Genomic DNA, 69,468 nt, shown 5'->3' on the forward strand with positions numbered 1-69,468 from the left:
GAGAGTGTTTGTGAGTGAGACAGTGTGTTTGGGAGTGTGTGTGTGAGTGAGACAGTGTGTTTGGGAGTATGTTTGGGAGTGAAACAGTGTGTTTGGGAGTCTGTGTGTGAGTGAGACAGTGTGTTTGGCAGTCTGTGTGTGAGTGAGACAGTGTGTTTGGGAGTGTGTGTGTGAGTGAGACAGTGTGTTTGGAAATGTGTTTGAGTGAGACAGTGTGTTTGGGAGAGTGTGTGTGAGTGAGACAGTGTGTTTGGGAGTGTATTTGAGAGTGCGACAGTGTGTTTGGGAGTGTGTTTGGGAGTGAGACAGTGTGTTTGTGAGTGTGTGTGAGTGAGACAGTGTGTTTGTGAGTGTGTGTGTGTGTGAGACAGTGTGTTTGGGAGTGAGTGTGTGAGTGAGACAGTGTGTTTGGGAGTGTGTGTGTTAGTGAGACAGTGTGTTTGGGAGCGTGTTTGTGAGTGAGACAGTGTGTTTGGGAGCGTGTGTGCGAGTGAGACAGTGTGTTTGGGAGTGTGTCAGTGAGACAGTATGTTTGGGAGTGTGTGTGTGAGTGAGACAGTGTGTTTGGGAGTGTGTTTGTTAGTGAGACAGTGTGATTGGGAGTGTGTGTGTGAGTGAGTCAGTTTGTTTGGGAGTGTGGTTGTGAGTGAGACAGTGTGGCTGGGAGTGTGTGTGTGAGTGAGAGTGTGTTTGGGATGGTGTTTGGGAGTGAGACAGTGTGTTTGGGAGTGTGTGTGTGAGTGAGACAGTGTGTTTGGCAGTGTGTGTGTGAGTGAGACAGTGTGTTTGTGAGTGAGACAGTGTGTTTGGGAGTGTGTGTGTGAGTGAGACAGTGTGTTTGGGAATGTGTTTGAGTGAGACAGTGTGTTTGGGAGAGTGTGTGTGAGTGAAACAGTGTGTTTGGGAGTGTGTTTGAGAGTGAGACAGTGTGTTTGGGAGTGTGTTTGGGAGTGAGACAGTGTGTTTGTGAGTGTGTGTGTGAGTGAGACAGCGTGTTTGGGAGTGAGTGTGTGAGTGAGACAGTGTGTTTGGGAGTGTGTGTGTTAGTGAGACAGTGTGTTTGGGAGTGTGTTTGTGAGTGAGACAGTGTGTTTGGGAGCGTGTGTGTGAGTGAGACGGTGTGTTTGGGAGTGTGTTTGTTAGTGAGACAGTGTGTTTGGGAGTGTGTGTGTGAGTGAGTCAGTTTGTTTGGGAGTGTGTTTGTGAGTGAGACAGTGCGTTTGGGAGTCTGTGTGTGAGTGAGACAGTGTGTTTGGGAGAGTGTGTGTGAGTGAGACAGTGTGTTTGGGAATGTGTGTGTGAGTGAGACAGTGTGTTTGGGAGTGTGTTTGGGAGTGAGACAGTGTGTTTGGGAGTGTGTGTGTGAGTGAGACAGTGTGTTTGGGAGTGTGTGTGTGAGTGAGACAGTGTGTTTGGGAGTGTGTGTGTGAGTGAGACAGTGTGTTTTGGAGTGTGTGAATGAGATAGTGTGTTTGAGAGTGTGTGTGTGAGTGAGACAGTGTGTTTGGGAGTGTGTGTGTGAGTGAGACAGTGTTTGGGAGTGAGACAGTGTGTTTGGGAGTGTGTTTGGGAGTGTGTGTAAGTGAGACAGTGTGTTTGGGAGTGTGTTTGGGAGTGTTTTTGTGAGTGAGACAGTGTGTTTGGGAGTGTGTGTGTTAGTGAGACAGTGTGTTTGGGAGTGTGTGTTTTAGTGAGACAGTGTGTTTGGAGTGTGTGTGTGAGTGAGACAGTGTGTTTGGGAGTGTGTTTGTTTGTGAGACAGTGTGTTTGGGAGTGTGTTTGTGAGTGAGACAGTGTGTTTGGGAGTGTATGTGTGAGTGAGACAGTGTCTTTGGGAGAGTGTGTGTGAGTGAGACAGTGTGTTTGGGAGTGTGTGTGTGAGTGAGACAGTGTGTTTGTGAGTGAGACAGTGTGTTTTGCAGTGTGTGTGTGAGTGAGACAGTGTGTTTGGGAGTTTGTGTGTGAGTGAGACAGTGTGTTTGGGAGTGTGTTTGTGAGTGAGACAGTGTGTTTGGGAATGTGTCTGTGAGTGAGACAGTGTGTTTGGGAGTGTGTGTGTGAGTGAGACAGTGTGTTTGGGAGCGTGTGTGTGAGTGAGACAGTGTGTTTGGGAGTGTGTGTGTGAGTGAGACAGTGTGTTTATGAGTGAGACAGTGTGTTTGGGAGTGTGTTTGTGAGTGAGACAGTGTTTGGGAGTGTGTGTGTGAGTGAGTCAGTGTGTTTGTGAGTGTGTTTGTGAGTGAGACAGTGTGTTTGGGAGTGTGTGTGTGAGTGAGACAGTGTTTGGGAGTGAGACAGTGTGTTTGGGAGTGGGTTTGGGAGTGAGAAAGTGTGTTTGGGAGTGTGTGTAAGTGAGACAGTGTGTTTGGGAGTGTGTGTGTGAGTGAGACAGAGTGTTTGGGATTGTGTGTGTGAGTGAGACAGTGTGTTTGGGATTGGGTGTGTGAGTGAGACAGTGTGTTTGGGAGTGTGTTTGGGAGTGAGACAGTGTGTTTGGGAGAGTGTGTGTGAGTAAGACAGTGTGTTTGGGAGTGTGTGTGTGAGTGAGACAGTGTGTTTGGGAGTGTGTTTGTGAGTGAGACAGTGTGTTTGGGAATGTGTGATTGAGTGAGACAGTGTGTTTGGGAGTGTGTGTGTGAGTGAGACAGTGTGTTTGGGAGTGTGTGTGTGAGTGAGACAGTATGTTTGGGAGTGTGTGTGAGTGAGACAGTGTGTTTGGGAGTGTGTGTGTGAGTGAGACAGTGTGTTTGGGAGTGTGTTTGGGAGTGAGACAGTGTGTTTGGGAGTGTGTCTGTGAGTGAGACAGTGTGTTTGGGAGCGTGTGTGTGAGTGATAAAGTGTGTTTGGGAGTGTGTGAGTGAGACAGTGTGTTTGGGAGTGTTTGTGTGAGTGAGACAGTGTGTTTGGGAGTGTGTGTGTGAGTGAGACAGTGTGTTTGGGAGTGTGTGTGTGAGTGAGACAGTGTGTTTGGGAGTGTGTGTGTGAGTGAGACAGTGTTTGGGTGTGAGACCGTGTGTTTGGGAGTGAGACAGTGTGTTTGGGAGTGTGTGTAAGTGAGACAGTATTTGGGAGTGAGACAGTGTGTTTGGGAGTGTGTTTGGGAGTGAGACAGTGTGTTTGGGAATGTGTGTGTGAGTGAGACAGTGTGTTTGGGAGTGTGTGTGTGAGTGAGACAGTGTGTTTGGGAGTGTGTGTGTGAGTGAGACAGTATGTTTGGGAGTGTGTGTGAGTGAGACAGTGTGTTTGGGAGTGTGTGTGTGAGTGAGACAGTGTGTTTGGGAGTGTGTTTGGGAGTGAGACAGTGTGTTTGGGAGTGTGTCTGTGAGTGAGACAGTGTGTTTGGGAGCGTGTGTGTGAGTGAGAAAGTGTGTTTGGGAGTGTGTGAGTGAGACAGTGTGTTTGGGAGTGTTTGTGTGAGTGAGACAGTGTGTTTGGGAGTGTGTGTGTGAGTGAGACAGTGTGTTTGGGAGTGTGTGTGTGAGTGAGACAGTGTGTTTGGGAGTGTGTGTGTGAGTGAGACAGTGTTTGGGTGTGAGACCGTGTGTTTGGGAGTGAGACAGTGTGTTTGGGAGTGTGTGTAAGTGAGACAGTATTTGGGAGTGAGACAGTGTGTTTGGGAGTGTGTTTGTGAGTGAGACAGTGTGTTTGGGAGTGTGTCTAAGTGAGACAGTGTGTTTGGGAGTGTGTTTGTGAGTGAGACAGTGTGTTTGGGAGTGTGTGTGTGAGTGAGACAGTGTGTTTGGGAGTGTGTTTGGGAGTGAAACAGTGTGTTTGGGAGTCTGTGTGTGAGTGAGACAGTGTGTTTGGCAGTCTGTGTGTGAGTGAGACAGTGTGTTTGTGAGTGAGACAGTGTGTTTGGGAGTGTGTGTGTGAGTGAGACAGTGTGTTTGGAAATGTGTTTGAGTGAGACAGTGTGTTTGGGATTGGGTGTGTGAGTGAGACAGTGTGTTTGGGAGTGTGTTTGGGAGTGAGACAGTGTGTTTGGGAGAGTGTGTGTGAGTAAGACAGTGTGTTTGGGAGTGTGTGTGTGAGTGAGACAGTGTGTTTGGGAGTGTGTTTGTGAGTGAGACAGTGTGTTTGGGAATGTGTGATTGAGTGAGACAGTGTGTTTGGGAGTGTGTGTGTGAGTGAGACAGTGTGTTTGGGAGTGTGTGTGTGAGTGAGACAGTATGTTTGGGAGTGTGTGTGAGTGAGACAGTGTGTTTGGGAGTGTGTGTGTGAGTGAGACAGTGTGTTTGGGAGTGTGTTTGGGAGTGAGACAGTGTGTTTGGGAGTGTGTCTGTGAGTGAGACAGTGTGTTTGGGAGCGTGTGTGTGAGTGATAAAGTGTGTTTGGGAGTGTGTGAGTGAGACAGTGTGTTTGGGAGTGTTTGTGTGAGTGAGACAGTGTGTTTGGGAGTGTGTGTGTGAGTGAGACAGTGTGTTTGGGAGTGTGTGTGTGAGTGAGACAGTGTGTTTGGGAGTGTGTGTGTGAGTGAGACAGTGTTTGGGTGTGAGACCGTGTGTTTGGGAGTGAGACAGTGTGTTTGGGAGTGTGTGTAAGTGAGACAGTATTTGGGAGTGAGACAGTGTGTTTGGGAGTGTGTTTGGGAGTGAGACAGTGTGTTTGGGAATGTGTGTGTGAGTGAGACAGTGTGTTTGGGAGTGTGTGTGAGTGAGACAGTGTGTTTGGGAGTGTGTGTGTGAGTGAGACAGTATGTTTGGGAGTGTGTGTGAGTGAGACAGTGTGTTTGGGAGTGTGTGTGTGAGTGAGACAGTGTGTTTGGGAGTGTGTTTGGGAGTGAGACAGTGTGTTTGGGAGTGTGTCTGTGAGTGAGACAGTGTGTTTGGGAGCGTGTGTGTGAGTGAGAAAGTGTGTTTGGGAGTGTGTGAGTGAGACAGTGTGTTTGGGAGTGTTTGTGTGAGTGAGACAGTGTGTTTGGGAGTGTGTGTGTGAGTGAGACAGTGTGTTTGGGAGTGTGTGTGTGAGTGAGACAGTGTGTTTGGGAGTGTGTGTGTGAGTGAGACAGTGTTTGGGTGTGAGACCGTGTGTTTGGGAGTGAGACAGTGTGTTTGGGAGTGTGTGTAAGTGAGACAGTATTTGGGAGTGAGACAGTGTGTTTGGGAGTGTGTTTGGGAGTGAGACAGTGTGTTTGGGAGTGTGTCTAAGTGAGACAGTGTGTTTGGGAGTGTGTTTGTGAGTGAGACAGTGTGTTTGGGAGTGTGTGTGTGAGTGAGACAGTGTGTTTGGGAGTGTGTTTGGGAGTGAAACAGTGTGTTTGGGAGTCTGTGTGTGAGTGAGACAGTGTGTTTGGCAGTCTGTGTGTGAGTGAGACAGTGTGTTTGTGAGTGAGACAGTGTGTTTGGGAGTGTGTGTGTGAGTGAGACAGTGTGTTTGGAAATGTGTTTGAGTGAGACAGTGTGTTTGGGAGAGTGTGTGTGAGTGAGACAGTGTGTTTGGGAGTGTATTTGAGAGTGCGACAGTGTGTTTGGGAGTGTGTTTGGGAGTGAGACAGTGTGTTTGTGAGTGTGTGTGAGTGAGACAGTGTGTTTGTGAGTGTGTGTGTGTGTGAGACAGTGTGTTTGGGAGTGAGTGTGTGAGTGAGACAGTGTGTTTGGGAGTGTGTGTGTTAGTGAGACAGTGTGTTTGGGAGCGTGTTTGTGAGTGAGACAGTGTGTTTGGGAGCGTGTGTGTGAGTGAGACAGTGTGTTTGGGAGTGTGTGTGTGAGTGAGACAGTGTTTGGGTGTGAGACCGTGTGTTTGGGAGTGAGACAGTGTGTTTGGGAGTGTGTGTAAGTGAGACAGTATTTGGGAGTGAGACAGTGTGTTTGGGAGTGTGTTTGGGAGTGAGACAGTGTGTTTGGGAGTGTGTCTAAGTGAGACAGTGTGTTTGGGAGTGTGTTTGTGAGTGAGACAGTGTGTTTGGGAGTCTGTGTGTGAGTGAGACAGTGTGTTTGGGAGTATGTTTGGGAGTGAAACAGTGTGTTTGGGAGTCTGTGTGTGAGTGAGACAGTGTGTTTGGCAGTCTGTGTGTGAGTGAGACAGTGTGTTTGTGAGTGAGACAGTGTGTTTGGGAGTGTGTGTGTGAGTGAGACAGTGTTTGGGTGTGAGACCGTGTGTTTGGGAGTGAGACAGTGTGTTTGGGAGTGTGTGTAAGTGAGACAGTATTTGGGAGTGAGACTGTGTGTTTGGGAGTGTGTTTGGGAGTGAGACAGTGTGTTTGGGAGTGTGTCTAAGTGAGACAGTGTGTTTGGGAGTGTGTTTGTGAGTGAGACAGTGTGTTTGGGAGTGTGTGTGTGAGTGAGACAGTGTGTTTGGGAGTATGTTTGGGAGTGAAACAGTGTGTTTGGGAGTCTGTGTGTGAGTGAGACAGTGTGTTTGGCAGTCTGTGTGTGAGTGAGACAGTGTGTTTGTGAGTGAGACAGTGTGTTTGGGAGTGTGTGTGTGAGTGAGACAGTGTGTTTGGAAATGTGTTTGAGTGAGACAGTGTGTTTGGGAGAGTGTGTGTGAGTGAGACAGTGTGTTTGGGAGTGTATTTGAGAGTGCGACAGTGTGTTTGGGAGTGTGTTTGGGAGTGAGACAGTGTGTTTGTGAGTGTGTGTGAGTGAGACAGTGTGTTTGTGAGTGTGTGTGTGTGTGAGACAGTGTGTTTGGGAGTGAGTGTGTGAGTGAGACAGTGTGTTTGGGAGTGTGTGTGTTAGTGAGACAGTGTGTTTGGGAGCGTGTTTGTGAGTGAGACAGTGTGTTTGGGAGCGTGTGTGCGAGTGAGACAGTGTGTTTGGGAGTGTGTCAGTGAGACAGTATGTTTGGGAGTGTGTGTGTGAGTGAGACAGTGTGTTTGGGAGTGTGTTTGTTAGTGAGACAGTGTGATTGGGAGTGTGTGTGTGAGTGAGTCAGTTTGTTTGGGAGTGTGTTTGTGAGTGAGACAGTGTGGCTGGGAGTGTGTGTGTGAGTGAGAGTGTGTTTGGGATGGTGTTTGGGAGTGAGACAGTGTGTTTGGGAGTGTGTGTGTGAGTGAGACAGTGTGTTTGGCAGTGTGTGTGTGAGTGAGACAGTGTGTTTGTGAGTGAGACAGTGTGTTTGGGAGTGTGTGTGTGAGTGAGACAGTGTGTTTGGGAATGTGTTTGAGTGAGACAGTGTGTTTGGGAGAGTGTGTGTGAGTGAGACAGTGTGTTTGGGAGTGTGTTTGAGAGTGAGACAGTGTGTTTGGGAGTGTGTTTGGGAGTGAGACAGTGTGTTTGTGAGTGTGTGTGTGAGTGAGACAGCGTGTTTGGGAGTGAGTGTGTGAGTGAGACAGTGTGTTTGGGAGTGTGTGTGTTAGTGAGACAGTGTGTTTGGGAGTGTGTTTGTGAGTGAGACAGTGTGTTTGGGAGCGTGTGTGTGAGTGAGACAGTGTGTTTGGGAGTGTGTGAGTGAGACAGTATGTTTGGGAGTGTGTGTGTGTGTGAGACAGTGTGTTTGGGAGTGTGTTTGTTAGTGAGACAGTGTGTTTGGGAGTGTGTGTGTGAGTGAGTCAGTTTGTTTGGGAGTGTGTTTGTGAGTGAGACATTGCGTTTGGGAGTCTGTGTGTGAGTGAGACAGTGTGTTTGGGAGAGTGTGTGTGAGTGAGACAGTGTGTTTGGGAATGTGTGTGTGAGTGAGACAGTGTGTTTGGGAGTGTGTTTGAGAGTGAGACAGTGTGTTTGGGAGTGTGTGTGTGAGTGAGACAGTGTGTTTGGGAGTGTGTGTAAGTGAGACAGTGTGTTTGGGAGTGTGTTTGGGAGTGTTTTTGTGAGTGAGACAGTGTGTTTGGGAGTGTGTGTGTTAGTGAGACAGTGTGTTTGGGAGTGTGTGTGTTAGTGAGACAGTGTGTTTGGAGTGTGTGTGTGAGTGAGACAGTGTGTTTGGGAGTGTGTTTGTTAGTGAGACAGTGTGTTTGGGAGTGTGTTTGTGAGTGAGACAGTGTGTTTGGGAGTGTATGTGTGAGTGAGACAGTGTCTTTGGGAGAGTGTGTGTGAGTGAGACAGTGTGTTTGGGAGTGTGTGTGTGAGTGAGACAGTGTGTTTGTGAGTGAGACAGTGTGTTTTGCAGTGTGTGTGTGAGTGAGACAGTGTGTTTGGGAGTTTGTGTGTGAGTGAGACAGTGTGTTTGGGAGTGTGTTTGTGAGTGAGACAGTGTGTTTGGGAATGTGTCTGTGAGTGAGACAGTGTGTTTGGGAGTGTGTGTGTGAGTGAGACAGTGTGTTTGGGAGCGTGTGTGTGAGTGAGACAGTGTGTTTGGGAGTGTGTGTGTGAGTGAGACAGTGTGTTTGTGAGTGAGACAGTGTGTTTGGGAGTGTGTTTGTGAGTGAGACAGTGTTTGGGAGTGTGTGTGTGAGTGAGTCAGTGTGTTTGTGAGTGTGTTTGTGAGTGAGACAGTGTGTTTGGGAGTGTGTGTGTGAGTGAGACAGTGTTTGGGAGTGAGACAGTGTGTTTGGGAGTGGGTTTGGGAGTGAGAAAGTGTGTTTGGGAGTGTGTGTGTGAGTGAGACAGATTGTTTGGGATTGTGTGTGTGTGAGACAGTGTGTTTGCGAGTGGGTGTGTGAGTGAGACAGTGTGTTTGGGAGTGTGTTTGGGAGTGAGACAGTGTGTTTGGGAGAGTGTGTGTGAGTAAGACAGTGTGTTTGGGAGTGTGTGTGTGAGTGAGACAGTGTGTTTGGGAGTGTGTTTGTGAGTGAGACAGTGTGTTTGGGAATGTGTGTGTGAGTGAGACAGTGTGTTTGGGAGTGTGTGTGTGAGTGAGACAGTGTGTTTGGGAGTGTGTGTGTGAGTGAGACAGTATGTTTGGGAGTGTGTGTGAGTGAGACAGTGTGTTTGGGAGTGTGTGTGTGAGTGAGACAGTGTGTTTGGGAGTGTGTTTGGGAGTGAGACAGTGTGTTTGGGAGTGTGTCTGTGAGTGAGACAGTGTGTTTGGGAGCGTGTGTGTGAGTGAGAAAGTGTGTTTGGGAGTGTGTGAGTGAGACAGTGTGTTTGGGAGTGTTTGTGTGAGTGAGACAGTGTGTTTGGGAGTGTGTGTGTGAGTGAGACAGTGTGTTTGGGAGTGTGTGTGTGAGTGAGACAGTGTGTTTGGGAGTGTGTGTGTGAGTGAGACAGTGTTTGGGTGTGAGACCGTGTGTTTGGGAGTGAGACAGTGTGTTTGGGAGTGTGTGTAAGTGAGACAGTATTTGGGAGTGAGACAGTGTGTTTGGGAGTGTGTTTGGGAGTGAGACAGTGTGTTTGGGAGTGTGTCTAAGTGAGACAGTGTGTTTGGGAGTGTGTTTGTGAGTGAGACAGTGTGTTTGGGAGTGTGTGTGTGAGTGAGACAGTGTGTTTGGGAGTGTGTTTGGGAGTGAGACAGTGTGTTTGGGAGTCTGTGTGTGAGTGAGACAGAGTGTTTGGCAGTGTGTGTGTGAGTGAGACAGTGTGTTTGTGAGTGAGACAGTGTGTTTGGGAGTGTGTGTGTGAGTGAGACAGTGTGTTTGGGAATGTGTTTGAGTGAGACAGTGTGTTTGGGAGAGTGTGTGTGAGTGAGACAGTGTGTTTGGGAGTGTATTTGAGAGTGAGACAGTGTGTTTGGGAGTGTGTTTGGGAGTGAGACAGTGTGTTTGTGAGTGTGTGTGAGTGAGACAGTGTGTTTGTGAGTGTGTGTGTGTGTGAGACAATGTGTTTGGGAGTGAGTGTGTGAGTGAGACAGTGTGTTTGGGAGTGTGTGTGTTAGTGAGACAGTGTGTTTGGGAGCGTGTTTGTGAGTGAGACAGTGTGTTTGGGAGCGTGTGTGTGAGTGAGACAGTGTGTTTGGGAGTGTGTGAGTGAGACAGTATGTTTGGGAGTGTGTGTGTGAGTGAGACAGTGTGTTTGGGAGTGTGTTTGTTAGTGAGAGAGTGTGATTGGGAGTGTGTGTGTGAGTGAGTCAGTTTGTTTGGGAGTGTGTTTGTGAGTGAGACAGTGTGGCTGGGGGTCTGTGTGTGAGTGAGACAGTGTGTTTGGGAGTGTGTGTGTGAGTGAGACAGTGTGTTTGGGAGTGTGTTTGTGAGTGAGACAGTGTGTTTGGGAGTGTGTGTGTGAGTGTGAGTGTGTTTGGGAGTGTGTTTGGGAGTGAGACAGTGTGTTTGGGAGTGTGTGTGTGAGTGAGACAGTGTGTTTGGCAGTGTGTGTGTGAGTGAGACAGTGTGTTTGTGAGTGAGACAGTGTGTTTGGGAGTGTGTGTGTGAGTGAGACAGTGTGTTTGGGAATGTGTTTGAGTGAGACAGTGTGTTTGGGAGAGTGTGTGTGAGTGAGACAGTGTGTTTGGGAGTGTGTTTGAGAGTGAGACAGTGTGTTTGGGAGTGTGTTTGGGAGTGAGACAGTGTGTTTGTGAGTGTGTGTGTGAGTGAGACAGCGTGTTTGGGAGTGAGTGTGTGAGTGAGACAGTGTGTTTGCGAGTGTGTGTGTTAGTGAGACAGTGTGTTTGGGAGTGTGTTTGTGAGTGAGACAGTGTGTTTGGGAGCGTGTGTGTGAGTGAGACAGTGTGTTTGGGAGTGTGTGAGTGAGACAGTATGTTTGGGAGTGTGTGTGTGAGTGAGACAGTGTGTTTGGGAGTGTGTTTGTTAGTGAGACAGTGTGTTTGGGAGTGTGTGTGTGAGTGAGTCAGTTTGTTTGGGAGTGTGTTTGTGAGTGAGACAGTGCGTTTGGGAGTCTGTGTGTGAGTGAGACAGTGTGTTTGTGAGAGTGTGTGTGAGTGAGACAGTGTGTTTGGGAGTGTGTGTGTGAGTGAGACAGTGTGTTTGGGAGTGTGTTTGGGAGTGAGACAGTGTGTTTGGGAGTGTGTGTGTGAGTGAGACAGTGTGTTTGGGAGTGTGTGTGTGAGTGAGACAGTGTGTTTGGGAGTGTGTGTGTGAGTGAGACAGTGTGTTTTGGAGTGTGTGAATGAGATAGTGTGTTTGAGAGTGTGTGTGTGAGTGAGACAGTGTGTTTGGGAGTGTGTGTGTGAGTGAGACAGTGTTTGGGAGTGAGACAGTGTGTTTGGGAGTGTGTTTATTAGTGAGACAGTGTGTTTGGGAGTGTGTTTGTGAGTGAGACAATGTGTTTGGGAGTGTGTGTGTGAGTGAGACAGTGTTTGGGAGTGAGACAGTGTGTTTGGGAGTGTGTTTGGGAGTGAGCAATGTGTTTGGGAGTGTGTGTAAGTGAGACAGTGTGTTTGGGAGTGAGACAGTGTGTTTGGGAGTGTGTTTGTGAGTGAGACAGTGTGTTTGGGAGTGCGTGTTAGTGAGACAGTGTGTTTGGGAGTGTGAGTGTTAGTGAGACAGTGTGTTTGGGAGTGTGTGTGTGAGTGAGACAGTAAACAACTGGCTCTCTTCTCACTCTTTGCGGAAATGTAGGAAACGAAATGAAAGGAGCACCTTACTCCCTCCTCACCTATCTCCCTCAGTCACCAAACTCTCACTCTCGCACTCAAATGCACCAAGTTCAGCACTCAGTGCAAACCATGATGTTAATCATGATGTGATCAAATGTGTGTCTGTTTCAGCCTTTCCGCGGGGAGTTTTCATGCTGAGGAGAAACATGTTGGACATGGTCTGGGAATGTTTCACTCCGGTCCATTCCCACCAATTCCTGTCCGGATGGGATGGGCTTTTCCTTCCAAACGTTGCAGGACACTTTATTAATATTGATTAATATTGGTTAAGTATCATTTATTAAGTATTGTTTCATATGTTTAGTGTAGTTTATTTAGAAATATTAATTATCAGACGCGATAATTTTTTACTGTCATTCCCCAAACAGTCAAATTGGATGAAAACCATCAATGAGAGGCAAAGGGAGCCCCGGTCATTTGTGTGGTCAGTGGTTTGTTTATGGAGCTGAGTAAATATTCCGGAGCAGAGCCGCTGCGAGCGGGGTTCTAACCTGCGCGGGGATACAATAATGTGGGTTTGCCGTTTCTGTCCACACATCTGGATAGGAATGGAGCTGCTGCTGCCCGGCGAGCTGGACAAGCAAGAGGCACAGATGTTGACCAACTGCACTCGCTGCAAATGGATTCCCCAAATTACCGAACAAAACAAAAACACGCGCAACTGATTTTGTAAGAAACTATGACAGTGTCTCTGAAATCAATATACCAACACCTCTTGAAGATTCGATTTGCTGTAACAATTCACTCTGAACAGTCTCAATATCAGCCCTAATTCCTTGCTAGTTCTCAGACAGGCGCTGACTGGTTCGAAGTTTGCTTCACTTTTCATAGAATTTCATAGAATTTACAGTGCAGAAGGAGGCCATTCGGCCCATCGAGTCTGCACCGGCTCTTGGAAAGAGCACCCTACCCAAGGTCAACACCTCCACCCTATCCCCATAACCCAGTAACCCCACCCAACACTAAGGGCAATTTTGGACACTAAGGGCAATTTATCACCGCCAATCCACCAAACCTGCACATCTTTGGACTGTGGGAGGAAAGCAGAGCACCCGGAGGAAACCCACGCACACACGGGGAGAATGTGCAGACTCCACACAGACAGTGACCCAAGCCGGAATAGAACCTGGGACCCTGGAGCTGTGAAGCAATTGTGTTATCCACAATGCTACCATGCTGCCTAGGTCCGCCTCAATAAAATCAATCACAGACCCATGATCTGCTTTCCTCCTGTTCTCAGACACATCCACTTTCTACAAGGGCGCACTAACTGGTTTTCAGAGTAAGAGTCAGACTGCAGTCACCTCGTTCTCTCTCGACCCCTTTATCTCAGAGCCACCTCCCAACCAGGAATGGAACTTCTCACTGAGCCAAGAATGGAATAGTTTGTCGATTCTTCCACTGATTCAGGACCGTCCATCACCAGGATGTATTCGTCCAAAAGAGTTGGGATGAGATGGGGCTGACTTTCACTGTGCATCCAATCAATCCCCGGAGAAGTACAAAAACAATGACTGAGGAGATAAAAAGAAACAAAGAAACAGATAGAGAGAAAAAGGAAAGGGAACAAGAAAATATTTTTCAAATATGTTCCATTCCTGCCACGATCTTTTTACCCAGAAATACATTCAGCTGAATGAAACCGAACCACGTTTCCATTCGCTGCCGTTACTGCTTCTCCTTCCGAACGTTGCCGGAAACGCTATTATTTATTGATTGTTGCTTTGAATGTGAACTCCTTATTTATCTTGATGTTTCATTTAGTTTCCAAAAAGAACGCTTTTCCAAAAAACCGAATTCATAGATTATCATAGAATTTACAGTGCAGAAGGAGGCCATTCGGTCCATCAAGTCAGCACCGGCGTGTGGAAAGAGCACCCGACCCAAGGTGAACACCTCCACCCTACCCCCATAACCCAGTAACCCCACCCAACACTAAGGGCAATTTTGGACACTAAGGGCAATTTATCATGGCCAATCCACCTAACCTGCACATCTGTGGACTGTGGGAGGAAACCGGACAACCCGCAGGAAACCCACGCACACACGGGGAGGACGTGCAGACTCCGCACAGACAGTGACCCAAACCGGAATCGAACCTGGGACCCTGGAGCTGTGAAGCAATTGTGCTATCCACAATGCTACCATTGCTTGATATATACATCGCAAACTGGAAGGAAAGGCATGTACCTCAGGAAAGTGCACCCAAATCAATGCCCCCTTTGAAATAGAGCATCTCTGGTTGTTCTAACCCCGTCTCCCCATCCCCTCCCCTCCCCCTCCACTCCCATACCCCTCCCCCAAAATAGTGCCCCTCCAATACCCGCTCCTCCCCTCCAATTGCCCCCTCCCCTGAAATAGTCCCCCTCAAATATCCCCAATACCCTATCCAATAGTCCCTCCATCCCTCCAATAGCCCCTTGCCGCTCAATACCCCCTCCTCCCCTCCAAAAGCCCCGTCCATTAGCCCCTCCTCCCGTCCAATAGCCCCTCCTCCCCTCCAATAGCCCCTCCTTTCCCTCTCTCCTCCCCCCTATAACCGCACCTCCCATCCCATTCCAAATCCCCCGCCCTCCTCACCCGCCCTCCCCAATCTTTGTCGATACCATTTCCCTTGTGTCACAAGTCTGGAACATTACCATGTGTTGACATTTGTGAGGGTTGGGGCTGCCTGGTGCCAATTCTCTCGAGGCGATTTCCAGGCTTCTCTTGCCCCTCTAGGCCCTGGTTGCCCTGCGCTACCAGTGGGTGACCGGTAGGGTGTGGAGTGGGGTGGGGTGGGGTGGGGGCTGGAGAGCTTTCTCTGACGCCCGGAACTTTTTAAATTTTAATTCTCTCTATTGAGATCCCTTTTCGAAATGTTGGTAAGATTCACGGTATGTTTGCCAAGGCCCTCAATCTAATTGACACCCCATAGTTGTCGCTCCGATTCAAGGGCAGGCCCCGGTTGCCAAGGAGACTGTCACCCCTCCGCATGTTCACAAACCCGATATGCGCCTGTACGGGTTAAAAACGAAAAAAAGAGTCCTTTGTCGAAACGGGGGCAGAGGTTCGACCAGCCCCCGCATGCCCGTTCCTTCACAGGCCCCTCGCTGATCTGTTCTGAGTCATCTTCCGTGTCCTGCTTGGCCAATTTGACTTCTGCTTCGAGCTCCTTGGGATCCTCGTGGTGCAGGTCGATGAGGAGGATGTAGATTAGGCGACCGGCGACGCCTCCGATCATGGGGGCGACGATGGGAATACACCACCATCCGTGACCAGCCGTGAAAATCTCGGAGCCCCACCCAGCCACAAAGGTGAACATCCGCGGGCCACAATCTCTGGCTGGATCGATGGTGCAGCCAGTGTTGGAACCGATGGCAATTCCAATGATCAGCACTGCCACCGAGATAATGGGCGGCTGTAAGAATGCCGGCACAGCGGCCTTTTTGGCGTTCGATAAATTCGATAAATGTTCATACCGTTAACTTACAACCAACCGAAATTCCGATTCATTCTCGAGTCAGCAGTTTCTCGGGGGAGTTGAACACACATTTCGAATCACAGTCGCTGCGAGCAGGATTCGAATCTGCGCGGGAAAACCCTATTTAATTTGAAGTCCAACCACTCGGCCATCACTGCTGCGTCATTCAACATCAATTTGGTCGATAGAAAGATTCTAAAACCAGCCTGGAATCACTCCAGGAAGTTATTCCATTCAAACGATCAACGGGGCCCCGGGGTTTATATGAGGAGGGGTTGAATCTTCGTGGAAAATGACCATTGGATTTGGAGAGAAGCCTTGAGAGACTCGAAAACTTCAGCTCCCTAAACGCACAATTCCACTGATTAAATAGTTTGTGGAACAACATCAGTTACATTGGAAATATATTAGAAATTCCAATGGAACAGGACCACACTTCCCAGTCTGGAAGAAAATTAAAATGATGGAATCGAGAAATAACAGCACAGAAGGAGACCTATGCAGGCCGAACGGTCAGCTGATGACCTGATGACGCAACTAACATGATCACGTGTCTGGATTCCGGCTGTTCTCCCCGGATCGCGGTCAGAGCACAAGCCAGGAGCAGCTGCTCAATTATTAAATCAGTTATTTTTTATTCCAACTCCTTGGTCGCCAGTCATTGAGAGAGCAGCATTTCTACATGGTGTCAAGAGTGGGCAGTATGGCAGAAGGACTCCACCGCATCAACATCCTTGGATCATAGAATCGTAGAATGTCCAGCGCAGAAGGCCATTCGGCCCAACGAGTCATCAGTGACCCTCCGAATGAGCACCGCAGCTACTCTCCTCAAGCAGAGGTTTAAGAGATAGTGCAGTACCAGCCTGGCTAGCTCAGTCGGTAGAGCATGGGACTCTTAATCCCAGCGTCGTGGGTTCGAGCCCCACGTTGGGCGTGTCTATATTATTATCTGAAAATATTGATGCTGAATGAACTGTTTTCACAACAGGAACACAAGGTTATGTCGCTGGACTGGGAATTTAGAGGTCTGAACTAATCCTTGGTGACAAGATTTAATAAATCTGGAATTGAAATTTCGTCTCGTGAATGGCGCAGAAAGGTTCTGCTTCAGACGGATCATGTTTCCACAACAGGGGATGATTTGACACAACCACAGTGAAGATCTGTCCCCGGTAGACTCGCGGTTCCACGACAGAGAGAGAACAGTTGCATATCAGAGAGCACGGGATATACATTTACAAACAGGGCCTTCTCCACCTCGGCACCTTTTCTGTGTCATTGTGTGTGGCCTGATAGTCTCTTACTGCTTTTCTGTGTGTCCGTTACAGCAGTGCTGACGTAACGTATTAATCTCACTTTTCCCAAACAGTAATTGTGATTGATAGATACAGACAGATTTCCACACTGACATTCAGTACCAATGTCTGATAGAAACTGAATCCCACCCTCACATACAGTACCAGACATTGACTCATAATGAAGGAATCCTGCTCTCACAACCTGTTCCAGAGACTGAGGTGCAGAGTGTTCCCTCCACTCGTGAACACTACCTGTGATTTACAGATACAGAACAAATCTCAGTCAGGTGAGTAGCAGAGTTTGATGGGTACGTCATGTATTCCGCAATCACCTTCTCTGCGCCAGATAATCAGATGCAGTCGACACGCGGTGTCTGTGTTATTTTAACAAGAGTTTTACACAAGAACCGGAACTCATTTACACAATATCAGGGGGAGCAGAAGTAGGCCATTCAGCCCATCGAATATGCTCCGTATTGCAATGAGATCATGCTTGATCTGATATATAACGTGTATTGACCACATTCGGTGGCACCTTGTCACAGTGGCTACCTCACAGCGCCTGCGATCCGGGTTCAATTCCAGCCTTTGGTCACTGACTGTGTGGATTTCCTCCGGGTGCTGCGATTTCCTCGCACAGTCCAAATGTGTGCGGGTTAGGTGGAGTGTCCATGCTAAATTGCCCCTTAGTGTTCAAAAAGTTGGATGGTGTTACAGGGATGTGGTGGGGACATAGGGGCTCTTTCAGAGGGTCGGTGCCGTGTCGATGGGCCGAATGGCCTCCTTTTACATTTTAATGATTACATGATAATCCTCATGTCCACTTTCCCGGCTTTTTATCTCTAGATTTCATGATGAACCTTTAAAACCAACATTCCAACCAAACCTCAGGTACCAGTAACTCCTCAATGGTCGTTAATTTCCCGGCTGTCAATCATTTGGTCAGTCTGAGGAAGTCACATCCTGGAAATGTCATACATTGATCCAGTTCTAAAGTAAATTAAGTCGCTCTAGTCCCTGATGACCATAGGCTGCGTTCCCCTTTGAGGGTGAGATCTGACTGATGGTGAATTAACCTGAGGATCACCACACCTTTGGCGAGGGGCAAGGCTGTGAAGGCGGGGTTTTCCTGATTCAGAGCTATTGTAACCGTGTGATCAGAATCTAATTAACCTGGTTCTCACTCTGTTAATATTGTCTCACGCTGAGGCAAACGTCACCGATTGGATAGTCGAGTGATCGTTCTTCAGTCTTGTCATGGACGGACCCGCTGAATCTTGAGGCACTTTCTGAAAAGTTTGCCTTTCTACCAGGAATAGTCTCATCCCAACACAATAATTTATCATTAATCTGCTCCAAGTATACTTTCACGACTCGCTGAAAGAATATAATCTCTATTTCCTGGGGCATGAAACCAGGCAGGAGTAGATACCTGTAACTCAATGATCAGAAAATGTCCATCGTGAAGTGTGTGTTCCGATGATCGACGGATTCCTCGGTGAAGCCGGGAGCGTTTGTGTTTGCTGTCAAATGCTGGTTGATTCGAGTCTTTCAGCGGGGGCCTTTCACACTGTGTGGAAACATTTTGGAAATAATATTGAAGTGTTTCCCATCAGTACATTCACAAAAGTCCCTGAATGTGATGGGAATTCATTTTACTGACAAAATCTGCATTTCCAACATTGAACATCGGGCTGAAGGCAAAGAGGCGGATATTTTCCATCAATTCATGGATGCAAAACGAATTAAGACTTTTTGACGTATGCACTTGTGGGTTGAGGTGGCCGAGTGGTTAAGGCGATGGACTGCTAATCCATTGTGCTTTCTACGCATGCGTTCGAATTCCAGCTTCGTCGGTTTTTCATCCGCTATTTGCTCGCAAGTGGGACTAATTTTTCCAAGATTTATCTGCAGTAACTGATGTGACAATCCAGTCCAAGTTGTCAGGCCAGATTGCAGCGAGTTGTGTTGGAAAAGCGAGAATTCGAAATTCAGTCTTGTTCTGATTGAGATGAATTGATCGGGTAGTGAGAGAGGAACCACTTTGATTTGATTTATTGTCCCATGAAAAGTATTTTTCTGCTACCAAGGGAACATACACATTACATAGGTAGTAGACAGAAAAAGTATAATCGACAGAGTACATTGACAAATCGTACATGGACAAACAGTGATTGGTTGCAGTGCAGAACAAGGGGCCAAACAAAGCAAACCCATGAGCAAGAGCAGCATAGGGCGTCGTGAATAGTGTTCTTACAGGGAACAGATCAGTATGAGGGAGAGTTGTTGTTGAGTCTAGTAGCTGTGGGAAAGAAGCTGTTCCTATGTCTGGATGTGCGGGTCTTCAGACTTCTGTACCTTCTGCCTGATGGAATAATCAGTAAAAAGGTAAAACCTGGGTGGGAGGGTCACTGATAATGTTGTCTGCTGTCCTGCGGCAGCGGGAGTTGTAGACAGAATCACTGTGCGGGTGGCAAGCTTGTGTGATACGTTGGGCTGATGTCACCACACTGCAGTTTCTTGCGACCTTGGGCCGAGCAGTTGCGATCCCAAGCTTTGATGCAGCCCGATAGGATGCTCTCTGTGGTACATCTGTAGACGTTTGTGAGAGTTGATGCAGACATGACGAATTTCCTCTCCTTCCGTAGGAGGTAGAGACGATGCTGGGCTTTATGGACTGTTGCATCAACATGAGTGGACCAGGACAGACTGTTGGTGATGGTGACCCCCAGAAATGTAATGCTATCCACCATCTCCACTTCGCAGCCATTGATGCAGATGGGTGTGTGTGTTGTGCAACGCTTCCTGGCGTCGATGATCAGTTCCTTGATCTTTCCGACATTTTGAGACAGCCTGTTTTAGGTACACTATGCAACCAAGTGATTTATCTACCTTCTGTATCTGATTTGTCATTGCTTGCGATCTGACCCACCACAGTCGTATCATCCACAAACTTATAGATTGAGTTGGAGCTAAATCCTGCCACACAGGATATGCCTCCATATTCAGCGGGTCCGGCCATGACAAGACTGAAGAATGATCACTTGTCTATCCAATCAGTGAGGTTTGCCTCACTGTGAGACACGATTAGCAGAGAGAACACCAGATAAATTAAATTCAGATCAGACGGTTATACGAGAACTGAATCATGAAAAGCCCGCCTTCTCACAATTCCCGTTCCAGCCTCCCGGCGCCAGAATGTGGTGACTCGGGCTTTTCACAGTAACTTCATTGAAGCCAACTGGTGACAATAACAGATTATTATTATTATTATTGCTCCTCGCCTGAGGTATGGTGATCCTCAGGCCAATCATCACCACCAGTCAGATCTCACCCTCAAAGGGGAAAGCAGCCTATGGTCATCAGGGACTAGAGCGAATAAATTTACTTTAGAACTGGATCAATGTGTGATATTTCCAGGCTGTGACGTCACTCAGACTGACCAAATGATTGACAGCCGGAAAATGAACGACCATTGAGGAGTTACTGGTACCTGAGGCTTGGTTGGAATGTTGGTTTTAAAGGTTCATCATGAAATCCAAAGATAAAAACCAGGGAAAGTGGACATGAGGGTTCTCATGAAATCATTAAAATCTGAAAGGAGGCCATTGTGCCCATCGACTCGGCACCGACCCTCTGACAGAGACCCTATGTCCCCATCACATCCATGTAACACCACCCAACCTTCTGAACACCAAGGTGCAATTTAGCATGTACACTCCACCTAACCAGCACACATTTGGACTGTGCGAGGAAATCGCAGCACCCGGAGGAATCCCACACAGGCACGGAGAGAAAGTGCAAACTCCACACAGTCAGTGATCAAAGGCTGGAATTGAACCCGGATCGCTGGAGCTGTGAGGTAGCCACTGTGACAACGTGCCACCGTATGATATTATAACACGCCATATCATATCAGATCAATCATGATCTCATTGCAATACGGAGCATATTCGATGGGCTGAATGGCCTACTTCTGCTCCTACGTCTTGTACCATGACATTGTGCAATATTCTGCTATTTGTCTCTAAAACCCTTGTTAAAACAACGTTTAGCGAGTTGGTCACACCACAGGTGAAAGGTACTGAAGGAGATAGAAAATGGGTGACCAAAAGACCAAGCAAGAGTAGGAAGGCAGTGCAGGTGTCCCCTGCGGTCATCTCCCTGCAAAACAGATATACCGCTTTGGATACTGTTGAGGGAGATGGCTCACCAGGGGAAGGCAGCGGCAGCCAGGTTCATGGCACCGTGGCTGTCTCAGCTGCGCAGCCGGGCAGGAAGAAGAATGGCAGGGCTATAGTGATCGGGGACTCAATCGTAAGGGGAATAGACAGGCGGTTCTGCGGACACAATCGAAACTCCAGGATGGTATGTTGCCTCCCTGGTGCAAGGGCAAAGGATGTCTCGGAGTGCCTGCAGGACATCCTGGAGGGGGAGGGGGGGCGGGTGAACAGCCAGCAGTCGTGGTGCACATAGGCACCAATGATATAGGTAAAAAACGGAACGAGGTCCTACAAGCTGAATTCAGGGAGTTAGAAAGTAAACTAAAAAGTACGACCTCAAAGGTAGTAATCTCAGGATTGCTACCAGTGCCACGAGCTAGTCAGAGTAGCAATGTGAGGATAGATAGGATGAATGCGTGGCTCGAGAGATGGTGCAAGAGAGAATGTACGGCCACACTTGGAATACTGTGTGCAGTTCTGGTCACCCTATTATAGAAAGGATATTATTAAACTAGAAAGAGTGCAGAAAAGATTTACTCGGATGTTAACGGGACTTGATGGTTCGAGTTATAAGGAAAGGCTGGATAGACTGGGACTTTTTTCCCTGGAGCGTAGGAGGCTTAGGGGTGATCTTATAGAGGTCTATAAAATAATGAGGGGCATAGATAAGGTAGATAGTCAACATCTTTTCTCAAAGGTAGGGGAGTCTAAAACTAGAGGGCATAGGTTTAAGGTGAGAGGGGAGAGATTCAGAAGGGCCAAGGGGGGCAATTTCTTCACTCAGAGGGTAGTGAGTGTCTGGAATGTGCTGCCAGAGGTAGTAGTAGAGGCGGGTACAATTGTGTCCTTTAAAAAGCATTTAGATAGTTTCATGGGTAAGATGGGTATAGAGGGTTATGGGCCAAGTGCGGGCAACTGGGACTAGCTTAATGGTAAAAACTGGGCGGTTGAGCCGAAGGGCCTGTTTCCATGCTGTAAACTTCTATGATTCTATTCTATGATTCAAATTCCTGAGGTATGGTGGGGCAGGCAATAAACAAAGAAATAACTGATGCATGTAGAAAAGGTACAGCAGTTATCATGGGGGATTTTAATCTACATGTCGATTGGTTTAACTAGGTCGGTCAAGGCAGCCTTGAGGAGGAGTTTATAGAATGTATCCGCGGCAGTTTCCTAGAACAGTATGTAATGGAACCTACTAGGGAACAAGCGGTCCTAGATCTGGTCCTGTGTAATGAGACAGGATTTATTCAGGATCTTAGTTCGGGATCATCGCGGAAGGAGCGATCACAATATGGTGGAATTTAAAATACAGATGGAGGGTGAGAAAGTAAAATCAAACATTAGTGTTCTGTGCTTATAGAAAGGAGGTTACAGTGGGATGAGAGAAGAACTAGCTAAGTTCTTCAAATACTTTATGGTAAAACAGTTGAGGAACAGTGGACAACCCTACAAGCGATTTTTCACAGTGCTCGGCAAAGGTATAGACCAACAAAAAGGAAGGACGGTAGAAAGAGGGAAAATCGACCGTGGATATCTCAGGAAATAAGGGAGAGTATCAAATTGAAGGTAAAAGCATACAGAGTAGCAAAGATTAGTGGGAGACTAGAGGACTGGGAAATCTTTAGGGGGCTACTAAAGCTACCAAAAAAGCTATAAGGAACAGTAAGATAGATTATGAGAGTAAACTTGCTCAGAATATAAAAACAGACATTAAAAGTTTCTACAAATATATAAAACAAAAAAGAGTGACTAAGGTAAATATTGGTCCTTTCGAGGATGAGAAGGGAGATTTAATAATGGGAGATGAGGAAATGTCTGAGGAACTGAACAGATTTTTTTTGGGTCGGTCTTCACAGTGGAAGACCCAAATAACATGCCAGTGACTGATGGAAATTAGGCTATGACAGGTAAGGACCTTGAGAGGATTGTTATCACCAAGAAGGTAGCGATGGGCAAGCTAATGGGGCTAAAGGTGACAAGTCTCCTGGCCCTGATGGAGTGCTAAAAGTAATGGCTAGGGAAATTGCAAATGCACTAGTGTTAATTTACTAAAATTCACTAGACTCTGGGGTGGTCCCGGCGTATTGGAGATTAGCAAACGTGACACCACTGTTTTAAAAAGGAGGTAGGCAGAAAACGGGTAATTATAGGATAGTGAGCTTAACTTTGGGAGTATGGAAGATGCTGGAATCTATCATCAAGGAAGAAATAGCGAGGCACCTGGATGGAATTGTCCCATTGGGCAGACGCAGCATGGCTTCATAAAGGGCAGGTCGTGCCTAACTAATTGAGTGGAATTTTCTCAGGACATTACCAGTGCGGTAGATAATGGGGAGCCAATGGATGTGGTATATCTGGATTTCTAGAAAGCCTTTGACAAGGTGCCACACAAAAGGTTGTTGTATAAGATAAAGATGCATGGCATTAAGGGGAAAGTAGTAGCATGGATAGAGGATTGGTTAATTAATAGAAAGCAAAGAGTGGGGATTAATGGGAGTTTCTCTGGTTGGCAATCAGTAGCTAGTGGTGTCCCTCAGGGATCAGTGTTGGGCCCACAATTGTTCACAATTTACATGGATGATTTAGAGTTGGGGACCAAGGGCAATGTGTCCAAGTTTGCAGACGACACTAAGACGAGTGGTAAAGCAAAAAGTGCAGAGGGCACTGGAAGTCTGCAGAGGGATTTGGATAGGCTAAGTGAATGGGCAAGGGTCTGGCAGATGGAATACAATGTTGACAAATGTGATATTATCAATTTTGTTAGGAATAACAGCAAAAGGGATTATTATTTAAATGATAAAATATTAAAACATGCTGCTGTGCAGAGAGACCTGGGTGTGCTAGTGCATGAGTCGCAAAAAGTTGATTTACAGGTGCAACAGGTGATTAAGAAGGCAAATGGAATTTTGTCCTTCATTGCTAGAGGGATGGAATTTAAGACTCGGAGGTTATGCTGCAATTGTATAAGGTGTCAGTGAGGCCACACCTGGAGTATTGTGTTCAGTTTTTGTCTCCTTACTTGAGAAAGGACGTACTGGCACTGGAGGGTGTGCAGAGGAGATTCACTAGGTTAGTTCCAGAGCTGAAGGGGTTGGATTACAATGAGAGGTTGAGTAGACTGGGACTGTACTCGTTGGAATTTAGAAGGATGAGGGGGTATCTTATAGTAACATATAAAATTATGAAGGGAATAGATAGGATAGATGCGTGCAGGTTGTTTCCACTGGTGGGTGAAAGCAGAATTAGGGGGCATAGCCTCAAAATAAGGGGAAGTAGATTTAGGACTGAGTTTAGGAGGAACCTCTTCACCCAAAGGATTGTGAACCTATGCAATTCCTTTCCCAGTGAAGCAGTAGAGGCTCCTTCATTAGATGTTTTTAAAATAAAGGTAGTATTTTGAAGAATAAAGGGATTAAGGGTTATGGTGTTCGGGTCGGAAAGTGGAGCTGAGTCCACAAAAGATCAGCCATGATCTCATTGAATGGTGGAGCAGGCTCGAGGGGCCAGATGGCCTACTCCTGCTCCGAGTTCTTATGATCTTATCTGGACCATAGACACCGAGTGCCGACTGCGTCTGGTTATGTGGCGGAGAGAAGGTGATTGTGGAATACATGTACCCATCAAACTCTGCTACTCACCTGACTGAGATTTGTTCTGTATCTGTAAATCACAGGTAGTGTTCGCGAGTGGAGGGAACACTCTGCACCTCAGTCTCTGGAACAGGTTCTGAGAGCAGGATTCCTTCAATATGAGTCAATGTCTGGGACTGTATGTGAGGGTGGGATTCAGTTTCTATCAGACATTGGTATTGAATGTCAGTGTGGAAATCTTTCTGTATTGATCAATCACAATTATTGTTTGGGAAAAGTGAGATTAATACGTAACATCAGCACGGCTGTAACAGACAGAGAAAGACACAAAGAAAAGCAGAAAGAGACCATCAGGACACACACACAGTGACACACAGAAAAGGTGCAGTGCAAACTAGCAAGATACTGAGATGGAAAAACTGGTTATTGAGGAAAATGTGTTTTCTGCTGCACACAGAGAGGCCCTGTTTGTAAATGCATATCCTGCTGGGTAATCGTGCTGTCTGCTGTGTAACTGTGTTCTCTGCTGTGTAACCGAGCTCTCTGCTGTGTAACTGAGCTCGCTGCTGTGTAACTGTGCTCTCTGCTGTGTAACTCAGCTCTCTGCTGTGTAACTGTGCTCTCTGCTGTGTAACTGTGCTCTCTGCTGTGTAACCGTGCTCTCTGCTGTGTAACTGAGCTCGCTGCTGTGTAACTGTGCTCTCTGCTGTGTAACTGTGCTCTCTGCTGTGTAACCGTGCTCGCTGCGGTGTAACCGTGCTCTCTGCTGTGTAACTGAGCTCTCTGCTGTGTAACTGAACTATCTGATGTGTAACCGTGCTCTCTGCTGTGTAACTGAGCTCTCGGCTGTGTAACTGAGCTCTCTGCTGTGTGACTGTGCTCTCTGCTGTGTAACTGTTCTCTCTGTTGGAACCGTGACTCTGCCGGTGACAGATCTTCACTGTGGTTGTGTCAAATCATTACCTATGGTGCAAATGTGCTTCCGGTTGTGGAAATATGGTCCCTCTGAAGCAGAACCTTTCTGCGCCGTTCCTGAGACGAAATTTCAATTCCAGATTTATTAAGTCTTGCCACCAAGGGGTAGTTCAGACCTCTATATTCCCAGTCCAGCGACATAACCTTGTGTTCCTGTTGTCAAAACAGTTCGTTCAACATCAATATTTTCAGTTAATAATATAGACGCGCCCAACGTGGGGATTGAACCCACGACGCTGGGATTAAGAATGCAATGCTGTACCGGCTGAGCTAGCCGGGCTGGTGCTGCACTATCCATTAAACCTCTTCCTGTAGAGAGTAGCTGCGGTGCTCATTCGGAGGGTCAGTGCTGACACGTTGGGCCGAATGGCCTCCTTCTGAGCTGGTGATTGTACGATTCTATGACACAAGGATGTTGATGCGGTGGAGTCCTTCTGCCATACTGCCCACTCCTGACACCATGTAGAAATGCTGGTCTCTCAGTGACTGGCGACCAAGGAGTTGTAATAAAAAATAACTGACTTAATAATTGAGCAGCTCCCGCTGGCTTGTGCTCTGACCGCGATCCGGGGAGAACCTCCGGAATCCCGACACGTGATCATGTTAGTTGCGTCATCAGGTCATCATGTGACCGTTCGGCCTGCACAGGTCTCCCTCTGTAATTTCTAGCTGTCATTATTTACATTTTCTTCCAGACTGTAAAGTGTGGTCCTGTTCCATTTGAATTTCTAATATATTTCCAATGTAACTGATGTTGTTCCACAATCTATTTAATCAGTAGAATTGTGCGTTTAGGGAGCTGAGGTTTTCGAGTCTCTCAAGGCTTCTCTCCAAATCCAATGGTCATTTTCCACGAAGATTCAACCCCTCCTCACATAAACCCCGGGGCCCCGTTGATCGTTTGAATGCAATAACTTCCTGGAGTGATTCCAGGCTGGTTTTAGAATGTATTCTATCGACCAAATTACTAATGAATGGTACCTTGGCCGCAGCTGCGATGGCCGAGTGGTAACGGTGTTGGGCTTGAAGTCCAGTGGGTGTTACACCGCGCAGGTTCGAGCCCTGCTCGCAGCGACTGTGGTTCGAAATGTTTGCTCAACTCCTCGCACAAGCGGCTGACTCGGGAATGAATCGGAATTCCGATTGGTTGTAAATAAACGGTTTGAACATTAATCGAGTTCAGTCAGAGATTTAACATTTTTTGGGGAAACTGAACGAAATATAAAGATGGAAACGTGGTTTGGTTTCATTCAGCTGAATGTATTTCTGGGTAAAAAGATCGTGGTAGAAATGGAACATATTTTATCTCTCTATCTGTTTCTTTGTTTCTTTCTCTCTCCCTCACTCACTGTTTTTGTGCTTCTCCGGGGACTGATTGGATTCACAGTGAAACTCAGCCCCATCTCACCGCAACTCTTTTGGACGAATACATCCTGGTGATGGACGGTCCTGAATCAGTGGATCGAGAGAGAACGAGGTGACTGCAGTCTGACTCTTACTCTGAAAACCAGTTAGTGCGCCCTTGTACAAAGTGGATGTGTCTGAGAACAGGAGGAAAGCAGATCATGGGCCTGTGATTGATTTTATTGAGCCGGACCGAGAAAAGTGAGGCAGACTTTTAACCAGTCAGCGCCTGTCTGTGAGCTGAGAAGGAATTACGGCTGATATTGAGACAGTTCAGAGTGAATTGTTACAGCAAATCGAATCTTCAAGAGGTGTTGGTATATTGATTTCAGAGAGAACGTCATAGTTTCTTAAATGATCAGTTGCGCTTGCTTTTGTTTTGTTCAGTAATTTGGGGAATCTGTTTGGAGCGGGTGCAGTTGGTCAATATCTGTGCCTCTTGATTGTGCGATTGGGCCGAAGTCGGGTGGTCTTTCCGTGGGTCGGTATCGACTCGATGGGCCGAATGGCCTCCTTCCGCACTGGACCCATTCTACAATTACCGAAATAGGGTGAAAACGGCAGCATCAGGACACAAGAACAAGTTACGGTCTCAGGCCAGAGTAAGTGTCCAAAGTAATGACACACACAACATTAGAAATTAATGAGATAAATACATTTATTATGGACTGGTGCCATCTCCTGGCAGAACGGGAGCCGTGCGACACGGACACTCTCATTCAGGAGCATTTTACATTGGAGTGAAATAGCTTACGCTCAGTATGAATGTGTTCCAAAACAGTTTATCAAGCTAATCTAAAGTACCAATTGGATTCTGGTTCTGTCATTGAGCGATGGTGGTATAGTGATGAGAATAGCTGCCTTCCAAACAGTTGACCCGGGTTTGATTCCCGGCCATCGCAATAAAAATCTGGTTGTATATTTTTGCGCCACTTCGTGAGTTTCAAACCGAGAAAGGGAAACAGTTCCGAACTCAGAATTTAGGCCCTTGGATAATGAGGAGGGAGGGGGTAAAAAGGCAGGAGTTGCATCTCCTGCACTTGCAAAGAAAGGTGCACATAGAAAGTGAGCGGATATTGGCGGTGGAGCAGCGGTCGCGGAGGGGATTGTCCCTTCGTCTGGTGAATGGGGAGAGCAGGGGAGGGTGTTTTTGAAGATGTCATAAATGGTCCCTGGAATACGGAGACTGACGGGATGCAAGGTGAGAACAAGCGGCACCAAATCAGTTCAGCTCGACTTACACAGGACACAACAATGTCAGTAACGGAACGATCTTTTGGGATAAGAGCAAGAGTTTTGCAACATCGTTCACTTTTATTTCCATTTCCCACCTTAGCCGCTTTTCCTACAAATGTTGGCAGCGGTTGGATTTCCACCCGCATCCTCAAAGAGACTGAAACCTAAACCCATCTCCTCAGACCGCTCGGCCTCGCTATCCTAAAGGTTCATTGTTTCTGATACTGATGACCGGTGATTGGCATCTTGCTGTTTATCAGCTGAGTCCAGGATTTCACACTGAGGGAGAAGGAAATGATCCAATCACAGAGCTGGAACGCTGCTTCTAGTTTTCTCCCCACAGATGCTGTTTAATTCTGAGCATTTCCAGCATTTCCTGTGTTTATTATTTATTATTTCCAGCATTTGAAGTAATTTGCTTTGTGATTAGTGAACTTTCTGAGCTGAGTTCAGGGGACTCGCTTTCCAAAATTATCTAAAAGTTATTTGACGGGATGTGGGTGTCGCTGAATCCGTCAACAATTGTTGTCCAAAATGTATTACCCTTGAGAATTTGGCGGTGACGTGATTCTTGAGCCGCTGCAAGTCCATGTGGTGTATGTACACACACAGTGCTGTAAGGGAGGGAGTTCCGGGATTGTGAGCCAGCCACAGAAAGGGTGATATATTTCGCAGGATGGTGTGTGTCTCGGAGTGGAACTTGCAGGTGGTCGCTGTTTCTCTGTATCTGCTCCCCTTGTGTTTCCAGGTGAGAGATCCCGCGGGTATGGATGGAGCCTCACGGAGGAAAAGTCAATGTCTGGGGTGGGATTCGAACCCACGCCTTCAGAAAAGTCTGCGACCTTAACACTCGGCCACACTGGGAAAAACATTGGGTAACAGCAAATTCCTGCCGATGCTGGAATCTGAAACGAAAGAGAAAATGCTGCAAAATCTCAGCAAGTCGAGCAGCATCTGTAGGGAGAGAAAAGAGCTAACGTTTCGAGACCAATGACTCGTCTTTGACAAAGTGTCATTAGACTCGAAACGTTCGGTCTTTTCTCTCCCTACAGATGCTTCCGGACCTACTGAGATTTTCCAGCTTTTTCTCTTCCGGCCATCCTGACACACTGATGTGATCAACCGGTTAAGTGGGGATTGGGCCAAGGGCCGCAGCGGACTCGATGAGCCTCCTCTTGCACTGGAGGGGCTCTGTGATAACTTAAACATGGTGAAAGCGGCAGCATCCGGACACAAGGACAAGGTAAGGTCTCAGGCCAGAGTAAGTGTCCTATGTGATGACACACAGAACATCAGAATTAAATTGGTGAAATACATTTATGGTGGACTGGTGCCATCTGGTGGCTGAACGGGAGCAGTGCGACACGGATACATTCATTCAGGAGCATTTTAAATTGGAGGGAAATAAGCTACGCAGAGCAGGATTTTTTCACGGAACACTTTATAAACTAATGTGAAGTACCAAAATGACTCAGATTTCTTCCGTGAGCGATGGTGGTATAGTGGTGAGCATAGCTGCCTTCCAAGCAGTTGACCCAGGTTCGATTTCCGGCCATCGCAGTCGTAATTTGGAAGTGAACTTTTGCGCGACTTCGTCAGTTTCAAACCGAGAAAGAGAATCAGTTTCTAACTCAGAATTTAGGCGCAATTAGGGAGTGGAGTGAAATAAGTAACTTTCTCATCATTTTTAATATGGTTTCAATATGGACAGTGTTCCACTATTCACCCACAAGCCGTCAAACAACAGCTAAAAGCCGCAGCTTTTTCACTTCACCCTCATGAAGTGGACCAAACAGAGACACAACAGACACGTTACAGACGAGGATGGGATTTGAAGCCACGTGTACAGAGCACAATGGATTATTGTGCATCATCTTAACCACGTGGTACAGCTGCTTTACTTCATGGCCCTTTAGTATCCCTCAATCTGACTTCTTTGCGTTTCTTTCGCACAGTTGCTGATGTACAGGACACTGTCAAAGTGTAAATAAATAAAAATAATCTCTGAGTTAATTTGCGCTTGCGGCGCAACGGGAGCGCGCCTGACTCCAGATCAGAAGGTTGCGTTGAAATCACGTCAGGCGCACGGAACTTTTCTGCAGCTGGTTCCAGGAATTTCTCTCTGTGTGGGAATGTTCTCGAAATGACTCCATTCAAAAGCACGATGCAAATAATATATTTTATATTTACCCGCTTGAGCAAATTTGTCAAATATCAGGAGATTCAAAGTCGTCCTGTTAATGCAGAATGACAGTGAGTTCAGTAAGAAATGTTTACAAACAACAGCAATTCCTTTCTGCTCACTGCACAGTTATAGTGATCTGTATTAAACAGCAGGAGCGGGAACCGCAGTCCGCAGTCTTCACCTTAACGGTGACTCTGAATTTCAGTTTGGGGGTTTCAGAGAGAGCGGATGTTATTGTGGAAACTGAAGTCACTTTTCCTGTGAATGGAGCCGGATAAAGAGCCTTGGCCAGCCTGAGAGTCCCCGAGCCTCCATGAATCTTCACAGCTCACACAGTGAAGGGCTTTTACACTTTGAAAATGACCATGTCCGGCAGCTGGAGCTTTCCCTTATATTTTCTGGGATCTGGGAAAGAGCGGATCATCAAAAAACAGAAATGAAACACAAATAATCGCAGTATTTTTTCACGTGGGCTAAACATCAGCTCAGGTTTTACAGCCGGTGGCCGCGTGGCCTACTGGATAAGGCGTCTGACTTCGGTGATTCTATTAATGATATCAGGCGATTGCAGGTTCGAGTCCTGCCGCGGTCGTTTTATACAGAAATCCGGTGGAACGTTTGCTGACAATCCAGTTTTCCCTCCTCTCTCATCTTAGTCTTTCGTTTACCGCCGAATGAATCCACAATATCTGATTGATTTGGACAAAGAATTAAATAAAATATTATGTTTCAATCGGTTCAATACAATTCTGTGGAGGGAATTCTAATGTCCTCAGGCAGATGGTTACAGTCATAGATGTTTCAGCATGGAAACAGGCCCTTCGGCCCAGCTTGACCATGCCGCCCAGTTTCTATCATTCAGCTAGTCACACTTGCCCGCATTTGGGGGGGGGGGCAGGGGGCTTGACAGGATAAATGCTGCGAAACTGGTTCACCATGTGGGAGAGTCTAGGACCAGAAGGAACAATCTCAGAGTAAGTGGCCGCCCATTTCAACCAGAAATGAGGAGTAGGTTCTTCTCTCGGAGTATAGAGCATCTGTAGAAATGTTTGTATGAATCGAATAGGGCTGTAGAGGGTGGGTCAGTTAATTTGTTGAAGGCTGCCACAGACAGATTTTTTTAAAATTTAGAGTACGCAAACATTTTTTCCAACTAAGGCCAATTTTGCAACCAATCCACCGACCCTGCACATCTTTTGGTTGTGGGAGCGAAACGCACCCAAACACAGGAAGAATATGCAAACTCAACGCAGATAGTGACCCAGAGCCGGGATCGAACATGGGCCTTCGGTGCCGTGAGGGAGCTGTATAAACTACTGAACCACCGTGCTGCCCTTGAGACAGATTTTTAATCAGTAAAGGAAAGCAAGGATTATTGGGATAAGGCGGGAAACTGGGTTTGAGGATTATATCAGATCAGACATAACCTATCTGAATGGTGGAGCAGACACGATGGGCCGAATGGCCTACTTCTGCTCCTCCATCTTACAGTGTAATGAGATCATCTGATGGACTTGTTTTCACGGCTGGGCGGCCGGTTCCGGAAAGACAAAATCTGCCAGCAGTGCCCCAGATGAAGCTGGCGTCTGTTTTGGAGCTTCTGAAGCCGCATGTTTTCATGGTGCCAAACTCCTGCCCAAAGCTGGTGTCGTGATTTAAATCGATTATCAGACAGAGGATTAGGAATGTCGGTATAGAGAATGATGCAAGAAGATTCACTCCTCAGTACATTCCAGACCCGAAGCACTCGTTGTGCAAAAGTGCTTCTTTTTCAAACATCACAGCTGCTTCCTTTGCAAATCAACGGAAATCTGTGCCCTCTCATTCTTGCTCTTTTTACTCGGGGGAACTGTTTCTCTCTGTTTACTCCGCCTAGCCCCCTCATGATTTTGAACATCTCCATCATATCTCCTCTCTGCCTTATCCTCTCCAAGGAGAACGTTCCCAACATCTCCAATCTAGCCTCCTAAATGGAATCAATGAAACCTAAATGAAACCTCTTCTGCACGCTGCCCAATACGTCCACAGCCTTCCAATATTGTGGCTCCCAGAGCTGTGCAAAATATTCCATCTGATGTCTAACTGGTGCCTTGTACAGATTCAGCATAACCTCCTTGCTCTTGTTCTCTTTTCCATTCGTAATAAAGCCCAGAATAAGATTTGCATTATTACCTGCTCTCTCCACCTGTCCACCTTCAATGATCTATCCACATACACACCCAGCTCTGTCTGCTCCTTCATCCCATAAATAGTTGAGGGGCAGCACGGTAGCATAGTGGTTAGCACTATGGCCTCACAGCGCCGCGTCTCAGGTTCGATACCCGCTTGGATCATTGTCTGTGTTCTCCGTGGGTTTCGGCCGGGAGCTCCGGTTTCCTCCCACACTCCAAAGATGTGCAGATTAGGTCGATCGGCCATGCTAAATTGCCCTTAGTTTAGATGGGGTTGCTGGGGTGCGGGGATTGGGCGGAGGTGTTGGCTTCATGGGGGTGCTCTTTGAAGAGCCGGTGCAGATTCTATGGTCCGAATGGCCACCTTCTGCACTGTAAATTCTGTGATTCTATACTTCCCTACCAAAATGCATAATCTCACACGTCTCCAGACTGAAAATCATCTTTTGTCGTTTGAAGTTCTAGACTGTCCGCGTCTCAGTTTTCAAAATTTCCAAGTTTTTACCATCCCCAAATTTGAAACTGTTCCCTGTACACCATGATCTACAAATTGTTATGTATCAGGGAAGCAAATGTTCCATGTGGAACACTCAAACCTTCGTCCAGTCCGAAAAGTCTCTATTGACCATTATATTCTGTTTCTGATTATTCAACCACATTTATATCCATATTGCTACTGTCCCTTTTATTCCAGGAGCCACACATTTCGCTAATTCTGCGCAGTTTTGGTTTCCTTATTTAGGGAAAGATGTAAATACGTTGGAAACGGTTCAGAGAAGGTTTCCTCGATTGGTGCCAGGAATGAGCCTTTCGTCAGTGGTAGGGAAATTACTGGAGAGAATCGTTCGAGACAGAATCTACTCCCATTTGGAAGCAAATGGACGTATTAGTGAGAGGCAGCATGGTTTTGTGTCTCACTAACTTGATAGAGTTTTTCGAAGAGGTCACAGAGATGATTGATGCAGTTAGGGCAGTGGATGTTGTCTACATGGACTTCAGTAAGGCCTTTGACAAGGTCCCTTATGGTAGAGTAGTATAAAAGGTGATGTCACACGGGATCAGAGGTGAGCTGGCAAGGTGGATACATAACTGGCTAGGTCATAGAAGGCAGAGAGTAGCAATGGAAGGGTGCTTTTCTAATTGGAGGGCTGGGACTAGTGTTGTTCCGCAGGGATCAGGGCTGGGACCTTTGCTGTTTGTAGTGTGTATAAATGATTTGGCGGGAAATGTAACTGGTCTGATTAGCAAGTTTGCAGATGACACAAAGGTTGGGGGAATTGCGGATAGCGACGTGGTCTGTCAGAGGATACCGTAGGATTTAGTTTGTTTGGCGACTTGGGCGGAGAGATGGCAGATGGAGTTTAATCTGGACAAATGTGAGGTAATGCATTTTGGAAGGGCTAATGCAGGTAGGGAATATACAGTATTGAAAGTCAGAGAGATCTATGTCTACAGGTCCAGAGGTCACTGAAAGGGGCAACACAGGTGGAGAAGGTAGTCAAGACCGCATACGGCATGCTTGCCTTCATTGACCGGGGCATTGAGTACAAGAATTGGCAAGTCATGTTGCAGCTGTATGGAACGTTAGTTAGGCCACACTTGGTGTATCGTGTTCAATTCTGGTCGCCGCACTGCCAGAAGGATGTGGAGGCTTTAGAGAGGGTGCAGAAGAGATTTACCAGGGTTTTGCCTGTTATGGAGGGCATTAGCTATGAGGAGCGTTTGAATAAACTCGGTTTGTTCTCACTGGAACAACGGATGTTGAGGGGCGACCTGATAGAGGTCTACAAAACTATGAGGGGCATAGACAGAGTGGATAGTCAGAGGCTTTTCCCCAGGGTAGAGGGGTCAATTACTAGGGAGCATAGGTTTAAGGTGCGAGGGGCAAGGTTTGGAGAAGATGTACGAGGCAAATTTTTAACACAGAGCGTAGTGGGTGCCTGGAACTCGCTAGCGGAGGAGGTGGTGGAAGCAGGGACGATAGTGATATTTAAGGGGCATCTTGACAAATACATGAATAGGATGGGAATCGAGGGATACGGACTCAGGAAGTGTAGAAGATTTTAATTTAGTCGGGCAGCATGGTCGGCACACGCTTGGAGGGCCGAAGGGCCTCTTCCTGTGCTGTACTTTTCTTTGTTCTTTGTTGGTCTTTGAGCGGGTTTGCTATTGAGGAAAGGTGAGACAGACTGCACTTGTTTCCAGTGGAGATGTGAAGTGTGACAGTTGATCTGATTGAAGTACATCAGATTTTGAATGGTCTTGACAAAGTGGACGTGGAAAGGATGTCACTGCTTGTGGGTGAGAGCAGAACTACTGGGCAGCGAATAACAAGCAATTAACACGGTTTCGATTCCCGGCCATCGCAATAATGGTTTGATCAGAAGCGTTTGCGTGATTTCGTGGGTTTCACACTGAGGAAAGAGAGCTTGAAGAAGAGGCTGGAAGGAGGACTCCGGGTAAAATTCCTCTTCTCTTGTAGTAAATAGTCTGGATGGATTGTTCACATCCGTCCGAGAGTGGAAACTGGGATCTCCGCTCTTATTCTGGTTTATTATTGGATATTGTTTAATATCCTTATTGCCCCTCTGTGGGATATTCCATAAGACCATAAGACATAGGAGTGGAAGTAAGGCCATTCGGCCCATCGAGCCCACTCCACCATTCAATCATGGCTGATTTCAACTCCATTTACCCGCTCTCTCTCCATAGCACTTAATTCCTCGCGAAATCAAGAATTATCAACTTCTGTCTTAAAGACACTCAACATCCCGGCCTCCACCGCCGTCTGTGGCAATGAATTCCACATACCCACCACTCTCTGGCTGAAGAAATTTCTCCTCATCTCTGTTCTATAGTGACTCCCTTTTATTCTAAGGCTGTGCCCCCGGGTCCTAAACTCCCCTGCTAATGGCAACAACTTCCCTTCATCCACCCTATCTAAGCCATTCATTATCTTGTAAGTTTCTATTAGATCTCCCCTCAACCTCCTAAACTCCAATGAATATAATCCCAGGATCCTCAGACGTTCATCGTATGTTAGGCCTACCATTCCTGGGATCATCCGTGTGAATCTCCGCTGGAACCGCTCCAGTGCCAGTATGTCCTTCCTGGGGTGTGGGGCCCAAAATTGCTCACAGTATTCTAAATGGGGCCTAACTCATGCTTTATAAAGCTCCAGAAGTACATCCCTGCTTTTATATTCCAAGCCTCTTGAGATGAATGACAACATTGCATTTGCTTTCTTAATTACGGACTCAACCTGCAAGTTTACCTTTAGAGAATCCTGGACTAGGACTCCCAAGTCCCTTTGCACTTCAGAATTATGAATTTTGTCACCGTTTAGAAAATAGTCCACGCCTCTATTCTTTTTTCCAAAGTGCAAGACCTCGCACTTGCCCACGTTGAATTTCATCAGCCATTTCTTGGACCACTCTGCTAAACTGTCTAGATCTTTCTGCAGCCTCCCCACCTCCTCCATACTACCTGCCCCTCCACCTATCTTCGTATCATCGACAAACTTAGCCAGAATGCCCTCAGTCCCGTTATCTAGATCGTTAATATATAAAGAGAACAGCTGTGGTCCCAACACGGAAGTTATATTCCTGGAAGTTATTATATAAACTTTTCCTCTTCTCGCTGATAAAGGATTATCAAACATTGAAACACTCCTGGTTCTATCTTTACCAAATGCCATGACTGTGTTAATAAAACATAACCCATTCCAATCAGTGGAGATGTGATGTTGGCACCAATAATACTCAAGCACCACAGCAACAGGACTCTGTTTCCCGCCGAGAGAGTCGATTGAAGAGCTTCCAATTTCGTTACTTTGAACTTCACAGTGATGTAATGCTGTCTGCTTCATTCCCGGGACAAATTTCCGGATCACACTGGAAGCAACACTTTGATTCTAATTTACTGAAAAGAAAATGCAGATGTGCTGGGGAATAGCGACTTGTTTACTTTTGGTGTGAGTGAGAATAAAAATAGCAGAGGATGGTTTTGATCCATCGACCTCTGAGTTATGGGCCCAGCACGCTTCCGCTGCGCCACTCTGCTCTTTAGGTCCACTGTGTCCACAATTGCTGTTCTGTGCCAGCCAGATAACTATTCACTGCCTCCATTTTTCCCTTCAATCAAGAACCCACGTGTTGTGAAGCTCACTCTGGCAGGACAATAACACGGAACATCAGCACGTCTGTAACAGACTGAAAACAGAGAAAGACACACCTAAAAGCAGGAAGAGACTATCAGGGCAAACACACAATGACACACAGAATAGGTGCCGAGCAAACCAGCAAGATATTGAGATAGAACAACGAATTATTTAGTAAAATGTGTTTTCTGTTTTACAATGATAGGCCCCGTTTGTAAATATATATCCTGCTGTGCAATTGTGCTCTCCGTTGTGTAACCGTGCTCTCTGATGTGTAACTGCACACTCTGATGTGTAACAGTGCTCCCGGCTGTGTAACTGTGGTCTCTGCTGTTTAACTGTGCTCTCTGCTGTGTAACTGCACTCTCTGCTGTGTAACTGAGCTCTCTGCTGTGTAACTGTGCTTTCTGCTGTGTAACTGTGGTCTCTGCTGTGTAACTGAGCTCTCTGCTGTGTAACTGTGCTTTCTGCTGTGTAACTGAGCTTTCTGCTGTGTAACTGAGCCCGCTGCCGTGTAACTGAGCTCTCTGCTGTGTAACTGTGCTTTCTGCTTTGTAACTGTGGTCTCGGCTGTGTAACTGTGCTCTCTGCTGTGTAACTGTGCTCTCTGCTGTGTAACTGAGCTCTCTGCTGTGAAACTGAGCTCTCTGCTGTGTAACTGTGCTTTATGCTGTGTAACTGTGCTCTCTGCTGTGTAACTGAGCTCTCTGCTGTGTAACTGTGCTCTCTGCTGTGTAACTTTGCTCTCTGCTGTGTAACCGTGCTTTCTGATGTGTAACTGTGCTTTCTGCTGTGTAACTGTGCTCTCTGCTGTGTAACTGTGCTCTCTGCTGTGCAATTGAGCTACCTGATGTGTAACTGTACTCTCTGCTGTGTAACTGTGCACCCTGATGTGTAACTGCACACTCTGCTGTGTAACTGTGCTCTCTGCTGTGTAACTGTGCTCCCTGCTGTGTAACTGTGTCCTCTGATGTGTAACCGTGCTCTCACCTGTGTTACTGTGCTCCCTGCTGTGTAAGTGCACACTCTGCAAGTGCACACTCTGCTGTGTAACTATGCTCGCTGCTGTGTAACTGTGCTCCCGGCTGTGTAACTGTGCTCTCTGCTGTGTAACCGTGCTCTCTGCTGTGTAACTGCACACTCTGCTGTGTAACTGTGCTCTCTGCTGTGGAACTGTGTTCCCTGCTGTGTAACTGTGCTCTCTGCTGTGTAACTGCACACTCTGCTGTGTAACTGTGCTCCCTGCTGTGTAACTGTGCTCCCTGCTGTGTAACTGTGCTCTCTGCTGTGTAACTGTTCATCCTGCTGTGGAACTGCACACTCAGCTGTGTAACTGTGCTCTCAGCTGTATAACTGTACTCCCTGCTGTGAAACTGTGCATCCTGCTGTGTAACTGCACACTCTGCTGTGTAACTGTGCTCTCTGCTTTGTAACTGTGCTCTCTGCTGTGTAACTGCACATTCTGCTGTGAAACTGCACACTCTGCTGTGGAACTGCACACCCTGATGTGTAACTGTGCTCTCTGCTGTGCAATTGAGCTATCTGATCTGTAACTGCACTCGCTGCTGTGTAACTGTGCTCTCTGCTGTGTAACTGTGCTCTCTGCTGTGCAATTGAGCTATCTGATGTGTAACTGCACTCTCTGCTGTGTAACTGTGCACCCTGATGTGTAACTGCACACTCTGCTGTGTAACTGTGCTCCCTGCTGTGTAACTGTGCTCTCTGCTGTGTAACTGCACACTCTGCTGTGTAACTGTGCTGTCTGCTGTGTAACTGTGCTCTCTGCTGTGTAAGTGTGCTTTCTGCTGTGTAACTGTGCTCTCTGCTGTGTAACTGTGCTCTCTGCTGTGTAACCGTGCTCTCTGCTGTGTATCTGCACACTCTGCTGTGGAACTGCACACTCTGCTGTGGAACTGCACACCCTGCTGTGTAATTGTGCTCTCTGCTGTGCAATTGAGCTATCTGATGTGTAACTGCACTCTCTGCTGTGTAACTGTGCTCTCTGCTGTGTAACTGTGGTCTCTGCTGTGTAACTGAGCTCTCTGCTGTGTATCTGTGCTTTCTGCTGTGTAACTGAGCTCTCTGCTGTGTAACTGTGCTTTCTGCTGTGTAACTGAGCTTTCTGCTGTGTAACTGAGCTTTCTGCTGTGTAACTGAGCTCTCTGCTGTGTAACTGTGCTTTCTGCTTTGTAACTGTGGTCTCGGCTGTGTAACTGTGCTCTCTGCTGTGTAACTGTGCTCTGTGCTGTGTAACTGAGCTCTCTGCTGTGCAACTGAGCTCTCTGCTGTGTAACTGTGCTTTATGCTGTGTAACTGTGCTCTCTGCTGTGTAACTGAGCTCTCTGCTGTGTAACTGTGCTCTCTGCTGTGTAACTTTGCTCTCTGCTGAGTAACCGTGCTTTCTGATGTGTAACTATGCTTTATGCTGTGTAACTGTGCTCTCTGCTGTGTAACTGTGCTCTCTGCTGTGCAATTGAGCTACCTGATGTGTAACTGAACTCTCTGCTGTGTAACTGTGCACCCTGATGTGTAACTGCACACTCTGCTTTGTAACTGTGCTCTCTGCTGTGTAACTGCTCCCTGCTGTGTAACTGTGCCCTCTGATGTGTAACCGTGCTCTCTCCTGTGTTACTGTGCTCCCTGCTGTGTAAGTGCCAACTCTGCAAGTGCACACTCTGCTGTGTAACTATGCTCGCTGCTGTGTAACTGTGCTCCCGGCTGTGTAACTGTGCTCTCTGCTGTGCAACCGTGCTCTCTGCTGTGTATCTGCACACTCTGCTGTGTAACTGTGCTCTCTGCTGTGTAACTGTGCTCCCTGCTGTGTAACTGTGCTCTCTGCTGTGTAACTGCACACTCTGCTGTGTAACTGCACACTCTGCTGTGTAACTGTGCTCCCTGCTGTGTAACTGTGCTCCCTGCTGTGTAACTGTGCTCTCTGCTGTGTAACTGTGCACCCTGCTGTGGAACTGCACACTCTGCTGTGGAACTGCACACTCTGCTGTGGAACTGCACACCCTGATGTGTAACTGTGCTCTCTGCTGTGCAATTGAGCTATATGATGTGTAACTGCACTCGCTGCTGTGTAACTGTGCTCTCTGTTGTGTAACTGTGCTCTCTGCTGTGCAATTGAGCTATCTGATGTGTAACTGCACTCTCTGCTGTGTAACTGTGCACCCTGATGTGTAACTGCACACTCTGCTTTGTAACTGTGCTCTCTGCTGTGTAACGGTGCTCTCTGCTGTGTAACTGCACACTCTGCTGTGTAACTGTGCTCTCTGCTGTGTAACTGTGCTCTCTGCTGTGTAAGTGTGCTTTCTGATGTGTAACTGAGCTCTCTGCTGTGTAACTGAGCTCTCTGCTGTGTAACTGTGCTCTATGCTGTGTAACTGTGGTCTCGGCTGTGTAACTGTGCTCTCTGCTGTGTACCTGTGCTCTATGCTGTGTAACTGAGCTCTCTGCTGTGTAACTGAACTCTCTGCTGTTTAACTGTGCTTTATGCTGTGTAACTGTGCTCTCTGCTGTGTAACTGTGCTCTCTGCTGTGTAACTGTGCTCTCTGCTGTGTAACTGTGCTCCCTGCTGTGTAACTGTGCCCTCTGAAGTGTAACCGTGCTCTCTCCTGTGTTACTGTGCTCCCTGCTGTGTAAGTGCACACTCTGCAAGTGCACACTCTGCTGTGTAACCGTGCTCTCTGCTGTGTAACTGCACACTCTGCTTTATAACTGTGCTCTCTGCTGTGTAGCTGTACTGCCTGCTGTGTAACTGTGCTCTCTGCTGTGTAACTGCACTCTCTGCTGTGTAACTGTGCACCCTGATGTGTAACTGCACACTCTGCTGTGGAACTGCACACCCTGATGTGTAACTGTGCTCTCTGCTGTGCAATTGAGCTATCTGATCTGTAACTGCACTCGCTGCTGTGTAACTGTGCTCTCTGCTGTGTAACTGTGCTCTCTGCTGTGCAATTGAGCTATCTGATGTGTAACTGCACTCTCTGCTGTGTAACTGTGCACCCTGATGTGTAACTGCACACTCTGCTGTGTAACTGTGCTCCCTGCTGTGTAACTGTGCTCTCTGCTGTGTAACTGCACACTCTGCTGTGTAACTGTGCTGTCTGCTGTGTAACTGTGCTCTCTGCTGTGTAAGTGTGCTTTCTGCTGTGTAACTGTGCTCTCTGCTGTGTAACTGTGCTCTCTGCAGTGTAACCGTGCTCTCTGCTGTGTATCTGCACACTCTGCTGTGGAACTGCACACTCTGCTGTGGAACTGCACACCCTGCTGTGTAATTGTGCTCTCTGCTGTGCAATTGAGCTATCTGATGTGTAACTGCACTCTCTGCTGTGTAACTGTGCTCTCTGCTGTGTAACTGTGGTCTCTGCTGTGTAACTGAGCTCTCTGCTGTGTATCTGTGCTTTCTGCTGTGTAACTGAGCTCTCTGCTGTGTAACTGTGCTTTCTGCTGTGTAACTGAGCTTTCTGCTGTGTAACTGAGCTTTCTGCTGTGTAACTGAGCTCTCTGCTGTGTAACTGTGCTTTCTGCTTTGTAACTGTGGTCTCGGCTGTGTAACTGTGCTCTCTGCTGTGTAACTGTGCTCTGTGCTGTGTAACTGAGCTCTCTGCTGTGCAACTGAGCTCTCTGCTGTGTAACTGTGCTTTATGCTGTGTAACTGTGCTCTCTGCTGTGTAACTGAGCTCTCTGCTGTGTAACTGTGCTCTCTGCTGTGTAACTTTGCTCTCTGCTGAGTAACCGTGCTTTCTGATGTGTAACTATGCTTTATGCTGTGTAACTGTGCTCTCTGCTGTGTAACTGTGCTCTCTGCTGTGCAATTGAGCTACCTGATGTGTAACTGAACTCTCTGCTGTGTAACTGTGCACCCTGATGTGTAACTGCACACTCTGCTTTGTAACTGTGCTCTCTGCTGTGTAACTGTGTTCTCTGCTGTGTAACTGCTCCCTGCTGTGTAACTGTGCCCTCTGATGTGTAACCGTGCTCTCTCCTGTGTTACTGTGCTCCCTGCTGTGTAAGTGCCAACTCTGCAAGTGCACACTCTGCTGTGTAACTATGCTCGCTGCTGTGTAACTGTGCTCCCGGCTGTGTAACTGTGCTCTCTGCTGTGCAACCGTGCTCTCTGCTGTGTATCTGCACACTCTGCTGTGTAACTGTGCTCTCTGCTGTGTAACTGTGCTCCCTGCTGTGTAACTGTGCTCTCTGCTGTGTAACTGCACACTCTGCTGTGTAACTGCACACTCTGCTGTGTAACTGTGCTCCCTGCTGTGTAACTGTGCTCCCTGCTGTGTAACTGTGCTCTCTGCTGTGTAACTGTGCACCCTGCTGTGGAACTGCACACTCTGCTGTGGAACTGCACACTCTGCTGTGGAACTGCACACCCTGATGTGTAACTGTGCTCTCTGCTGTGCAATTGAGCTATATGATGTGTAACTGCACTCGCTGCTGTGTAACTGTGCTCTCTGTTGTGTAACTGTGCTCTCTGCTGTGCAATTGAGCTATCTGATGTGTAACTGCACTCTCTGCTGTGTAACTGTGCACCCTGATGTGTAACTGCACACTCTGCTTTGTAACTGTGCTCTCTGCTGTGTAACGGTGCTCTCTGCTGTGTAACTGCACACTCTGCTGTGTAACTGTGCTCTCTGCTGTGTAACTGTGCTCTCTGCTGTGTAAGTGTGCTTTCTGATGTGTAACTGAGCTCTCTGCTGTGTAACTGAGCTCTCTGCTGTGTAACTGTGCTCTATGCTGTGTAACTGTGGTCTCGGCTGTGTAACTGTGCTCTCTGCTGTGTACCTGTGCTCTATGCTGTGTAACTGAGCTCTCTGCTGTGTAACTGAACTCTCTGCTGTTTAACTGTGCTTTATGCTGTGTAACTGTGCTCTCTGCTGTGTAACTGTGCTCTCTGCTGTGTAACTGTGCTCTCTGCTGTGTAACTGTGCTCCCTGCTGTGTAACTGTGCCCTCTGAAGTGTAACCGTGCTCTCTCCTGTGTTACTGTGCTCCCTGCTGTGTAAGTGCACACTCTGCAAGTGCACACTCTGCTGTGTAACCGTGCTCTCTGCTGTGTAACTGCACACTCTGCTGTATAACTGTGCTCTCTGCTGTGTAACTGTACTGCCTGCTGTGTAACTGTGCTCTCTGCTGTGTAACTGCACACTCTGCTGTGTAACTGCACACTCTGCTGTGTAACTGTGCTCCCTGCTGTGTAACTGTGCTCTCTGCTGTGTAACTGTGCACCCTGCTGTGTAACTGCACACTCTGCTGTGTAACTGTGCTCTCAGCTGTGTAACTGTGCTCTCTGCTGTGAATCTGTGCACCCTACTGTGTAACTGCACACTCTGCTGTGGAACTGCACACCCTGCTGTGTAACTGTGCTCTCTGCTGTGCAATTGAGCTATCTGATGTGTAACTGCACTCTCTGCTGTGTAACTGTGCTCTCTGCTGTGTTACTGTGCTCTCTGCTGTGCAATTGAGCTATCTGATGTGTAACTGCACTCTCTGCTGTGTAACTGTGCACCCTGATGTGTAACTGCACACTGCTGTGTAACTGTGCTCTCTGCTGTGTAACTGTGCTCTCTGCTGTGTAACTGCACACTCTGCTGTGTAACTGTACTCTCTGCTGTGTAACTGTGCACTCTGCTGTGTAACTGTGCTCTCTGCTGTGTAACTGCACACTCTGCTGTGGAACTGTGCACCCTGCTGTGTAACTGTGCACCCTGCTGTGTAACTGTGCTCTCTGCTGTGTAACTGTGCTCTCTGCTGTGTAACCGTGCTCTCTGCTGTGTATCTGCACACTCTGCTGTGGAACTGCACACTCTGCTGTGGAACTGCACACCCTGCTGTGTAATTGTGCTCTCTGCTGTGCAATTGAGCTATCTGATGTGTAACTGCACTCTCTGCTGTGTAACTGTGCTCTCTGCTGTGTAACTGTGGTCTCTGCTGTGTAACTGAGCTCTCTGCTGTGTATCTGTGCTTTCTGCTGTGTAACTGAGCTCTCTGCTGTGTAACTGTGCTTTCTGCTGTGTAACTGAGCTTTCTGCTGTGTAACTGAGCTCTCTGCTGTGTAACTGAGCTCTCTGCTGTGTAACTGTGCTTTCTGCTTTGTAACTGTGGTCTCGGCTGTGTAACTGTGCTCTCTGCTGTGTAACTGTGCTCTGTGCTGTGTAACTGAGCTCTCTGCTGTGCAACTGAGCTCTCTGCTGTGTAACTGTGCTTTATGCTGTGTAACTGTGCTCTCTGCTGTGTAACTGAGCTCTCTGCTGTGTAACTGTGCTCTCTGCTGTGTAACTTTGCTCTCTGCTGAGTAACCGTGCTTTCTGATGTGTAACTATGCTTTATGCTGTGTAACTGTGCTCTCTGCTGTGTAACTGTGCTCTCTGCTGTGCAATTGAGCTACCTGATGTGTAACTGAACTCTCTGCTGTGTAACTGTGCACCCTGATGTGTAACTGCACACTCTGCTTTGTAACTGTGCTCTCTGCTGTGTAACTGTGTTCTCTGCTGTGTAACTGCTCCCTGCTGTGTAACTGTGCCCTCTGATGTGTAACCGTGCTCTCTCCTGTGTTACTGTGCTCCCTGCTGTGTAAGTGCCAACTCTGCAAGTGCACACTCTGCTGTGTAACTATGCTCGCTGCTGTGTAACTGTGCTCCCGGCTGTGTAACTGTGCTCTCTGCTGTGCAACCGTGCTCTCTGCTGTGTATCTGCACACTCTGCTGTGTAACTGTGCTCTCTGCTGTGTAACTGTGCTCCCTGCTGTGTAACTGTGCTCTCTGCTGTGTAACTGCACACTCTGCTGTGTAACTGCACACTCTGCTGTGTAACTGTGCTCCCTGCTGTGTAACTGTGCTCCCTGCTGTGTAACTGTGCTCTCTGCTGTGTAACTGTGCACCCTGCTGTGGAACTGCACACTCTGCTGTGGAACTGCACACTCTGCTGTGGAACTGCACACCCTGATGTGTAACTGTGCTCTCTGCTGTGCAATTGAGCTATATGATGTGTAACTGCACTCGCTGCTGTGTAACTGTGCTCTCTGTTGTGTAACTGTGCTCTCTGCTGTGCAATTGAGCTATCTGATGTGTAACTGCACTCTCTGCTGTGTAACTGTGCACCCTGATGTGTAACTGCACACTCTGCTGTGTAACTGTGCTCTCTGCTGTGTAACGGTGCTCTCTGCTGTGTAACTGCACACTCTGCTGTGTAACTGTGCTCTCTGCTGTGTAACTGTGCTCTCTGCTGTGTAAGTGTGCTTTCTGATGTGTAACTGAGCTCTCTGCTGTGTAACTGAGCTCTCTGCTGTGTAACTGTGCTCTATGCTGTGTAACTGTGGTCTCGGCTGTGTAACTGTGCTCTCTGCTGTGTACCTGTGCTCTATGCTGTGTAACTGAGCTCTCTGCTGTGTAACTGAACTCTCTGCTGTTTAACTGTGCTTTATGCTGTGTAACTGTGCTCTCTGCTGTGTAACTGTGCTCTCTGCTGTGTAACTGTGCTCTCTGCTGTGTAACTGTGCTCCCTGCTGTGTAACTGTGCCCTCTGAAGTGTAACCGTGCTCTCTCCTGTGTTACTGTGCTCCCTGCTGTGTAAGTGCACACTCTGCAAGTGCACACTCTGCTGTGTAACCGTGCTCTCTGCTGTGTAACTGCACACTCTGCTGTATAACTGTGCTCTCTGCTGTGTAACTGTACTGCCTGCTGTGTAACTGTGCTCTCTGCTGTGTAACTGCACACTCTGCTGTGTAACTGCACACTCTGCTGTGTAACTGTGCTCCCTGCTGTGTAACTGTGCTCTCTGCTGTGTAACTGTGCACCCTGCTGTGTAACTGCACACTCTGCTGTGTAACTGTGCTCTCAGCTGTGTAACTGTGCTCTCTGCTGTGAATCTGTGCACCCTGCTGTGTAACTGCACACTCTGCTGTGGAACTGCACACCCTGCTGTGTAACTGTGCTCTCTGCTGTGCAATTGAGCTATCTGATGTGTAACTGCACTCTCTGCTGTGTAACTGTGCTCTCTGCTGTGTTACTTTGCTCTCTGCTGTGCAATTGAGCTATCTGATGTGTAACTGCACTCTCTGCTGTGTAACTGTGCACCCTGATGTGTAACTGCACACTGCTGTGTAACTGTGCTCTCTGCTGTGTAACTGTGCTCTCTGCTGTGTAACTGCACACTCTGCTGTGTAACTGTACTCTCTGCTGTGTAACTGTGCTCTCTGCTGTGTAACTGTGCTCTCTGCTGTGTAACTGCACACTCTGCTGTGGAACTGTGCACCCTGCTGTGTAACTGTGCACCCTGCTGTGTAACTGTGCTCTCTGCTGTGTAACTGCACAATCTGCTGTGTAATTTTGCACCCTGCTGTGTAACTGTGCTCCCGGCTGTGTAACTGTGCTTTCTGCTGTGTAACTGTGCACCCTGCTGTGTAACTGTACACTGCTGTGTAACTGTGCTCTCTGCTGTGTAAGGGTGCCCCCGGCTGTGTAACTGAGCTCTCTGCTGCGTAACTGTGCTCTCTGCTGTGTAACTGTGCTCCCGGCTGTGTAACTGTGCTCTCTGCTGTGTAACTGTGCTCTCTGCTGTGTAACTGTGCTCCCGGCTGTGTAACTCTGCTCTCTGCTGTGTAACTGTGCTCTCTGCTGTGTAACTGTGCTCTCTGCTGTGTAACTGTACACTCTGCTGTGTAACTGTGCTCTCTGCTGTGTAACTGTGCTCTCTGCTGTGTAACTGTGCACCCTGCTGTGTAACTGTTCACGCTGCTGTGTAACTGTGCTCTCTGCTGTGTAACTGTGCTCTCTGCTGTGTAACTGTGCCCTCTGCTGTGTAACTGCACACTCTGCTGTGTAATTGTGCTCTCTGCTGTGTAACTGAGCTCTCTGCTGTGTAACTGTGCTCTCTGCTGTTTAACTATGCTCTCTGCTATGTAACTGTGCCCTCTGCTGTGTAACTGCACACTCTGCTGTGCAACTGTGCTCTCTGCTGTGTAACAGTGCTCTCTGCTATGTAACTGTGCCCTCTGCTGTGTAACTGCACACTCTGCTGTGTAACCGTGCTCTCTGCTGTGTAACTGTGCTCTCTGCTGTGTAACTGCACACTCTGCTGTGGATCTGTGCACCCTGCTGTGTAACTGTACACTGCTGTGTAACTGTGCTCTCTGCTGTGTAAGGGTGCCCCCGGCTGTGTAACTGCACACTCTGCTGTGTAACTGTGCTCTCAGCTGTGTAACTGTGCTCTCTGCTGTGAATCTGTGCACCCTGCTGTGTAACTGCACACTCTGCTGTGGAACTGCACACCCTGCTGTGTAACTGTGCTCTCTGCTGTGCAATTGAGCTATCTGATGTGTAACTGCACTCTCTGCTGTGTAACTGTGCTCTCTGCTGTGTTACTTTGCTCTCTGCTGTGCAATTGAGCTATCTGATGTGTAACTGCACTCTCTGCTGTGTAACTGTGCACCCTGATGTGTAACTGCACACTGCTGTGTAACTGTGCTCTCTGCTGTGTAACTGTGCTCTCTGCTGTGTAACTGCACACTCTGCTGTGTAACTGTACTCTCTGCTGTGTAACTGTGCTCTCTGCTGTGTAACTGTGCTCTCTGCTGTGTAACTGCACACTCTGCTGTGGAACTGTGCACCCTGCTGTGTAACTGTGCACCCTGCTGTGTAACTGTGCTCTCTGCTGTGTAACTGCACAATCTGCTGTGTAATTTTGCACCCTGCTGTGTAACTGTGCTCCCGGCTGTGTAACTGTGCTTTCTGCTGTGTAACTGTGCACCCTGCTGTGTAACTGTACACTGCTGTGTAACTGTGCTCTCTGCTGTGTAAGGGTGCCCCCGGCTGTGTAACTGAGCTCTCTGCTGCGTAACTGTGCTCTCTGCTGTGTAACTGTGCTCCCGGCTGTGTAACTGTGCTCTCTGCTGTGTAACTGTGCTCTCTGCTGTGTAACTGTTCTCCCGGCTGTGTAACTCTGCTCTCTGCTGTGTAACTGTGCTCTCTGCTGTGTAACTGTGCTCTCTGCTGTGTAACTGTACACTCTGCTGTGTAACTGTGCTCTCTGCTGTGTAACTGTGCTCTCTGCTGTGTAACTGTGCACCCTGCTGTGTAACTGTTCACGCTGCTGTGTAACTGTGCTCTCTGCTGTGTAACTGTGCTCTCTGCTGTGTAACTGTGCCCTCTGCTGTGTAACTGCACACTCTGCTGTGTAATTGTGCTCTCTGCTGTGTAACTGAGCTCTCTGCTGTGTAACTGTGCTCTCTGCTGTTTAACTATGCTCTCTGCTATGTAACTGTGCCCTCTGCTGTGTAACTGCACACTCTGCTGTGCAACTGTGCTCTCTGCTGTGTAACAGTGCTCTCTGCTATGTAACTGTGCCCTCTGCTGTGTAACTGCACACTCTGCTGTGTAACCGTGCTCTCTGCTGTGTAACTGTGCTCTCTGCTGTGTAACTGCACACTCTGCTGTGGATCTGTGCACCCTGCTGTGTAACTGTACACTGCTGTGTAACTGTGCTCTCTGCTGTGTAAGGGTGCCCCCGGCTGTGTAACTGAGCTCTCTGCTGCGTAACTGTGCTCTCTGCTGTGTAACTGTGCTCCCGGCTGTGTAACTGTGCTCTCTGCTGTGTAACTGTGCTCTCTGCTGTGTATCTGCACACTCTGCTGTGTAACTGTGCTCTCTGCTGTGTAACTGCACACTCTGCTGTGTAACTGTGCTCTCTGCTGTGTAACTGTGCTCTCTGCTGTGTAACTGTGCTCTCTGCTGTGGAACTGTGCACCCTGCTGTGTAACTGTGCACCCTGCTGTGTAACTGTGCTCCCTGCTGTGTAACTGCACACTCTGCTGTGTAACTGTGGTCCCTGCTGTGTAACTGTGCTCCCTGCTGTGTAACTGTACTCCCGGCTGTGTAACTGTGCTCTCTGCTGTGTAACTGTGCTGTCTGCTGTGTAACTGTGCTCCCGTCTGTGTAACTGAGCTCTCTGCTGTGTAACTGTGCTGTCTGCTGTGTAACTGTGCTCCCGGCTGTGTAACTGCACACTCTGCTGTGTAACTGTGCTTTCTGCTGTGTAACTGTGCTCTCTGCTGTGTAACTGTGCACCCTGCTGTGTAACTATACACTGCTGTGTAACTGTGCTCTCTGCTGTGTAACTGTACACTCTGCTGTGTAACTGTGCTCTCTGCTGTGTAACTGTGCTCTCTGCTGTGTAACTGTACACTGCTGTGCAACTGTGCTCTCTGCTGTGTAACTGTACACTCTGCTGTGTAACTGTGCTCTCTGCTGTGTAACTGTGCACCCTGCTGTGTAACTGTGCACCCTGCTGTGTAACTATGCTCTCTGCTGTGTAACTGTGCTCTCTGCTATGTAACTGCGCCCTCTGCTGTGTAACTGCACACTCTGCTGTGTAATTGTGCTCTCTGCTGTGTAACTCTGCTCTCTGCTGTTTAACTGTGCTCTCTGCTATGTAACTGCGCCCTCTGCTGTGTAACTGCACACTCTGCTGTGTAACTGTGTGCTCTCTGCTGTGTAACTGTGCTCCCTGCTGCGTAAGAAGTCTTCCAACACCACGTAAAATTCCAACAGGTTTGTTCCAAACATTAGCTTTCGGAGCATTGCTCCTTTCTCAGGTGAATGAAGAGGAATGACACCTGAAGAGGGAGCAGTGCTCCGAAAGCTAGTATTTGAAACAAGCCTGTTGGACTTTAACCTGGTGTTGTCAGACTTCATACTCAACAGAATAAAACACGAACTGAGGAAGGAGCAGTGCTCCGAAAGCTAGTGTTTGAAACAAACCTGTTGGACTTTAACCTGGTGTTGTTAACTTCTTACTGTGCTCACCCCAGTCCAACTAACTGCGTTCTGCTGTGTAATTGTGCTCTCTGCTGTGTAACTGAGCTCTCTGCTGTGTAACCGTGCTCTCTGCTGTGAAACCGTGCTCTCTGCTGTCTAACTGTGCTCCCGGCTGTGTAACTGTACTGCCTGCTGTGTAACTGTGCTCTCTGCTGTGTAACTGCACACTCTGCTGTGTAACTGCACACTCTGCTGTGTAACTGTGCTCCCTGCTGTGTAACTGTGCTCTCTGCTGTGTAACTGTGCACCCTGCTGTGTAACTGCACACTCTGCTGTGTAACTGTGCTCTCAGCTGTGTAACTGTGCTCTCTGCTGTGAATCTGTGCACCCTACTGTGTAACTGCACACTCTGCTGTGGAACTGCACACCCTGCTGTGTAACTGTGCTCTCTGCTGTGCAATTGAGCTATCTGATGTGTAACTGCACTCTCTGCTGTGTAACTGTGCTCTCTGCTGTGTTACTGTGCTCTCTGCTGTGCAATTGAGCTATCTGATGTGTAACTGCACTCTCTGCTGTGTAACTGTGCACCCTGATGTGTAACTGCACACTGCTGTGTAACTGTGCTCTCTGCTGTGTAACTGTGCTCTCTGCTGTGTAACTGCACACTCTGCTGTGTAACTGTACTCTCTGCTGTGTAACTGTGCACTCTGCTGTGTAACTGTGCTCTCTGCTGTGTAACTGCACACTCTGCTGTGGAACTGTGCACCCTGCTGTGTAACTGTGCACCCTGCTGTGTAACTGTGCTCTCTGCTGTGTAACTGTGCTCTCTGCTGTGTAACCGTGCTCTCTGCTGTGTATCTGCACACTCTGCTGTGGAACTGCACACTCTGCTGTGGAACTGCACACCCTGCTGTGTAATTGTGCTCTCTGCTGTGCAATTGAGCTATCTGATGTGTAACTGCACTCTCTGCTGTGTAACTGTGCTCTCTGCTGTGTAACTGTGGTCTCTGCTGTGTAACTGAGCTCTCTGCTGTGTATCTGTGCTTTCTGCTGTGTAACTGAGCTCTCTGCTGTGTAACTGTGCTTTCTGCTGTGTAACTGAGCTTTCTGCTGTGTAACTGAGCTCTCTGCTGTGTAACTGAGCTCTCTGCTGTGTAACTGTGCTTTCTGCTTTGTAACTGTGGTCTCGGCTGTGTAACTGTGCTCTCTGCTGTGTAACTGTGCTCTGTGCTGTGTAACTGAGCTCTCTGCTGTGCAACTGAGCTCTCTGCTGTGTAACTGTGCTTTATGCTGTGTAACTGTGCTCTCTGCTGTGTAACTGAGCTCTCTGCTGTGTAACTGTGCTCTCTGCTGTGTAACTTTGCTCTCTGCTGAGTAACCGTGCTTTCTGATGTGTAACTATGCTTTATGCTGTGTAACTGTGCTCTCTGCTGTGTAACTGTGCTCTCTGCTGTGCAATTGAGCTACCTGATGTGTAACTGAACTCTCTGCTGTGTAACTGTGCACCCTGATGTGTAACTGCACACTCTGCTTTGTAACTGTGCTCTCTGCTGTGTAACTGTGTTCTCTGCTGTGTAACTGCTCCCTGCTGTGTAACTGTGCCCTCTGATGTGTAACCGTGCTCTCTCCTGTGTTACTGTGCTCCCTGCTGTGTAAGTGCCAACTCTGCAAGTGCACACTCTGCTGTGTAACTATGCTCGCTGCTGTGTAACTGTGCTCCCGGCTGTGTAACTGTGCTCTCTGCTGTGCAACCGTGCTCTCTGCTGTGTATCTGCACACTCTGCTGTGTAACTGTGCTCTCTGCTGTGTAACTGTGCTCCCTGCTGTGTAACTGTGCTCTCTGCTGTGTAACTGCACACTCTGCTGTGTAACTGCACACTCTGCTGTGTAACTGTGCTCCCTGCTGTGTAACTGTGCTCCCTGCTGTGTAACTGTGCTCTCTGCTGTGTAACTGTGCACCCTGCTGTGGAACTGCACACTCTGCTGTGGAACTGCACACTCTGCTGTGGAACTGCACACCCTGATGTGTAACTGTGCTCTCTGCTGTGCAATTGAGCTATATGATGTGTAACTGCACTCGCTGCTGTGTAACTGTGCTCTCTGTTGTGTAACTGTGCTCTCTGCTGTGCAATTGAGCTATCTGATGTGTAACTGCACTCTCTGCTGTGTAACTGTGCACCCTGATGTGTAACTGCACACTCTGCTGTGTAACTGTGCTCTCTGCTGTGTAACGGTGCTCTCTGCTGTGTAACTGCACACTCTGCTGTGTAACTGTGCTCTCTGCTGTGTAACTGTGCTCTCTGCTGTGTAAGTGTGCTTTCTGATGTGTAACTGAGCTCTCTGCTGTGTAACTGAGCTCTCTGCTGTGTAACTGTGCTCTATGCTGTGTAACTGTGGTCTCGGCTGTGTAACTGTGCTCTCTGCTGTGTACCTGTGCTCTATGCTGTGTAACTGAGCTCTCTGCTGTGTAACTGAACTCTCTGCTGTTTAACTGTGCTTTATGCTGTGTAACTGTGCTCTCTGCTGTGTAACTGTGCTCTCTGCTGTGTAACTGTGCTCTCTGCTGTGTAACTGTGCTCCCTGCTGTGTAACTGTGCCCTCTGAAGTGTAACCGTGCTCTCTCCTGTGTTACTGTGCTCCCTGCTGTGTAAGTGCACACTCTGCAAGTGCACACTCTGCTGTGTAACCGTGCTCTCTGCTGTGTAACTGCACACTCTGCTGTATAACTGTGCTCTCTGCTGTGTAACTGTACTGCCTGCTGTGTAACTGTGCTCTCTGCTGTGTAACTGCACACTCTGCTGTGTAACTGCACACTCTGCTGTGTAACTGTGCTCCCTGCTGTGTAACTGTGCTCTCTGCTGTGTAACTGTGCACCCTGCTGTGTAACTGCACACTCTGCTGTGTAACTGTGCTCTCAGCTGTGTAACTGTGCTCTCTGCTGTGAATCTGTGCACCCTGCTGTGTAACTGCACACTCTGCTGTGGAACTGCACACCCTGCTGTGTAACTGTGCTCTCTGCTGTGCAATTGAGCTATCTGATGTGTAACTGCACTCTCTGCTGTGTAACTGTGCTCTCTGCTGTGTTACTTTGCTCTCTGCTGTGCAATTGAGCTATCTGATGTGTAACTGCACTCTCTGCTGTGTAACTGTGCACCCTGATGTGTAACTGCACACTGCTGTGTAACTGTGCTCTCTGCTGTGTAACTGTGCTCTCTGCTGTGTAACTGCACACTCTGCTGTGTAACTGTACTCTCTGCTGTGTAACTGTGCTCTCTGCTGTGTAACTGTGCTCTCTGCTGTGTAACTGCACACTCTGCTGTGGAACTGTGCACCCTGCTGTGTAACTGTGCACCCTGCTGTGTAACTGTGCTCTCTGCTGTGTAACTGCACAATCTGCTGTGTAATTTTGCACCCTGCTGTGTAACTGTGCTCCCGGCTGTGTAACTGTGCTTTCTGCTGTGTAACTGTGCACCCTGCTGTGTAACTGTACACTGCTGTGTAACTGTGCTCTCTGCTGTGTAAGGGTGCCCCCGGCTGTGTAACTGAGCTCTCTGCTGCGTAACTGTGCTCTCTGCTGTGTAACTGTGCTCCCGGCTGTGTAACTGTGCTCTCTGCTGTGTAACTGTGCTCTCTGCTGTGTAACTGTGCTCCCGGCTGTGTAACTCTGCTCTCTGCTGTGTAACTGTGCTCTCTGCTGTGTAACTGTGCTCTCTGCTGTGTAACTGTACACTCTGCTGTGTAACTGTGCTCTCTGCTGTGTAACTGTGCTCTCTGCTGTGTAACTGTGCACCCTGCTGTGTAACTGTTCACGCTGCTGTGTAACTGTGCTCTCTGCTGTGTAACTGTGCTCTCTGCTGTGTAACTGTGCCCTCTGCTGTGTAACTGCACACTCTGCTGTGTAATTGTGCTCTCTGCTGTGTAACTGAGCTCTCTGCTGTGTAACTGTGCTCTCTGCTGTTTAACTATGCTCTCTGCTATGTAACTGTGCCCTCTGCTGTGTAACTGCACACTCTGCTGTGCAACTGTGCTCTCTGCTGTGTAACAGTGCTCTCTGCTATGTAACTGTGCCCTCTGCTGTGTAACTGCACACTCTGCTGTGTAACCGTGCTCTCTGCTGTGTAACTGTGCTCTCTGCTGTGTAACTGCACACTCTGCTGTGGATCTGTGCACCCTGCTGTGTAACTGTACACTGCTGTGTAACTGTGCTCTCTGCTGTGTAAGGGTGCCCCCGGCTGTGTAACTGCACACTCTGCTGTGTAACTGTGCTCTCAGCTGTGTAACTGTGCTCTCTGCTGTGAATCTGTGCACCCTGCTGTGTAACTGCACACTCTGCTGTGGAACTGCACACCCTGCTGTGTAACTGTGCTCTCTGCTGTGCAATTGAGCTATCTGATGTGTAACTGCACTCTCTGCTGTGTAACTGTGCTCTCTGCTGTGTTACTTTGCTCTCTGCTGTGCAATTGAGCTATCTGATGTGTAACTGCACTCTCTGCTGTGTAACTGTGCACCCTGATGTGTAACTGCACACTGCTGTGTAACTGTGCTCTCTGCTGTGTAACTGTGCTCTCTGCTGTGTAACTGCACACTCTGCTGTGTAACTGTACTCTCTGCTGTGTAACTGTGCTCTCTGCTGTGTAACTGTGCTCTCTGCTGTGTAACTGCACACTCTGCTGTGGAACTGTGCACCCTGCTGTGTAACTGTGCACCCTGCTGTGTAACTGTGCTCTCTGCTGTGTAACTGCACAATCTGCTGTGTAATTTTGCACCCTGCTGTGTAACTGTGCTCCCGGCTGTGTAACTGTGCTTTCTGCTGTGTAACTGTGCACCCTGCTGTGTAACTGTACACTGCTGTGTAACTGTGCTCTCTGCTGTGTAAGGGTGCCCCCGGCTGTGTAACTGAGCTCTCTGCTGCGTAACTGTGCTCTCTGCTGTGTAACTGTGCTCCCGGCTGTGTAACTGTGCTCTCTGCTGTGTAACTGTGCTCTCTGCTGTGTAACTGTTCTCCCGGCTGTGTAACTCTGCTCTCTGCTGTGTAACTGTGCTCTCTGCTGTGTAACTGTGCTCTCTGCTGTGTAACTGTCCACTCTGCTGTGTAACTGTGCTCTCTGCTGTGTAACTGTGCTCTCTGCTGTGTAACTGTGCACCCTGCTGTGTAACTGTTCACGCTGCTGTGTAACTGTGCTCTCTGCTGTGTAACTGTGCTCTCTGCTGTGTAACTGTGCCCTCTGCTGTGTAACTGCACACTCTGCTGTGTAATTGTGCTCTCTGCTGTGTAACTGAGCTCTCTGCTGTGTAACTGTGCTCTCTGCTGTTTAACTATGCTCTCTGCTATGTAACTGTGCCCTCTGCTGTGTAACTGCACACTCTGCTGTGCAACTGTGCTCTCTGCTGTGTAACAGTGCTCTCTGCTATGTAACTGTGCCCTCTGCTGTGTAACTGCACACTCTGCTGTGTAACCGTGCTCTCTGCTGTGTAACTGTGCTCTCTGCTGTGTAACTGCACACTCTGCTGTGGATCTGTGCACCCTGCTGTGTAACTGTACACTGCTGTGTAACTGTGCTCTCTGCTGTGTAAGGGTGCCCCCGGCTGTGTAACTGAGCTCTCTGCTGCGTAACTGTGCTCTCTGCTGTGTAACTGTGCTCCCGGCTGTGTAACTGTGCTCTCTGCTGTGTAACTGTGCTCTCTGCTGTGTATCTGCACACTCTGCTGTGTAACTGTGCTCTCTGCTGTGTAACTGCACACTCTGCTGTGTAACTGTGCTCTCTGCTGTGTAACTGTGCTCTCTGCTGTGTAACTGTGCTCTCTGCTGTGGAACTGTGCACCCTGCTGTGTAACTGTGCACCCTGCTGTGTAACTGTGCTCCCTGCTGTGTAACTGCACACTCTGCTGTGTAACTGTGGTCCCTGCTGTGTAACTGTGCTCCCTGCTGTGTAACTGTACTCCCGGCTGTGTAACTGTGCTCTCTGCTGTGTAACTGTGCTGTCTGCTGTGTAACTGTGCTCCCGTCTGTGTAACTGAGCTCTCTGCTGTGTAACTGTGCTGTCTGCTGTGTAACTGTGCTCCCGGCTGTGTAACTGCACACTCTGCTGTGTAACTGTGCTTTCTGCTGTGTAACTGTGCTCTCTGCTGTGTAACTGTGCACCCTGCTGTGTAACTATACACTGCTGTGTAACTGTGCTCTCTGCTGTGTAACTGTACACTCTGCTGTTTAACTGTGCTCTCTGCTGTGTAACTGTGCTCTCTGCTGTGTAACTGTACACTGCTGTGCAACTGTGCTCTCTGCTGTGTAACTGTACACTCTGCTGTGTAACTGTGCTCTCTGCTGTGTAACTGTGCACCCTGCTGTGTAACTGTGCACCCTGCTGTGTAACTATGCTCTCTGCTGTGTAACTGTGCTCTCTGCTATGTAACTGCGCCCTCTGCTGTGTAACTGCACACTCTGCTGTGTAATTGTGCTCTCTGCTGTGTAACTCTGCTCTCTGCTGTTTAACTGTGCTCTCTGCTATGTAACTGCGCCCTCTGCTGTGTAACTGCACACTCTGCTGTGTAACTGTGTGCTCTCTGCTGTGTAACTGTGCTCCCTGCTGCGTAAGAAGTCTTCCAACACCACGTAAAATTCCAACAGGTTTGTTCCAAACATTAGCTTTCGGAGCATTGCTCCTTTCTCAGGTGAATGAAGAGGAATGACACCTGAAGAGGGAGCAGTGCTCCGAAAGCTAGTATTTGAAACAAGCCTGTTGGACTTTAACCTGGTGTTGTCAGACTTCATACTCAACAGAATAAAACACGAACTGAGGAAGGAGCAGTGCTCCGAAAGCTAGTGTTTGAAACAAACCTGTTGGACTTTAACCTGGTGTTGTTAACTTCTTACTGTGCTCACCCCAGTCCAACTAACTGCGTTCTGCTGTGTAATTGTGCTCTCTGCTGTGTAACTGAGCTCTCTGCTGTGTAACCGTGCTCTCTGCTGTGAAACCGTGCTCTCTGCTGTCTAACTGTGCTCCCGGCTGTTTAACTGAGCTCTCTGCTGTTTAACTGAGCTCTCTGCTGTGTAACCGTTCTCTCTGCTGTGTAACTGTGCTCTCCGCCGTGTAATCGTGCTCTCTGCTGTGTAACTGAGCTCTCTGCTGTGTAACTGAGCTCTCTGCTGTGTAACTGTGCTCACTGCTGTGTAACTGTGCACCCTGCTGTGTAACAGAGCTCTCTGCTGTGTAACTGTGCACCCTGCTGTGTAACAGAGCTCTCTGCTGTGTAACTGTCCTCACTGCTGTGTAACTGTGCACCCTGCTGTGTAACTGAGCTCTCTGCTGTGTAACTGTGCACTCTGCTGTGTAACAGAGCTCTCTGCTGTGTAACTGTGCTCACTGCTGTGTAACTGTGCACCCTGCTGTGTACCTGAGCTCTCTGCTGTGTAACTGTGCACCCTGCTGTGTAACAGAGCTCTCTGCTGTGTAACTGTGCTCCCTGCTGTGTAACAGAGCTCTCTGCTGTGTAACTGTGCACCCTGCTGTGTAACTGTGCTCTCTGTCATGGAACCGTGACTCTGCCGGTGACAGAACTTCACTGTGGTTGTGCTAATCATTCCCTGTTGTGTAAATGTGTTCCCAGTTGTGGAAATATGATCCGTCTGAAGCAGAGCCTTTCTCCGCCATTACTGAGACTAAATTTCAATTCTAGATTTATTAAATCTTGTCACGAAAGGTGAGTTCAGGCCTCTGGATTCCCAGTCCAGCGACATGACCTTGTGTTCCTGTTATCAAATCAGTTCGTTCAGCTCAACATTCTCAATACTGAGAAGTCGTGGCGCCAAATCGAATGGGTTTTTTTTCCCATGCAGATTCAATCCCTACTCACAGAAAGACTGGGACACCGTTCATCGCATTACTGCAATCCCGCGTGTCTGGTTTTACAATGCTTTCTATAGAACGAATTGGCAGTTCAGATGGAAGCTGCAATGGCCGAATGGTTAAGGCGTTGGACTCGAAATCCAATGGGGTTTCCTCGCGTAGCTTCGAACCCTACTCGCAGCGAAATAATGACCAGTTTGGAGCAATTTGTTCGAAAAATGCGGTGTTGTTTTCATCATTCAATGTTTTCTGATGAAATGTCATTACATAAGAATCTTCTTGTGCCCTGAAGCTGTGTTTCTCATTCTGCTTTCGCTCTGAATTTTCTGATTTGTCAGGACAAGATCACCACCTCAGTAACGTTCATATTAACTTCATCAGGAACCAGAATTGTGAAAATGTCTGATCACAAAGCAATGTGAAATTTATTTTTGTCACATCTTTTGCCAGAATTTATCATACGTCAGAATTTTTAATGTCTCTTATTGTGAAACTGACCAGCCGAACTGAAAGTTCTAAATAAAGCAGCGCAACAAATTGAAGGCTTGTCAACAGCCGGGAAGGGAGCAATGCTCCCCATGTACCGTCCCTGCTGACTCACCATGGCCCAATTATTGTTTATCTTCACTTTGCATTTGCTTGAGAAACTGTTTTTAATCATTCTTACAATGTTTATGTTATTTCACTCCAATTTAAGAATGTTCCGAAAGTGTCCGTGTCGCACGGCTCCCGTTCAACCAGGAGATGGCACCAGTCCACAATACATTTATTGATGCTATTTATTTCTGATGTTCTGTGTGTAACAACAATCGCTTATTGTCACAAGTCGGCTTCAGTGAAGTTACTGTGAAAAGCCACGTTCCGGCGCCTGTTTCGGCAGGCCGTACGGTACCATTACATAGGACTCTTACTGCAGCCTGAGACCTCAACTCGTCTTTGTGTCCCGATGCTGCCGTTTGTAACCTGCTTAAATCATCACTTTTATTAATTAGTCATCATTTTGTAAGTAACCTAGGTGCTAATTTCATCAGGTACCAGGAGTGTCCATAAGACAGTTTGTAAACTGAAATGTACTTGTCTCATTTTTCTGGCCCGGATAACCCAGCTGTTTACTATTGTTTCTAACTGAGAACTCATGTGTTCAAAAAACATTTGTACTGAAAAAGAATGAAGCTGGATTTTACGAAAGAAGCGCACGAATGAAGATTATTTTGTGTATTGTATTTGAGGAGTGTCCAAATTTAAAATGCTCATGAATGAAAGTGTCTTTGCCGAACGCCTCCCGTTCAGCCAGGAGATGGCACCAGTCCACAATAAATGTATTTATGCAGTTTATTTCCAATGTTATGAATCATTACATAGGGCTCTTACTCTGGCCTGAGAGCTTACCTTGTCTCTGTGTCCTGAGGCTGCCATCTTCACCCTGTTTAAGCAATCATAGAATACTTCTTGTGCAGAAAGAGGACATTCGGCCCATCGAGTCTGCACTGATCACCCCAAGGAGCACCCAACCTACTGCCCATACCCACGTAAACGTTTGGACACTAAGGGCCAATTTAACATGGCCAATCCATCTAAACTGGACATCTTCGGACAGTGGAGGAAACTCACGCAGACACGGGAAGAACGTGCAAGACTGTAACCCAAGGCTGGAATTGACCCCGAGCCCCTGAGTGTTAACCACGGTGACACCCAAAAGCCGACTCTGGTGGGATTTGAAACTACCGCCTCATGGCCACGAATTGCATGTTTTTGTATTAGTCGTCATAATGTAAGCCATGATGTGGGGATGCCGGTGTTGGACTTGGGTGGGCTCAGTAAGAAGTCTTACAGCACCAGGTTTAAGTCCAACAGGTTTCTTTCGATTCACCTGAGGAAGGAGCTGCGCTCCGAAAGCTAGTGATTCGAAAGAAACCTGTTGGACTTTAACCTAGTGTTGTAAGACTTCTTATCACAATGCAAATACATCAGTTGCTGATCTCATCAGGCTCCAGGAGTGTCCGTAAACTGAATATTGCTTGTGTCATTTTACTGACACGATTAACCCAACTTTTCACTCTTGTCTCTATTTACGATTTGTTATTGTTTACTAATATTACTTACATTTATTATTACTGTTATTATTATTTACATTGTGTATTTATGCATGTCTTATGTTTTACATGTATGAACCGATCTGTCTGGGCTGTATGTAGAACAATACTTTTCACTGTACCTTGGTCCACGTATTATGGGCCAGGGTTTAGAGAACCCCAAAGTATATCACGGAGTTCACCTGACCCACAACTTTAAATACATTTTGGTTATGGGGAGCACAAGGGCCCATTTTACAGGTGTGATGCAACAGAGATCTAAAGTATGTTTAAAAGAAAAGTATTTTAATTACATGAATCCAGTTAACATTTTATAAACACACAGTAAACAGTATATCAACTACAAATCCTGACCACTCCCCAAAAGACACAGGACTCTATAGACAACCCTTGATAACTTTCCAAACACCATCTGGCCTTTGCTTGCGAAATCCGACCAACTGTCCTGGCTTGAAACAATTCACACCTCTTTAACCTGGGGTTACCCCTCTCTCTGGCTCTGTAAAGACTTAATTACCTGCAAATGCTCGCATTTAAAGTCTTGCATCTTTGACTTTGTCTATATAAATGTTTCTGGAACCTACCTCTCCATTCAGCTGGGGAAGGAGCAGCGCTCCGAGAGCTAGTGATTTGAAACAAACCTGTTGGACTTTAATTTGGTGTTGTAAGACTTCTTGCTGTATGTGAGAAGGGATAGAATCTCTGTGAAAAAAGGCCATTGGATTTGGAGTCCAACCCTTGAACTATTCGAAAATCTCAGCTCCCTAAACGCACTGTTCGACTGATTAAATTGTTGGTGTAACAATATCAGTTACAGATATTCCAGAAATTCATGTTGTTTTTTTAAACATTGCGGTCAGTTGGGCGCAGTTGGTGAAGAAGTGCAGTATTGACTGCGGTGCATTATCTAACCAATCAGAAAAGGTACCAGCTTACACCTGACTAAAGTTAACCAGCTCCGATGCCTTTCAATTCCAGATTTATTAAATCAGTGAATTTAACTGTCACCAGAGGGCGTGTTGGGATTTATTCTCTGTCCCAAAGATTAGTTCGGGCCGCTGGTTTCCCAATCCAGTGTCTTAACCTTTCACCCCAGTTAACAAAAACCGCACATTCAGCTCATTACTAAACATCTTCCTGAGGAGATTAGAATTCCCGCCATAGAATCTTATTGAACCGATTGACACAAAACATTTTGTTCTGGATGAAGCTTCGATTGTTTATCCAGATCAAACAGAAATTGTGGATTCCTTAGGATCTAAGCAGAGTACCAAGATGAGAGACAATTGAATGAACAAAATAGCAAGAAAATAGATTCTGAGACAAGTCGGGAAATGTTTAGACGGAAACGCGGAACTTTGAGCTGAGGAAGGAAAACCAGCAATGTGATTTCTGTTTGAAACGGCCGCGGCAGGACTCGAACCTGCAGTTTTCTGATATTGTCGCTAGATTCACCTTATCCGTTAGGCCACGCAGCCACCTGCTGCGCTGAGATAACTGATGTCAACATCATGTGAGAAAATACTGTGACGAGACGTGTTTCATTTCTGTGTTTTGATGATCCGCTGATTCCCAGATTCCATAAAATACAAGGGAAAGCTCCAGCTGCCGGACCAGGTCATTTTCGACGTCGAAAACTCCTTTCACCCTGTGAGCCGTGAAGATTCATGGAGCAACATCCACAAACTCGGCTGCTTCCGGACATGTGTCACATCCTCTGCCTGCTCCACAATCACATACAGTCAGTGATCCTCACCAAGTGAACGAACAGAAACTCCCCTCAATAAAAACTGCAGAGAAACAAAGGGTGCGTCATTGCACCAATTCACTTTTCCATTTTCCTCACTTCAATATTGTACCTGTCACCCAGCAACTTCCCCACAGGCCTGGAGAAAATCAAAGGAAGGACAGGAAATTGTTCACACTCCAACCATCTTCATTGGAAAGACAAACTCGATCTTCAGTCATTGAGCTCTAGGCTGTAGGTAATGTTTGTGTGGGTGCTGACTCAGAAACTTAGCCCAGGTCACTGCAGTTATGGATTTTATATCATTTGCGCTGGGAGTTTCTGATAGTGCATCGTGTGTCAGGATGGCCGAGCGGGTCTAAGGCCATTTCGTAGTTCAGGTCGCAGTCTCCTCTGGAGGCGAGGATTGAAATCCCACCCCTGACATTGACTGTTCCTCCGCGAGGGTCATCCAACCCCGCGGGATCTCTCACCTGGAAACACAAGGGGAGCAGATACAGAGAAACAGCGACCACCTGCAAGTTCCACTCCCAGACACACACCATCCTGGGAAATATATCACCCTTTCTATGGCTGGCTCACAATCCCGGAACTCCCTCCCTAACAGCACTGTGTGTGTACATACACCACATGGACTTGCAGTGGCTCAAGAATCACGTCACCGCCAAATTCTCAAGGGTAATACATTTTGGACAATAGTTGTTGACGGATTCAGCGACACCCACATCCCGTCAAATAACTTTTAAAATATATTGGTAACCGAGTCCCCTGAACTCAGCTCAGAAAGTTCACAAATCACAAAGCAAATTACCTCAAATGTTGATCATCATAAATAATAAACACAGGAAATGCTGGAAATGCTCAGAATTAAACAGCATCTGTGGGGAGAAAACTAGAAGCAGCGTTCCAGCTCTGTGATTGGATCATTTCCTTCTCTCTCAATGTGAAATCCTGGACTCAGCTGATAAACAGCAAGATGCCAATCACCAGTCATCAGTATCAGAAACAATGAACCTTTAGGATAGCGAGGCCGAGCGGTCTGAGGAGATGGGTTTAGGTTTCAGTCTCTCCGAGGATGCGGGTGGAAATCCAACCGCTGCCAACATTTGTAGGAAAAGCGGCTAAGGTGGGAAATGGAAATAAAAGTGAACAATGTTGCAAAACTCTTGCTCTTATCCCAAAAGATCTTTCCGTTACTGACATTGTTGTGTCCTGTGTAAGTCGAGCTGAACTGATTTGGTGCCGCTTGTTCTCACCTTGGAGCCCGTCAGTCTCCGTATCTCAGGGACCATTTATGACATCATCAAAAACGCCCTCCCCTGCTCTCCCCATTCACCAGACTGAAGGGACAATCCCCTCCGCGACCGCTGCTCCACCGCCAATATCCGCTCACTTTCTATCTGCACCTTTCTTTGCAAGTGCAGGAGATGCAACTCCTGCCTTTTTACCCCCTCCCTCCTCATTATCCAAGGGCCCAAAACACTCATCCCAAGTGAACCAGTGAGACACTTGTGCTTTTCAGTTTAATCTCCTGTATCATAGATTATCATCGAATTTACAGTGCAGAAGGAGGCCATTCGCCCCCATCGGTATTTGCTGCCACAATTTGGTCTCATCTACATCAACAGGTCAGATAACAGACTGTGACCGCTTTGATAAATCTCTGTTCAATCCACAATCATGACTTTGAGTTTCCTGCCACTTGTCATTTCAATTCTCCACCTCTCCCACTCTGACCTTTCTGTCGTTGGTCATCCGTGTTCCAATGGAGATTAACGGAAACTCGAGTAAAACCACCTTAACATTTAAGTAGCCACCCACAGAACTCCGTCCTCAACATCGAGCTCAGTAATTTTAGGTTATGTTTTGTTTGGTGTGTTTCTTGCCCGTCCCTTTTTTTTTGCTTCTAATTGCATTCATTCATTTTGCACTTGGACGGCGGATAGACAGCTGGAGATTTTTCGAGAATGAATTGTAGAGCTCAAGGCTCAGACAGCGGAAGACGCGGCTGCCATTGATGGAACAATGAAAAGTGCAAATGAGCAAGAGGACAGGGATGGGTTCAGAAAGAGAAAGGGAAATGTCTGGGACTGGACCCGGAACTCCAGTCTGGTAAGTGAGAAATCTACCCCTGAACCGCGAATGTTCACACAGCCGCTCATTCCAAGTGTCCAGTCGGAAACCTGTCTGAAGGAACATGCAGTCTGACAGAGCGTCTGTGATAATCCTCCACTGTCTGATCTAAAGCTGCAACATGAGCTGTTCATCACAGCTGTGATAAACGTGTTGGTGTTAGCATTCAGTGGTGTCGATTCACATCATCCTTGTTTGGAGCTGCCTGTGAGGAACAAACTGCCCGCTGATATATCTGCCCGGTTTGCAATCTGTCTGAGGAGGGAACAGACTGACTCTGGTCAGCAGCTTGCAAAGATTTTATTTTTGTCTAGAATGGGATTTCTTCTGTGACGTTGTTCTGATGGTAAAGGGGAGAGTGACTGGAGTCGCCTTTCAGAAGGAAGTTCGGGGTGGCAGTTTCACTCACCTGGGGACATTGATAAACCTGTTGCTGATTTATTCAAACCTTGCCTAAAAACCGACTCTGGTGGGATTCGAACCCACAACCTTTGAATGTCTCACCACGACAGCGACTAGAAGTCCAACGCGCTATCCGTTGCGCCACAGAGCCACACCTGCAGCGCTTTCCCATCCCCATATGAGGATTTCTGTAGTTGTCCAACAGGCAGTTCAAAAGTTCAGTAATTCGCACAGTGACGACATTTCAAAACTACTTCATTGTCTGGGAATGTTTTGGGCCGTCCTGTGGTTGTGAAAAGCGCTACAGAAATTCTAGTAAAACTCCGAAAGGACACAGCCAGGTTGGTGCAAAGGGAGGACATGTAGCAGACAAGGAATGAGGCGATTTATTTTTGTAGGAAGAACAGAAGTAGACAATATAAAATAACGTGTCTATTTACAAAAAAGAGTGCAGGAACAGCGGGACATGTGTCCAAATCATTGAAGGTGACAGGGCAGGCTGTAAGAGTCGTTTATAAATAAAACAGTGTCATGACTTTATTAACAGCGGCACAGAGTACAAGATGACAGAGGGGTCATCTCTCCCTTTTCAGCTCCTGACTGCAGAGGCTTTTCTTGTGAAACCGTTTATTGGAAAACCTCTTTCCCTGGAGGGAGGCGGGAGTTTGGAACTCGCTGCCTGAAAGGTTGGTGGAGCAGAGCCCTTCATAATATCTAAGAAGTGTTTAGATGGGCATTTGCGATCCCAGGGTACACGAGGCGATGATCCAAGTGCTGAGAAATGGGATGAGAATGGTTCGGTGGTTGTTTCTGACCGGCACAGATGCGATGGGCTGAAGGGCCATTTCTCTGCTGTCTGATTCGATGACTTTATGAATGAAATGCAACATGTGTTTGCAGCTGTCTCTGTTTCAAGCAGGGGGCGCGTGTCTCAAGCAGGAAGCGCGTGTCTCAAGCAGGGGGTGCGTGACTCAAGCAGGAGGCGCGTGTCTCAAGCAGGCAGCGCGTATCTCAAGCAGTGGCCGCGTGTCTCAAGCAGGGGTCGCGTGTCTCAAGCAGGGGGCGCGTGTTTCAAGCAGGGGGCGCGTGTCTCAAGCAGGGGCCGCGTGTCTCAAGCAGGACGCGCGTATCTCAAGCAGGAGGCGCGTGACTCAAGCAGGGGGCGCGTGTCTCAAGCAGGAGGCGCGTATCTCAAGCAGGGGCCGCGTGTCTCAAGCAGGACGCGCGTATCTCAAGCAGGGGCCGCGTATCTCAAGCAGGAAGCGCGTATCTCAAGCAGTGGCCGCGTGTCTCAAGCAGGAGGCGCGTATCTCAAGCAGGGGGCTCGTGTCTCAAGCAGGGGTCGCGTGTCCCAAGCAGGGGGCGCGTGTCTCAAGCAGGGGGGGCGTGTCTCAAGCAGGGGCAGCGTGCCTCAAGCAGGACGCGCGTATCTCAAGCAGGGGCCGCGTGTCTCAAGCAGGACGCGCATATCTCAAGCAGGAGGCGCGTGTCTCAAGCAGGGGGCGCGTGTTTCAAGCAGGAAGCGCGTATCTCAAGCAGTGGCCGCGTGTCTCAAGCAGGAGGCGCGTATCTCAAGCAGGGGCCGCGTGTCTCAAGCAGGACGCGCGTATCTCAAGCAGGGGCCGCGTATCTCAAGCAGGAAGCGCGTATCTCAAGCAGTGGCCGCGTGTCTCAAGCAGGAGGCGCGTATCTCAAGCAGGGGGCGCGTGTCTCAAGCAGGGGGGGCGTGTCTCAAGCAGGAGGCGCGTTTCTCAAGCAGGGGCCGCGTGTCTCAAGCATGAGGCGCGTATCTCAAGCAGGGGCCGCGTGTCTCAAGCAGGAGGCGCGTATCTCAAGCACGGGGCGCGTATCTCAAGCAGGAGGCGCGTGTCTCAATCAGGGGGCGCGTGTCTGAAGCAGGGGGCGCGTGTCTCAAGCAGGTGGCGCGTGTCTCAAACAGCGGCCGCGTGTCTCAAGCAGGACGCGCGTATCTTAAGCAGGGGCCGCGTGTCTCAAGCAGGAAGCGCGTATCTCAAGCAGGGGCCGCGTGTCTCAAGCAGGAGGCGCGTATCTCAAGCAGGGGGCGCCTGTCTCAAGCAGGGGCCGCGTGTCCCAAGCAGGGGGCGCGTGTCTCAAGCAGGGGGGGCGTGTCTCAAGCAGCAGGCGCGTGTCTCAAGCAGGGGCCGCGTGTCCCAAGCAGGGGGCGCGTGTCTCAATCAGGGAGCGCGTGTCTCAAGCAGGGGCGCGTGTCTCAAGCAGGGAGCGCGTGTCTCAAGCAGGGGCCGCGTGTCTCAAGCAGGAGGCGCGTATCTCAAGCAGGGGGCGCGTGTCTCAAGCAGGGGGCGCGTGTCTCAAGCAGTGGCGCGTGTTTCAAGCAGGGGGCGCGTGTCTCAAGCAGGGGGTGCGTGACTCAAGCAGGAGGCGCGTATCTCAAGCAGGAGGCGCGTATCTCAAGCAGGGGCCGCGTGTCTCAAGCAGGAGGCGCGTATCTCAAGCAGGGGCCGCGTGTCTCAAGCAGGACGCGCGTATCTCAAGCAGGGGCCGCGTGTCTCAAGCAGAAAGCGCGTATCTCAAGCAGTGGCCGCGTGTCTCTAGCAGGGGGCGCGTGTCTCAAGCAGGGGGCGCGTGTCTCAAGTAGGGGCCGCGTGTCTCAAGCAGGGGGCGCGTATCTCAATCAGGGGCCGCGTGTCTCAAGCAGGGGGCGCGTGTCTCTAGCAGTGGCGCGTGTCTAAAGCAGGGGGCGCGTGTCTCAAGCAGGGGGCGCGTGTCTCAAGTAGGGGTCGCGTGTCTCAAGCAGGAGGCGCGTATCTCAAGCAGGTGCCGCGTGTCTCAAGCAGGGGCCGCGTATCGCAAGCAGGGGCCGCGTGTCTCAAGCAGGAGGCGCGTATGTCAAGCAGGGGGCGCGTATCTCAAGCAGGGGGAGCGTGTCTCAAGCAGGGGGCGCGGGTCTCAAGAAGGGGGCGCGTGTTTCAAGCAGGGGGCGCGTGTCTCAAGCAGGGGGTGCGTGACTCAAGCAGGAGGCGCGTATCTCAAGCAGGGGGCGCGTATCTCAAGCAGGGGGCGCGTGTCTCCAGCAGGGGGCGCGTGTCTCAAGCAGCGGGCGCGTGTTTCAAGCAGGGGGCGCGTGTCTCAAGCAGGGGGCGCGTGTCTCAAGCAGGGGCCGCGTGTCTCAAGCAGGGGCCGCGTGTCTCAAGCAGGAGGCGCGTATCTCAAGCAGGGGCCGCGTGTCTCAAGCAGGAGGCGCGTATCTCAAGCAGGGCCCGCGTGTCTCAAGCAGGACGCGCGTATCTCAAGCAGGGGCCGCTTGTCTCAAGCAGGAAGCGCGTATCTCAAGCAGTGGCCGCGTGTCTCAAGCAGGGGACGCGTGTCTCAAGCAGGGGGCGCGTGTTTCAAGCAGGGGGCGAGTGTCTCAAGCAGGGGCCGCGTGTCTCAAGCAGGACGCGCGTATCTCAAGCAGGGGCCGCGTGTCTCAAGCAGGAGGCGCGTATCTCAAGCAGGGGGCGCGTGTCTCAATCAGGGGGGGGCGTGTCTCAAGCAGGAGGCGCGTTTCTCAAGCAGGCGCCGCTTGTCTCAAGCATGAGGCGCGTATCTCAAGCAGGGGCCGCGTGTCTCAAGCAGGAGGCGCGTATCTCAAGCAGGGGGCGCGTATCTCAAGCAGGAGGCGCGTGTCTCAATCAGGGGGCGCGTGTCTGAAGCAGGGGGCGCGTGTTTCAAGCAGGGGGGCGTATCTCAAGCAGGAGGCGCGTGACTCAAGCAGGGGGCGCGTGTCTCAAGCAGGAGGCGCGTATCTCAAGCAGGGGCCGCGTGTCTCAAGCAGGACGCGCGTATCTCAGGCAGGGGCCGCGTATCTCAAGCAGGAAGCGCGTATCTCAAGCAATGGCCGCGTGTCTCAAGCAGGAGGCGCGTATCTCAAGCAGGGGGCTCGTGTCTCAAGCAGGGGTCGCGTGTCCCAAGCAGGGGGCGCGTGTCTCAAGCAGGGGGGGCGTGTCTCAAGCAGGGGCAGCGTGTCTCAAGCAGGACGCGCGTATCTCAAGCAGGGGCCGCGTGTCTCAAGCAGGACGCGCATATCTCAAGCAGGAGGCGCGTGTCTCAAGCAGGGGGCGCGTGTTTCAAGCAGGAAGCGCGTATCTCAAGCAGTGGCCGCGTGTCTCAAGCAGGAGGCGCGTATCTCAAGCAGGGGCCGCGTGTCTCAAGCAGGACGCGCGTATCTCAAGCAGGGGCCGCGTATCTCAAGCAGGAAGCGCGTATCTCAAGCAGTGGCCGCGTGTCTCAAGCAGGAGGCGCGTATCTCAAGCAGGGGGCGCGTGTCTCAAGCAGGGGGGGCGTGTCTCAAGCAGGAGGCGCGTTTCTCAAGCAGGGGCCGCGTGTCTCAAGCATGAGGCGCGTATCTCAAGCAGGGGCCGCGTGTCTCAAGCAGGAGGCGCGTATCTCAAGCACGGGGCGCGTATCTCAAGCAGGAGGCGCGTGTCTCAATCAGGGGGCGCGTGTCTGAAGCAGGGGGCGCGTGTCTCAAGCAGGTGGCGCGTGTCTCAAACAGCGGCCGCGTGTCTCAAGCAGGACGCGCGTATCTTAAGCAGGGGCCGCGTGTCTCAAGCAGGAAGCGCGTATCTCAAGCAGGGGCCGCGTGTCTCAAGCAGGAGGCGCGTATCTCAAGCAGGGGGCGCCTGTCTCAAGCAGGGGCCGCGTGTCCCAAGCAGGGGGCGCGTGTCTCAAGCAGGGGGGGGGCGTGTCTCAAGCAGCAGGCGCGTGTCTCAAGCAGGGGCCGCGTGTCCCAAGCAGGGGGCGCGTGTCTCAATCAGGGAGCGCGTGTCTCAAGCAGGGGCGCGTGTCTCAAGCAGGGAGCGCGTGTCTCAAGCAGGGGCCGCGTGTCTCAAGCAGGAGGCGCGTATCTCAAGCAGGGGGCGCGTGTCTCAAGCAGGGGGCGCGTGTCTCAAGCAGTGGCGCGTGTTTCAAGCAGGGGGCGCGTGTCTCAAGCAGGGGGTGCGTGACTCAAGCAGGAGGCGCGTATCTCAAGCAGGAGGCGCGTATCTCAAGCAGGGGCCGCGTGTCTCAAGCAGGAGGCGCGTATCTCAAGCAGGGGCCGCGTGTCTCAAGCAGGACGCGCGTATCTCAAGCAGGGGCCGCGTGTCTCAAGCAGGAAGCGCGTATCTCAAGCAGTGGCCGCGTGTCTCTAGCAGGGGGCGCGTGTCTCAAGCAGGGGGCGCGTGTCTCAAGTAGGGGCCGCGTGTCTCAAGCAGGGGGCGCGTATCTCAATCAGGGGCCGCGTGTCTCAAGCAGGGGGCGCGTGTCTCTAGCAGTGGCGCGTGTCTAAAGCAGGGGGCGCGTGTCTCAAGCAGGGGGCGCGTGTCTCAAGTAGGGGCCGCGTGTCTCAAGCAGGAGGCGCGTATCTCAAGCAGGTGCCGCGTGTCTCAAGCAGGGGCCGCGTATCGCAAGCAGGGGCCGCGTGTCTCAAGCAGGAGGCGCGTATGTCAAGCAGGGGGCGCGTATCTCAAGCAGGGGGCGCGTGTCTCAAGCAGGGGGCGCGGGTCTCAAGAAGGGGGCGCGTGTTTCAAGCAGGGGGCGCGTGTCTCAAGCAGGGGGTGCGTGACTCAAGCAGGAGGCGCGTATCTCAAGCAGGGGGCGCGTATCTCAAGCAGGGGGCGCGTGTCTCCAGCAGGGGGCGCGTGTCTCAAGCAGCGGGCGCGTGTTTCAAGCAGGGGGCGCGTGTCTCAAGCACGGGGCGCGTGTCTCAAGCAGGGGCCGCGTGTCTCAAGCAGGGGCCGCGTGTCTCAAGCAGGAGGCGCGTATCTCAAGCAGGGGCCGCGTGTCTCAAGCAGGAGGCGCGTATCTCAAGCAGGGCCCGCGTGTCTCAAGCAGGACGCGCGTATCTCAAGCAGGGGCCGCTTGTCTCAAGCAGGAAGCGCGTATCTCAAGCAGTGGCCGCGTGTCTCAAGCAGGGGACGCGTGTCTCAAGCAGGGGGCGCGTGTTTCAAGCAGGGGGCGAGTGTCTCAAGCAGGGGCCGCGTGTCTCAAGCAGGACGCGCGTATCTCAAGCAGGGGCCGCGTGTCTCAAGCAGGAGGCGCGTATCTCAAGCAGGGGGCGCGTGTCTCAATCAGGGGGGGGCGTGTCTCAAGCAGGAGGCGCGTTTCTCAAGCAGGGGCCGCTTGTCTCAAGCATGAGGCGCGTATCTCAAGCAGGGGCCGCGTGTCTCAAGCAGGAGGCGCGTATCTCAAGCAGGGGGCGCGTATCTCAAGCAGGAGGCGCGTGTCTCAATCAGGGGGCGCGTGTCTGAAGCAGGGGGCGCGTGTTTCAAGCAGGGGGGCGTATCTCAAGCAGGGGGCGCGTGTCTCAAGCAGGTGGCGCGTGTCTCAAACAGCGGCCGCGTGTCTCAAGCAGGACGCGCGTATCTTAAGCAGGGGCCGCGTGTCTCAAGCAGGAAGCGCGTATCTCAA

The 69,468-nt window shown here is 49.0% G+C and overlaps 8 non-coding genes across 8 annotated transcripts; 5 read left to right on the forward strand and 3 right to left on the reverse strand.

Moving 5' to 3' along the window:
* The first annotated feature begins 15,694 nt into the window (after positions 1-15,694).
* On the forward strand, positions 15,695-15,767 carry trnak-cuu (transfer RNA lysine (anticodon CUU)). The gene has a single exon. It is a non-coding gene; the product is annotated as a tRNA-Lys (tRNA).
* A 9,362-nt stretch (positions 15,768-25,129) lies between these two features.
* On the reverse strand, positions 25,130-25,202 carry trnak-cuu (transfer RNA lysine (anticodon CUU)). Its single transcript has one exon. It is a non-coding gene; the product is annotated as a tRNA-Lys (tRNA).
* A 711-nt stretch (positions 25,203-25,913) lies between these two features.
* Positions 25,914-25,996, forward strand: trnas-uga (transfer RNA serine (anticodon UGA)). The gene has a single exon. It is a non-coding gene; the product is annotated as a tRNA-Ser (tRNA).
* A 3,054-nt stretch (positions 25,997-29,050) lies between these two features.
* Positions 29,051-29,122, forward strand: trnag-ucc (transfer RNA glycine (anticodon UCC)). The gene has a single exon. It is a non-coding gene; the product is annotated as a tRNA-Gly (tRNA).
* Positions 29,123-30,250: 1,128 nt separating this feature from the next.
* Positions 30,251-30,339, forward strand: trnar-ucg (transfer RNA arginine (anticodon UCG)). Its single transcript is given in 2 exon segments — positions 30,251-30,287; positions 30,304-30,339. It is a non-coding gene; the product is annotated as a tRNA-Arg (tRNA).
* Positions 30,340-35,908: 5,569 nt separating this feature from the next.
* On the reverse strand, positions 35,909-35,980 carry trnam-cau (transfer RNA methionine (anticodon CAU)). Its single transcript has one exon. It is a non-coding gene; the product is annotated as a tRNA-Met (tRNA).
* A 20,803-nt stretch (positions 35,981-56,783) lies between these two features.
* On the forward strand, positions 56,784-56,865 carry trnas-cga (transfer RNA serine (anticodon CGA)). The gene has a single exon. It is a non-coding gene; the product is annotated as a tRNA-Ser (tRNA).
* Positions 56,866-63,116: 6,251 nt separating this feature from the next.
* Positions 63,117-63,208, reverse strand: trnar-ucu (transfer RNA arginine (anticodon UCU)). The gene is given in 2 exon segments: positions 63,117-63,152; positions 63,172-63,208. It is a non-coding gene; the product is annotated as a tRNA-Arg (tRNA).
* Positions 63,209-69,468: the final 6,260 nt, after the last annotated feature.

The sequence above is a fragment of the Scyliorhinus torazame genome, chromosome 24 (genome assembly GCF_047496885.1).
Source record: "Scyliorhinus torazame isolate Kashiwa2021f chromosome 24, sScyTor2.1, whole genome shotgun sequence".
Classification (NCBI taxonomy): domain Eukaryota; kingdom Metazoa; phylum Chordata; class Chondrichthyes; order Carcharhiniformes; family Scyliorhinidae; genus Scyliorhinus; species Scyliorhinus torazame.